We start from the raw sequence: 72,089 nt of genomic DNA on the forward strand, positions 1-72,089 counted from the left end.
GGGCATCCCACGAATGATAACACCCTCATTGACCTCGATCTTCCCATGGCCTCTGCCCATACCCTTACCCATCCTCCAAATCTATAAGCCCTCCATCTCCTTGAGCACCAGGGATGGAAGACGGTTTACTAGGCCTACAAATCCCTCCGCCCCATTGGGAGCTCCCATCCTATTCCCCCTATGGGCTTCTCGTCCTTTACCACCGCTACTACCTTCAGCTGCAGGTCATCCTCACCACTGGGATCATACAATTCGATGATTCCCACGTGGCATACCCCCTCGACATCTCCCCTGAGGAGGCAGAAGAAGCTCGCACCTTCTTCTACTCCAAATGCCCCCACCACGGCTACGACAACGACAACGATGGCGGGGCAGGCCCCAACAAGCCCCCTATTGATCCCCCCGCCCCAAAGTTCCCTCCCCACCACCCTCCACCCCCTCACCAATCCTACCCCGGTCCAAGCGCCCAAACCCCACCCACCCCAACCCACCCAGGTACCCATCCGTACCTCGAAACCCCCCACCTCTTCCATCGCAACTCTACCCCTTTTCCCCTCACCATCCTCTACACCCCCTCCCATTCCCTCTCCCCCTCCATCACCCACACCTCCCTCACCACCTCCCACCCTCAATTTTCACTTGGGCCTGCCCAAGCACTTCACAGATATACCCTCTACATCAGCAAGGCCCCCACATTTCCTCGATGCCACCCTCACCACCGCTACCTCTACCTCTACTTCAACTGCTCCTCCACCCCTGTCACAATTTCCTACTAACCTCCCTTCCCCCACACCCTTGGAGGAAGATGGGATTCCCCTACCACCCTGCAGGAACACGAAGAGGTGGACCCACCACTCAACCCCTTAACTAGCGCGACCCACTCGATCGCACGGAGTTTGAGCAGGCCATCGATATCCTGCTCGGTCGACAACTCCAATCAGCACCTATCAGCAAGCTCACTGACTATCTGGACATTCATGTCCTCCAGCCTTATCTCGACGCAAACACGACGCATGGAAGCACCAACATCCACATCAGCGATGTGGTGGTTACTAGTGGCCCCCCTCCAATGCTCGACCCATCACCTTCGAGCTCATAGGCGAGCAGCCCATTTGGTGGTCAGCCTTTTCTGCGCTGAAGCCCTATATTTGGGAAAAATATTGCAAGGCACCCTGCCACCTGTGAATCAATCTCACATACCTACCTATTCACAGGCGATGGGGCTTGGGACTTGTTCCGGCAAGAGCAGACAGCGAACCCCAAATTACAATACAACTTCCCCTGGTTCGCCCCACAGATGTCCTAGAGCCCATGCATCGAGGCCACCATGCTGACGAAGATGCATGCTTTCATCGACCACTGTGATAAGGTTCCCGATCCTGCCATTGTGGCAACAATCTGATTTTTCAACATCTTCACGTTCTTGAGGCCTTTCTAGAATCGGACCACTACGAGGAGGACAATCAAGGCCTTGCCTTCGACCTTAATAAAGGCCCTACCTTGAAGCAATTGTTCGGCTATTATGAGCGCATCCAATGGATGCCGCCATAGCAACTGCAGACCTTCGAGAACATGATGGAGATAGCATTTTGGACGAGCTACAAAGTCTTTCACCGATCCCCCCACATCCCCAATCGTGGTACAACTTCATCTGAACATATTCCATCTACTACCGCTGATTATCCTTGCCAGCTTTAAGGACGGATCTGAATTAGAGAGGGAAGTATGTTAACCACACTAGTTAACATTATTTCTAAGTGTGGTTACGCTTCATGTAACTCATTTTTATGTAACCGTGCTTCATGTAAAAGATGTATGGGATGACCGAGCTTACGACTTATGTAATGCAGGCCATAAGAATAAGCCTAGGTGTACATAGGGCTAGGAAATCGGTTTTGGGCCCCCAGTTGTTAAATGGGCGGCCAGCCATTGTAAAAAGAGAGCTCATGTATATAAATGACTTATGAATATGAAGAGGGACAATCCCATTATCACATTTGAGTTTTCCTTCTCTCTCTCTCTCTCTCTCTCTCTCTCTCTCTCGTGGCTATGGTGGTAGGCTTGTGTAGGTTTATGCTTGCTTACTTGATTGTTGGTGGGTACATGTAGGTGATGGCTTCTCGTCTTCTTCTTCCACTTCTTGTCTTCTCCCTCTTCTTCACTCATGCACACACACGAAGGCATGGAATAAGGATTGAGCTCTCCATAGCTCCCTTTCTCTTTGCTCTTTAACTAGCTTATGGAAGCTCCATTTGAGTGAAACAAGTGGTGGAGTGAGCCACTAGCAACCTCACACAGGTGGGTTAACCCTCATTAGGATTGGCTAATTGCTAGTTCCCGAACCGACCCTTGCATGGTCTTTGGTCTCTTCTCCTCACCCTCTCTTTGTGCAAGGTAGTATGTTCAATTTGGTGAGCACAAAACTTCTTCACTACATAGACCATGTACAATCCTTCCCTCTTTGTGGTCGTATAACTCTTCTCAGGCTCGTTCAATTGTCTACTAGCATAGCAGACAGCAAAGTCCATGTTCTTTTCTCTTGAGCTAATATGCATTATATGGCATAAGCCAATGCATCGATATGCACATGAAAAATGATATCCCATCTTGGAGGGCTCAGAATTAGAGCTGAGATTACTTCTTGTTTTAGCTTGTGGAATGCTTCCTTGCATTCTTATGTCCAAACAAGGCATATCAACAAAACATATAGGGGCCTTGCGATTACCGCGTACATGAAGATGAATCTTCTACAATACCCCGTGTCCCATAAATCTCTGGACAGCTTTTTGGCTTTCTGGTCTTTGTTCTACAATCACTCAAATATTCCCTTCTTCAGTGGTGATCCCATTTTTGGACACTACATGTCCAAGGATTCTTCCATGCCTAACCATGAATTTTTATTTGTCTGAGTTCAAGCAAAACCTGTAGTATCGACGTCTCGCCATACATGGAGAATATCCTCTTTTCTCAATGTTGAGTCCATGAAGATCTCTAAAAATTTCTACAAGATTTGTATGCAATGGACATCAATCGTTGGAACGCAGCTGGCACGTCTGTAAGACCAAACGAAATTACTCTATATGCAAATGTTCTCCACTCTATTGCGAATGCAGTCTTATGCTTATTTTTCGGATCAATGGATACTTGATTGTATCCTTAGAATCTATCTAAGAAGCTATAAGCCTCTTTTCTACTACTCTTTTGAGCACATGCTTTGTGTAAGGCAGTGGGTAGTGATCCCTCACTATGGCCGCATTTACCTTCTTCAAGTTCACGCATACGCCAATCTTGCCATTCTGGTACCAAATCTGTGTTCTATTTTGTATATGAAGCCTACATAAATAAGTCTGTCAACTTCTTCCTTTGTAGTCTTGGAATAGGTTTCACTGTAAGTGTGTGGCCTGTGTTTGACTCGCCTTGCACCATCTACAACTGCAATTGTGTGCTGACAAGCTTCCAGAGAGACTCCCTTTAGGTCTGAATAGCTCCATCTATGTACTATCTGAGCAACTCTGTTAGTTCTGTCTCCTCCTTGAGGATTAAGTCAATAGATATCCAAACCTTCTTGGGCTCTTCCCCTGGTAGTGCTAGGTTTATTTGCTTGGCATCTTCTAGTCCCCGACGTAAGATACCCCATCTCTTCCGAATTTTTTCTCTTTTCGGTGTTGGTGTGCACACTTGTCTATCTGTTCTCAATCATGTAATTCCTATAATGTGAAGAGACTTGTCCCCAATCCTCTTCTTGGTCATTGTCATCGGAACTAGCTTCTTGAGAATCTTCCTTGGTTCACCCCTCTCGTATGGCCTTATTTCGTCTCCTTCGTCCCGACTTGGAAGTCTTTTTGAAGTTGACCGAGGTTGAATCAGCGGAATCCTCTTTTTCTAGGTTTCTGGCAATCTCCGGATCTATTTACAAGACATCATGATGTGGTTTCCTCATTAAATCCTTACAATTTGAGCAGAACTCCTCTATAGCTCTCAAGGCTTCGACATAGTGTAACTTCATCCCTGAGGCTAGGTGGGTCTCTCGTTCTGTTATGCATTAGTTCTTTTAGCTTCTTTAGAGAAGCTTCTTTACTTTCAAGGAACTCTCGAAGCAGTGCTTGGTGTTCATTTGACACCTCCTCGTCCTTTTCATCATCATCTACCAACTCTAAGGTGCAGCTCAACTCAAAGCTTGCACTGAAACCTCGGTGGTACAATGATGCGTTTCTCCGGGGTTGTTTCTTCATTGTTCTCAATCCGTTCAACTCTTAGCCCGTTCAACTCTTAGTTCTTTGACAAATTCTACTGTGAGAATCATGGGCACCACCAGAATTGGCTAGTCTTTTGAGTAATGGAAAACATACTACCATTTTTGGTGAATAATTATTTGGATGCAATGTTACATAGACATCTCAGTCATAATTGACATGCAGCCCTCATGCTAGCAAGCTGACTCAGTTAGCTCACTGCCTTGATACTAGATATACCTACAAGTTTCAGTAGGCAGAACATGCCATGAGCAACCGTAGTCAGAAAATTTGGAAAAAAAGACAAGTAGATCCATCTCCAAAAGACCTCAAGCCAGCAGATTTCACCACTGTACGGCACAATGGGCAAGTTCTTTCCCTTTCAAACCTAAAAAACGATGACAAGAGATTAGAGCGCTCTCTCTCTCTCTCTCTCTCTCTCTCTCTCTCTCTCACACACACACACACACACACAATTTATCTTGTTTTTTTCCTCAGCTTTGAGTAATTTGTAAACAAAGCTTTCTTTCTTTCGTTTCTGTTGGGAGACTTTAATGCAAGAATAACAAGCTGATGTTTGCAATTTTCAAGCAGATGCATCTTTACTTCCAAAGATGATGATGCTATGTGATCTTAATATCAGCTGTACATCAAAAGATAGGTATGCCTTAGTCACCAAATATAGGACTTGCTTGAGGTGAAAACACTTGAGGCTTGTTGGTAAGTCAGCGAGCCCTACTTGCCAGCCATATGAAGGTGGACAAAATGTAGTATACTATTTTGTGATACATATATCAATGGAAATGTATATTAGGCCTTAGGACATTAGTTTGGTCACGTTCTCCTAGCAAAAGATGTCACTATTAGAGTATAGTAACAGGGATTTTTGCGACTGCTGTATCAGATGCCACATATCAGTCTATAGTATAATTATAGTTTTATTAATATAAGCCCTATTTTTGCTGAACATAGTACTAATAGCAACTCGTGGAGCTTCTCCTATTGTCCAGCACGTGTTTTTGTGTACAAGTGTACTTGCTCATCTAGCTTCTGCTGCAGGCTACTCCACGCCGACATTTGAAATCAAAGCAGGCTACAAACAGGGTCTAGTATGTACCTGCAGTAAGGGTTTGTGCTTCTGTATGGCCTGTTCCACACCTGTGTGCAACTGTACCAAACATAGCCACAACACAACGGGAACAGGAATGGGAACAGCCCATACCATCCTGACCGGGAACGGCATATAGGGATTAGGGAATGGCAACGGGGGTGCCACATCAACACAAAAATATATCTATATATTACAAGCTATTGATCTTTTATTTAAAACATGACAAACACGATACATCATGAGACTTGATGATTGAAGGAGAAGAAGATGAAAGTGATGAGGAGGAGGAACACACTGCTCATTGCTGTGTACGGCCTGTGAGAAGGAATCAAGGACGGCCTATGAACTTTGAAGGAGCTGGAGTCTCTGTTCAATCCCAGGGAGGCAAAGCCAGCACACATAAAGTAGCAGCCAGTTTTTTTCATTCAACCTTTAGCAACGAGGCAAGTACGCGTTTGAATGTACTGTAGTACCTCAGGTACTATATTAGGTACCTCTGGTACCTTAAATCGCAGCTTGACGGCCGTTGCATGCCAGGCCGTCACATGGAAAGGCATACCAGGCTGTCACATGGAGCGGCCGTTCCAGAAACGGGAACATCTTTCCCGAAACAGCACAAACCATTCCCAAATGCATGCCGTTCCCAGCCGTTCTGGTGTTCCACATGAAAGGAAAACGCTGTTCCACCGTTCCAAACCACAGGGAACCGTGTTTCCTATGACTATGGTACCAAACCCTAGAATGCAGATTTCAGCATTGTGCAGTTTGTGCACAGCCTGTATACCACGGTCCACCCCCATGTCCTGTTCCAAACCAACAACCCACCCTGCTTTTTATGTAGCAGCTGAACAAAGTACTAATAGCAACTTGTGGAGCTTCTCTTCTCCAACACGTGTTTTTGTGTACAAGTGTACTTGCTCATCTAGCTTCTGCAGGCTACTCAAAGCCAACATTTGGAATCAAAGCACGCTACACAGGGTCTAGTCCTCAAGTGGTTGGCCATTTTTCTTCTGCAAGCAAGGTCATGAGCTGTTTTTCCTTGTGTGTTGCTGTACGACCAGCTAGGGTTAGGGGTTCAGATCTGCACCTGTATGGATTGCTAGGATAAGGGTTTGTGCTTCTGTATGCCTGTTCCACACATGTGCGCAACTGTACCAAACCCTACAATGCAGTTTTCAGGATTGTGCAGTCCGTACACAGCCTGTACACCACCCCAATGGTGGACCTCTGTGCGACCAGTTCTGCTACTGATTTCTGATCCTACCCCTCCTAGCAGCCTCCCTCACTGATGGATCACTCCCAACCGCTCCCTTCACCTTCCTCTCCGCCTCCCCAACCCCCTCCACCTCCTCCCCACCCCCCCTCCCTCCTCCTCCCCCATCCTCACCTCCGACTCTTCCCGCATCTGCCCTGTCCTCTTCCCCTAAGCCCGCACTTCCCCCTTCCTCTGCCTCTCCAAAGCATTCCTGCCGCCCTCCAGCAGCACCCGACCCGGAGCGGAGGTAGCTCACGAGCTCCGTTCGCCACTTGATCCATAGATTCTTGGAGCCGGTAGAGATGACCATCGCCGCTTCCCCGCTAAGGGCTCTCCTACCAAAGTCCCCACATGGGCCTCCCACGATCTTGAGGCTCAGGCCATAGAGACCAGGATGGGGAGGTGGTCGCCTCTAGCTTGGAGGTACTGCTCTTTGTGTTCCTGCATATCTCAGTCACAGTACAGCGTGGCGACACATGGAGGACATGATCTGCGCCCACTTGGAGCGCCTTCGCCCCAAGACTGACTGTGATTATTCCCCATCTAAACCCACACCCAAGACTCTTTGATTGGAGGGCAGTTCCGATAGTTCCGCTTCCCACAGAGATTGATATGCGGATAGCCTCATGGAACATTCAGGGTTTAGGGGGGCCTCAATGATTTCAGAGGCGAGGCGTCCTCAGAGGCGAGCTTCACAGAGCTACAATTAGGGGACCCATCGACATTCTTTTCCTCCAGGAGCACCACCTTTCTGAGGGGCATACCCGCTGTTTAGGGGAGATTTTACCAGGCAGGAGCAACACTTTTCGGTCTCCCTCTTTCGGCCCCTCGGGGACGCAAGGAGGATTTTGTATTTTTGTCAATGAGGAGCTCTTGCTGGTAGTGAGACAGGCAGCCCCCGCGCGAGCATAGTGGGTAGCACAATCCGTCACGCCCTTCCTCAAGCTAATTTTTGGTGCATGGGTGGAGACTTTAACATGATTGAGGCAACAGAGGACAGACTCGGAGGAGGCATGGCCACAGTCTTAGGCACAAAGTACTCTGCATGGGAGGAGTTGATCCTGGCACTCAAGGGACAGGATCCTTGGCACTTCCAGAGTTTGGGCATAGCCCTGCGAGCCTGCGCTTCTTGCGGTTCTATAGGAGGAGCACCAGCCCCAACCTCTCTCAACTTGACAGATTCTATGTGGATGAGTGGGCTTACAGCCGTGGGGGCATGATCGGCTTCTTCGCGGACACTACTTTTTCGAATCACGCTCCCGTTATTCTAGCCTGAGAGGACCCCTGGAGGCACGAGTCAAGACATGCACACGAGCTCTAGGATTCCAACCTTATTCAAGACCCCGAGATCTACGCATGATAGAGCAAATTTGGACATGACTGGATTTTATTTCAGGCTCTGGTGCATGCACCTTGGATGCCGGCCTTGGAGAGATCAACAGCTTTTTGTAGGAGGTAGCTCAAAGCAGATTGGAGGGATTTCATGAGCAGGAGAGGAGTCTGAGAAGGAGTCTTGCTTCTCTTCAGCAGCTTCAAGAGATTTCCCCCGATAGCCCTTAGATTGAGAATCACCTCGTTGCTCGTACGGAGATCAGATCCATCGAGGAAAGGAGGGTGGAGTACAGATACCATGCCAGAGCTTCCTTTTGGACCCAGGCTAGCGATAGAGTCACGGGAGACTTCTTTGAGATAGCAGGCCTCCACGGGAGGAGAGCTGGTTTTCGCAGGTTGCGTGGCCAGGCCCCCCCACCCCCCCCCCCCCATGTGAAAGCCATCGCCACTGATTTTTTTCGATCTCTCCTCACGGGTGCCCCATTATCCCCACAAGTGATGGAGGCGCGCGAGAGAGTTTGGCGGCACACGAGAGAGGTGGTTCCCCTCGCTCTTCGGTCCTTCTTATTGACTCCCTTCACTGCAGAGGAGCTGGCGGAGGCATTGACTGCTCTTCTTAGGGGCAAATGCCCGGGAGCGGACAGGCTTCCAGTTTCTTTCTTTCTTCGCAATTGGGACCTCATGAAAGGCAGCCTTCGAGTTGCCTTCAATGAGATTATGTACCATGCCAAAGAGGCTTTCAGAGGGTTTGATACACTTGATTCCTAAGGAGGGTGGTGACAGATTGGAGATCCGGCAATGGAGACCCATCACCCTTCTTGGGACCACCTACAAGATCTTGGCCAAGGCCATTAGCCAGAGACTTCAGCCTTTCCTCCCTAACTTGATCCATGACACTCCGACAGGTTTTGCTCAGGATGGGAGCATTCTATACAACATCTTCACATTCTGGGAGACGATACCTTCGGCCAAGATGCAGCAGCAAGATCTCACAGTGCTACTCCTAGACTTTGAGAAAGCTTATGATAGGGTTGATTGGAGCTTTCTAGAGGGCACGATAAGCTGGATGGCGTTCCCCGTGGAGTGGATCCGTGGGGTTTCAGGACTTTACTCAGCCTGTCACAGTCGGTTCTCATTCAGGGAGCCCGTGGCGACAGATTCCCCCTTTCTCGCTTGGTCCGACAGGGCTGTCCTCTAGTACCTTACCTTTTCCTATTCGTTGCCGAGGCCATGAGCAATTTTCTCTCAGCCCAGGAGACAGGGCTCCAAGGATTGCGTCTCCACTCCGTACTCAGGAGGAGCTGCTGGACTCACAGTTTGCAGATGACACAACAGCTTACCTATAGAGATTCACTGAGGCGATCGAGATCTTTTGTCGTGCATGAGGAGCGCAGATCAATTGGCGCAAGTCGTGTCGTTTTTGGGTAGGCTCTGCACCCGCCCCGACTTGGCGCCCAATTGAGGCTTTCTAGAGGATCCCAAGGGGCACTCCAGTTCACTATCTCAGATGCCAGGTGGGCGTCAACATCTCTCCGGAGCAACAGCTCGCCCCTCTTCTTCTGAGCATTCAGAAGAAGCTTTTGTACTGGAATTTTGCAAGGCTCTCCCTAGCTGGTAGAGTGGTAGTGGCAAACCAGATCCTTCTTGCCACCATGTGGTACATTATTTCTTGATGGGCCTTCTCCCAAGCATGTATTGGCCAGGTACAGCCGTTCATCCGGAACTTCTTATATGGACCGGCAGTAAGACGGGAGGCTTGCTAGGGCCAAGGTGGCATGGAGCGTGATCATTCAGCCATGACGTAGAGGGGGGCTAGGCATCATTGACCCTGCTATTCAGAGCCGTGCCCTGCTGGGCAAGCTAATTGCTAGAGGACTCCTTCCCGGTGGTGAGCCTTGGAAAGACTTCCTCTTGGCCCAGATTTCAGCCCACACCCCGAGTCTAGGGGGGCCTTGGCCGCAGAGTACCAAATGGATCTTCATAGAGATGCGTGATAGAATGCACAGTGGAAGATGGGAGAGTGGAAACACAGTGAGAGAAAGAAAGAAAGAAAGAAAGAAAGAGAGAGAGATGGAGAGAAAACACAGGTGTATACCTGCTCTCTATATCACCAAACAAGAATACAAGTCCCAAGCAAGAGGGGAAGAAGACCTCGTATGTGAGGGACTACAGCAAGCCAATATGCAGAGGCACTGAGGCATGCAAGTGGCAAATACCTGCAGCAAGCTGCGCCTTACAGAGGGTGAGGGTGATTGGATTTCAAGCACGTGAGTGGCACATAGACCCCCGCCGGCCAAGGTGGCCACGGAGAGATTTTGGCAGCTATGGATATGGGAGAGCCGACCTCTCACACGTCTTCAATGGGACCCGGGAGAGTGGAGTTGGCGTGATCTTGCTGATCAGGAGATGCCCCCTTTTTTGCATACACAGAGCGGCTAGGCCTCAGGATTCAGATGCCAAAGATTGATGGCACCTCGGCAGCAGTTGTCAATTGGCAGCCACAGGGCCTCTCCCAGCATTTCCTCTCAGATTTTTGGAAGAGGCTCTGGGACAGTTTTCGGCCTCGAAAGATCACCCTCTTTCTTTGGTTGATGACACACAGGAGCTTGGCGGTTGGCACATGGTTGGCAGTTGGAGGTCGGCCAGCAGCTTGCCCGAGGTGCGGCCACCCTCAAGAGTCTCAGGCTCCAGCGACATTATTGTCTTTGGGATTTCTCGAAGGCTCAGCAGGTTTTGCTATGGATTCTCCGCATCTTCACGATGGACAAGGCCTCGACCCAGATCATTGCATGGGGCACTGTCACTTGGGCCACAGAGACTGAGGTGCTCAAGGCTTATGAGGAGGATGGTGGGGGGCTAGCCCTTCAGGTCTCTCACCTCCACATTTCGGCAGTAGCAATCACAGCCCCATCTACTGACCACTGGAGACCGGGCTCATGCCAGAGATGGGAGATTTGCAATAGCATTGCAACCTAGCACATATGGTGAGCTAGATGCGACAAAGCCATCAAGGGTACCCACACCCGCCAATGGAGTTCATTAGGAGCATTTGGCTCGACATCATCCATACCCTACACGGTCAGTGGGGGAAGTTGCAGGGTGGCTCTGACCGCATGAGGAAGCGGCAGGAAGCTTTCTTGAGGCTCTCGTGGCCTAGCCCTTTTCTCACCGATAGAGGTGGTGATCCCACTTGGCATTACAGACCACCTGTGTCGTTATCCCTCCCCCCCACCCCTCCCTCTCCCCCTATATGAGATTATAGATAGCCTTCTCCTCATAGAGCGGCCAGCTGGAGGGGAAGTGCATCTTTCTCCTTTTTGATTATTTGATCCCCGCCTTGTATACGAGGCGAGTTTGTATCTAGCCCTTCGTGGTTGTATTTAGCCCTTTGTGGCTGTTTTAATTTAACTAATAGAAGAATCTTTTACCCGGGGGGAAAAAAAAGAAGCAGCAAGAAATTCTTGTCCATAGCCACACCTTTTGGGTGCCCGCTTTTGGTCTTGAGGGGAACCAAGCATCTCAGCCAGTGAGCAGTGGATCCCATCAGTTTTGGGCTTGGGCATCATTGTTCAGGGGAGAACTCAATGTGTGATCATCAAGATTGGGGAGGACTGGGTGGACCTCAATATTTATTCCCCCAACAGGGCAGCCAGGAGGATAGATTTTTCGACACAGGTAAACAAAAGAAAGGGAAGCTATACAAGAGATCAAAACAGTTCCGAGATGGCCGATCAATACACTCCATCATAGGAAGTTGCAGGCTCCTCTAGAAGGGAGGAGGAGGACTGCAACTAAGGCCAGCCATAGGGCAGGTTCTGCCTTCATGAGTAGTATCATGGACATGGAGGAACCATGTACATATGAGCAGCCAAATGCATTATACAATCCAATGAAAGAGGAGTCTGCCACAATTCTGAAGAATAAATCAAGGGATCTTACAAATTTGGCACCTTGAAAGAATGTGCTTGGCACAAAGTGGGTATACAAAGTCAAGCATAAGTCTGATGGCTCGATAGACAAGTATGAAGCTACAATTGTAGCCAAGGGATATCCCCAGCAGAAAGGGATTGATTACGGGAAGACCTTTGCTCCCACACCTAGATGACTCGTAACTGCCTTGGCTGTCCATCATTAAGACTGCAATTTTGAATGGCAAACTTCACAAGGAAGCCTAATTATCTCTTAAGTTCGTGTAAAGGACTAATGTTATAAAGCCTATGACTTCTGTTTAGTCATTTTAAGTAATGACTGGTCAAGTCTGGACACTTGGCCATAACGGATTAACGCTTTATACTGCTTTTTGTGTGTTTATTCACTTCTTAGTTTCATCAGCTTTCCAAAAATCATGTAGGCATCTCGGTTTACAGGATCGGATACACAATGTGCTACTTTGGAAGGAAGTCTATGTATCTCTTAAGTCTGTAAAAAAGGCTAATGTTATAAAGCCTATGACTTTTGTTTAGCCTTTTTGAGTAATGACCAGTCAAGTGTGGACACCAAGGGTCAGGTATATATGTGAGTATCACTTTGAATGGGCACCTGGCCCTAACGGATTAATGCTTTATAGAGATTTTTGTGTACATGTTTCTTTGATGTGTTTATTTCACTTCTTAGTTTCATCAGCTTTCCAAAAAGTCATGTATGCATCTCGGTGTACAGTATTGGATACACAATGTACTACTTTGACTTTCTGCAGACACCAGCCATCCCTTGTCTGAGTGGCTATTGTACCATGCTGCCTAGCAGGGGCATGAGTCAAAAACCCAGACACCTATAAAAAATATATACCTCTCAAAAGTAAATTTTTTGTTTTGTCTCTCTCCAAAAAAAAGTTCACAAAAATCCAAGTGACATTACCATTCAGAAACACAGTCTTCACAAAAAATGTGTTTGCATGTAAGTGAGATCGGTGCATGCATTTTCTCTTGGCATATTGCACACAGGTCCCCAGCTGCAAGCACCTGCAAAACAACCATGAACTGGCAAGCTCAAACTTTGTGTCTTGCATAGCAGCTTTAAAAGCACACTAGGAACAGTTCACCTTTGCATCTCACGAGTGCAACATATACCAGACCATTACGAAAATGCAGGAGTAGCTAAAAACATTTCATAACCAAAAGTTCTAACAACCAAACGAATACAAGTTCTGAGATCTAATCTGGATGTACAAGAGTCTAAGTCTTCTCTTTTCATGCTTTACAGATATATGGAGGCTCAGACAAAACATGATGGCAGTAGTTCCATGCATGTAATTACTGGGGTCGTGGTGACTCAAGGCTGTTGGGGAATGCTGCTGCAACCAAAGACGTGCAAGAAAAGCTGTTGTGAAAATCAGTGGAAGTCACATGGTACAGACCATAAATTGGCAAGCTCAAACTTCAACTGCCTGCATGTCTTGCATAGCATCTTTAAAACCACAATAAGAACAGTTCTATCTTTGCATCTTGTGTGGGAGAAAGAAGAATTAGGGTTAGGTTAATTCATGTGTGGGAGACATACACAGAGAGAACAAGGGAGAGAGAGAGAGAGAGTTGTGGGGATAAGTCAACTCATGATGCATGAGTGTGTGACTCCCCTATCACACATGTATATTGCACTAGTACACATAGTGCACTTAGTACATTAAAAGTACTAAGTGTACTATGTACTATAACTTATGGGCTTGTACACACTATAAGGGTGGGCATTATGCCTTTACCCCAACAACCTCCCACATAAAGGCAAAGTGCCCTTAAATGAAGGAAAAGAAAAAATCAACATGTACATGATAATATACAAGGCCATATCAAGGCTGAAACTGGCCTCATCCAATGCCCATCAAGTGTCTGCAATGAGCAAAACGCTCCGGAGGCAAACTCTTTGTCAACAGATCAGCCGGGTTGTCATCCGTATGAATCTTAACAAGCTGAATTTGCTTGTTCTCTATCACCTCTCTGATGAAGTGATACTTCACATCCACATGCTTCGTCTTTGCATGAAAGACAGGGTTCTTTGCCAACTGGATGGCACTCTGACTGTCACAATGCAACAATGGAATATCCCCTGTATAACCCAAATCAACCACTAACCGAGATAGCCATAATGCCTCCTTGCAAGCCTCTGTGGCTGCAATATACTCGGCCTCTGTAGTAGATAAGGCAGTGCACTTCTGCATCCTGGATATCCATGACACAGCACCTCCTGTGAATGTAAACACATAACCGGTAGTAGACTTCCGGTTATCTGGATGACCGGCATAATCCGAATCCGTGTAACCATGCACTAATGCATCCTGTTTGCCAAAGCAAATGCACATGTCCTGTGTGCCCTTCAGGTATCTCATGACACCTTTCACTGCTTCCCAATGCTTCTTGCCAGGGTTGGCCATGTATCTAGAAACCACTCCCATTGCAAATGCAATGTCCGGCCTAGTAGCAACCATGGCATACATGAGACTGCCCCACAAGCTGAAGCATACGGAACCTTGGCCATATCAGCCCTGTCTCTATCCGACTGTGGGCTGTCCATAGCACTGAGTTTCACATATGGAGGCAAAGGAGTACTAGTCTTCTTCCCCCCACAAGCTGAAGCATATGGAACCTTGTCCATATGCCCCACAAGCTGAAGCATACGGAACCTTGGGCATATCAGCCCTGTCTCTATCCGACTGTGGGCTGTCCATAGCACTGAGTTTCACATATGGAGGCAAAGGAGTACTAGTCTTCTTCCCCCCGTCCATATTAAACCTCTGCAAAACTTTGCCAATGTATTCCTTCTGAGACAAATACAACACATGCTGATTTCTGTCCCGAAGTATCCGCATACCCAAGATGTGATTTGCATCACCCAAATCCTTCATATCAAAGGTTTGATGCAGCCTCTGCTTCAAGGTATCCATCTCCTTACGAGATTTCCCGGCAATCAACATATCATCAACATACAAGATGAGGATCAATAGACTGCCATCCAAAGCTTTCTTGGTGTACAAGCAGTGATCTATGTCACTTCTCCTGAATTTCTGGGATTTCATGAATGTATCAAATTTATGATACCATTCCCTTGGTGCCTGTTTGAGCCCATAAAGACTCTTTTTCAGCTTGCATACAAGCTTCTCCTTTCCACTCACTGCATAACCCTCTAGCTGCTGCATATATATCTCCTCATGGAGATCACCGTGAAGAAAAGCAGTCTTCACATCCATCTGAATCAAGTCCAGATCATCATGCGTAACCAAAGCCAACACAGCTCTAAGTGTGGCCATTTTGACCACTGGAGAGAAGATCTCATCAAAGTCCACACCATATTCCTGCTTGAAGCCCTTAGCCACTAGCTTGGCTTTGTATCTTGGCTTTGCATCTGGTGCAACTTTGAGCCTGTAAACCCACTTGCATGGCAAAACCTTTTTGCCTGCAGGCAAATGCACCAATTTCCATGTTCCATTTTTGTGCAGAGAATCCATCTCTGACTTCATGGCACGCTCCCAAAGAGCCTTGTCTGCCCTCTGTAAAGCCTCCTTATAACATGAGGGCTCCCCACAGTCAGTAAGCATCAAGTAGTCAACCCCTGGAACAAACCTGTCAGGGGCTCTGGAGGGTCTTGTGGACCTCCGTACCCAATGACCATCATTTGCAGATTGCTGTCCAGCCTGCATATCACCCATTGGTGGCTCCTGTTCCATGCCATAAGGCTGAAATATCATGCCCGGTATCTCCTCTAACTGTGGTATATCCATAGGGATATCTTCTGCCATCTCTGGCTGTCCATTTGGACCATTTTCAGCACCATTTAAGGGCTGGTTTTGCTGCTGTAATGGCTGATTTACAGCCCTTGGTTGTTGTCCATGATGTCCATCATCATCAAAGATGACTCTGCCAGGCTCCTGTTGCCTTGCAGGCTCCTTATACATGCATGTTTCATCAAAAATGACATCATTGCTGCGTATAATCTTTCTATTCACGGGATCCCAAAGTCTATACCCCATTTCACCTCTGTCACCATATCCTAGGAATATGCATTTGTGAGACTTAGGATCAAGTTTGGTGCGCATTTCCCTGCGTATGTGCACGTACGCAACGCAACCAAACACTCTCAAGTGCTTGTATGACGGAGGCTTCCCTGTCCATACTTCTTCTGGCACTTTCCCACCAAGCCTCGTGTTAGGTGACCTGTTTATAAGGTGAACGGCTGTCATAACACCTTCAGCCCAAAAACCATGAGGTAATGCAGCATGTGACAACATAGAACGGACCTTCTCCTGAATGGTCCTGTTCATCCTCTCTGCTGTCCCGTTTTGTGGAGGATCATAAGGAGTAGAGAGCTCCCTCTTGATGCCTTTAGCATCACAAAAGTCCTGAAACTGTTTGGACATATACTCTCCACCATTGTCGGAACGCAAAGCCTTCAGTGTTTTGCCAGTTTGATTCTCAACAAGAGCAACAAACTTCTGAAACACCGAGAATGTATCACTCTTCAAACGAAGAGGATAAACCCACACCTTGCGTGTGGCATCATCAATAAAAGACACAAAATATTTTGCCCCTCCCAAAGAAAGCTGAGGCATCTCACATACATCTGTATGCACAAGCTCTAACTAAGCATCTTTCTGTCCAAGAGCTTTCTTGTGGGGGCACTGTAGTTGCCTACCATATATACAATGCTCACAAAACTGAAAACTTGAAAACTTTAGAGAAGGCAAGTAACCCAAACGAGACAATTGCTCCATTCCCTTGACACTCATGTGTCCCAACTGGCTATGCCACATAGAGATTTCCGGCAGCTCGGTTGCATTTACATTAGCATGGTGACAAACACCTGCATGCATAAAGTAAAGAGTGTCCACCTTAGAGCCTCTGGCAACAACCAGTGAGCCCTTACTAATTTTCCACTTTCCACTACCAAATGTGGTAACATAATCAGCATCATCAAGATGTCCAGTAGAAAGCAGATTCTTCTTGATCTCAGGCACATGCCTGACATCATGGAGCATAAGCTGTGAGCCATCTGAAAACACAAGCCTCACATCACCTCTGCCAAGAATCTTGCATGCATGGTTATCACCCAAATAAACCACTCCTTCATTGCCAGCAGTATACCTGACAAACAAGTCTCTGCAACCTGTGACATGAAAGGAGGCCCCTGAATCAATGATCCATGAGTGCATACCATGACCACCTGTAAGAAGTGAATGGGCATCAAGTGAAGAAGTAAATAGGACCTCATCCTCACTGCCACCTGCATGTGACACATTGATTTCTTCAATCTTGACTCCACTTTTGCCCTTTGGCTTTACATCTTTGGCTTCATCTTTCTCTTTGTCTTTGCCTTTTCCCTTTTCCTTTTGATCATTTTTCCATTTGTAGCATTGCTTTTTAATGTGTCCCTTCTTGCCACAATAATGGCATTCCAAGTCCTTTTTAGAGCGGGACTTGCTCCTTCCCCGTTCTTGGCTTTTTCCCCTTTGCTGGGATCTCCCACGTGCATTCATTGCATTGGACTTTCCAACAGAGTTGTTTTTCCTGTTCATCTCTTCTTGAAGAAGAGCACCCTCAACATCTGCATATGACAGCATAGCATGCGAATTGCTAGTGGCTGTCCTGAATGTGTCCCAACTCTCTGGCAAAGTGCATAACAGAAAAGTGGCTTTGAACTCATCGTCCATTGCCAACTTTTGATTAATGACCTGGCTGACAATACCATTAAACTCATTTAGATGGGCTGTCATAGACGCCCCTTCCTTCATCTGAAGACCTATGAGTTTCTTCAACCAATACACTTTGCTTGAGGCACTTTGTTGGGCATACAAGTCCTGCAATCTCTGCCACATTCCCCAAGCTGTCTTCTCTTCACGAATGCTGAAAAGTAATGAGTCTGACACAGACAACATGATAGTAGATCTTGCCAGCTCATCCATATCTTCCCACTCTTCAGCAGTAAGAGAAGCGGGCATTACACCCCTTTCTTTGATAGGCTTGTGCTGCTTTTTCTGGAGCAACACGTAGCACTGGGTTTGCCAAATATCATAATTATGCGAGCCTTCAAGCTTCTTGATGTGAAGCAATGAAGAGCTCTCACCTGTGGTTGCCATAGCAATATGCAACCTGTCAATGCCTGACTCCCTGCAAAATGTGCAAACACTGCACCAAAAGCGCACAAAGTGCTCACAGTTTTTCTCCCAAGCTTTATCTCCCACTGCGGAAGCACATATGCAACTTTTCTCCCACTTTATGTGATGAAATCACCAAAATCTGGTTGCTGCAGATTTTGGACAGCACCTTAAATGTGCTCTGTTGCCCTTCCAAAGTACTGTACAACAGTACCAAGTGCTCACCAATAATGTACCAAACCTGTACCGGCAGGTACAGCAGCTGAAATTGAACCTTTTGGTCACTCAAAACAGTGTACAACCATGCCAAAACTTGCACAAAGCTGTGCCAAATCTGTACCAACAGGTACAATAGCAATAAATGCTCTCCTGGCTGTCCAAATGAGTGAAAATTAGACTTTTACAGTCCTGTATACTGCATACAACAGTCCCGAACAGAAATTGGGTAAAAGCCCCTTGACTGCAAGCTGATTTTTGAGGATTCAAGGCATAAATGTCTTGCCTGCTGCTTTGCCAAGCTCAACAAGCATACGAACTTGAAAAGCCCCTTGATTTAAGATCAATTTTTGATCATACATGGTACATTGACGCACATGAAGGCATCCAGAGTGTTCACGATGCTTCCCCCTGGCCACATATACATCAAATACATGAAAGCCCCTTGATTTACAGGCACATTGAGTGCTTGTAAGGCATCAACACATTATCCACAGCATCAAATGCGATTGCCTGCATGCAAATCAATCCAATCGGCACAAAAGCCCCTTGATTTGCACTGCAATTTGCTGCAATTTTGCCCAAATGTGCGATTTCTCACATCATACAGCATGTATGAGTGCTTAATTGCACAATTACATCAAAATCCCCAAATTTCGACATCCAATTTCCTGCAAATTGATCCTGATTGTGACCAATGTCACCCAATTTTGCCAATTTTGCTCAAAATTGAGCAATTTGACACCTGTATCTGCTCAATTGTTGATGTACTTGCTCAATTGCAAATCCCAAAAAAAATTTGAGGAAAATACCTTGTAATTTTCTGATTTTTCTCTGATTTGCAGGCGGGTTTTGTTGTTGCAGGAAAAGGGATGATGATGCTTCTGCTGTTCTGTGCAGGTGGGGGGGGGCACTTCTTGCTGATGTGCCTGCAGTGCTGAAGTTGTACGGGTGGCTGCATCTACCACCAGCTCATCCTCTGATTGGCTGTTGGCTACCTATAGCCCACGTAGGCGTGTCTCTGATTGCCTTCGCTTCGCCTGCTTCTTCGCTCGCCTAGCGCCAGCCTACATGACGGGCTCCGCCCAACGTGTTGTAAGTCGTAAGCTAGTCGACGACCAACGCCTTTACGCACTCACAGCCACGTGTCAGCGTTGAAAGCGCTGGCCTCCTCGCTCGACGCCCGCTATGCTGCCTTCGCCGTCTCCGCCAGCAGCGCTAGAACTCCACGATTACACGCACCAGGGTTCTCGTTCGCCTGGTTCTGGTTTGCAGCGTGGCTGCACCTGCTGGGCAGCGTGGCTGTGCCTGGGCAGCAGCTAAGCAGCCCACGCCTTCTTGACTGGCGCCCTGCCCTCTGTGCAGTACTGTGCGCTGCTCAGCACTCTCTTTCCTTACAAGAAGATCAAATCTCAAACGTTGTTGCGCTTCACTGCCAGCTCGACTGTGTGCTCCAGTTGAAGGCTTTGATACCAGTTGTGTGGGAGAAAGAAGAATTAGGGTTAGGTTAATTCATGTGTGGGAGACATACACAGAGAGAACAAGGGAGAGAGAGAGAGAGAGAGAGAGTTGTGGGGATAAGTCAACTCATGATGCATGAGTGTGTGACTCCCCTATCACACATGTATATTGCACTAGTACACATAGTGCACTTAGTACATTAAAAGTACTAAGTGTACTATGTACTATAACTTATGGGCTTGTACACACTATAAGGGTGGGCATTATGCCTTTACCCCAACACATCTTGCACGCTGTAAGTCATGGAGTCAAGCAACATATACCAGACCATTACAAAGAAGCAAGAATAGCTTTGAAAAAAATCAGCATCAAAAGTTCCAACAAACAAGGGGAAACAGGCCGACAGGATGATCTGAAAACCAACCAGCATGTAGGTGCTCATATATAAGGCACCTTCAGACCCTTGCATAAATCATCTCATTCTCTCATGATTCAGCAGTGCAACAAAGTAGTTATCATGTGTGCTTGACCTCTAGGGTTGTGCAAATTGGCAGCAGGCCAAGTCATCTCTTCAGTAGCCTGCATTCGCACATGCTTTCAGCAGTCCCAAAGCTTGTGTTTGGCTTCCCCGAGTTGGCTCATATCTTTTTAGAGGTATGCACGGCAGTTCCAGCCAGTGTGGGGTACATCTTGCCCTTGCATTTGGCTTTCTTAGCAGTCCCCTCAGTCAAGGTCAAAGTCATCATTGTAAAACAGTTCTCCAAAGTAATAAGTCTCTTTGGAGAGGGGGCCCTTAGTTGTGATACAATCTGGTGTCGACTCTCTAACTCTACAGCTCTATCTCCTGTATCAAATATTAAAGTGGATTCCTTCATGCTCACTAACATAAAGGTATAAAGAAGGCCTTGCTGCGAGTTGCATGATCATACCGGTACATTGGTATCAGAGAAGGTTGTGACCCAGCTTGGCTACCTACAGTGACAGCATCCCATGGATGGTAAAACTAAGGTCAAGAAAAACCACCCAACCATCCACCATGTCAGGAGAAGAAGAAAGAAGCTTCAAAGAAGACACCACGGCAGAAGAAAGTGTCCAAGAATTCACCACCACAGACGAAAGTGTCCAAAAAGACACCAGAAACGCTTCTACAAAGCACTAGAGATCTCCTTCAAGAGCTGATGGAGCAAAACAGACTGCTCAAGTTACAACTTCAACAAGCAAAAGAAGCAGAAAAGCCTGAAGAGCAAGATCCCACAGAATTTGAAAGCGTTCTTCTCCTAATGGAGCAACAGAGATGCTGGGAACTTGCTAAGGAACGGAGGGCTGAGGAAGCCAAACACAGGGTTGAAGAACACCGACGCCATGGAGAACTCACGGCTCTAGAGCATCAACACAGGCTCGATAAGGAAGCCATGCAACTCCAACATCAGCAGACATCAACAACATTACAGGCCAGTCTGATAGCAGCACTTCCCAAACTGGCAACTGGTCCCAGTTCCTCCACCACCATCATCCGTGCTCATTCAAATTTCATTAAGTATGATGGTAAGTGTGATCATTATGTAGTTAATCAATTTATCCATCAATTTGTTGCATATTTTCCGTTGGCTAAGATTGTAGATAGTCGAGACAAAGCCCATCTGGCGGCTCCACATCTCACTACGAAAGCCATTACTTGGTGGCAACATTGTGGGCTTCATACGGATCCAACCACCGGCATGATGCATTATGTATGGGATACCTTTGTGTCAGACCTCAAAGCGAGATTTCTTCCAACCCCAATACATGACCAATCTCAATGATTTTTAGAAGCTCTCTCAAAATGGGTCTCCAGTGCTGACCTATCCCAACAAGGTCATTACCATGGCACAATAGTTGGGGAAGTCCGAAGAGGAGAAGCTAAAAAACAATTTCTCAAGGGGTTGGATAACATCCAGTTTCCTGTACGGAATTTCAAGTCTCAATCATATGATCGCGCTTTGGCTCTAGCTCAGAATCAAGAGATGATGCTGAATGGAGGCAAGCCCAAGCAAGATCAGACAAGCTCCAAATCCCAACTGCAATAGCAGTCTTCATAGCAGTAGGGTAAGGGGACACCAAACAATAGAGTCAACAAGAAAGACAACCAAAGTGGTTCAAACTCAAGTGGGCACCAAGACAAAGACACAAAACCCAACAGGACACCCGAGGAAAAGGCCAAGAAGGGCATTACTGGAGGTTATCTTCAACCAAACGAACAAAAGCAGTATCACGCAGAGAACCAATATTTTTTTGCCATCATGAGGGGTATAGTAAGAAGGATTGTACCAAGTGACAGGCCAAGAAGGCCGCCAAGCAACCATCCTCTACAGTGGCCACTGCCAAACCTACAGCTTCGTCTCTAAACTCAGTTGCTAATGCCGTTCAGTTTTTGCCCGCTTTGAATCCAGTGCATCCAGTGGTGTTTGATGATAGCAAGAGAGTGACGTTGTGGGGCAAAAGAAAGGTCTGATCCATGCCTATGGCACAGCGAAGGGACATCAATTCATTGTTCTCTTCGACATGGGTAGTTTTGAGGACGCCATCTCTCCACAGTTGGCTGCTAAGACAGGTTGTACTCTAGTACCATACCATTTTCTTGTGGTGGACGGGTTAACACCCGATCTATGCATGCATATTATGCAGCAAGCCAAACAGTTGCAGTTCCAAGTTCAAAGGGCCACATTCGAGCGGGACTTCATTGTTTCACCTCTCTTGGGGTGTAACATGCTTCTCGGCATCCACTGGTTTCGAGAGTTTGCACCCATGCCTAATTTGAGGCAGGACACTTTCATCATTGTTGATGATTTTCTTGAGCTTGTCATGATTTGAGCATTCCGGGCATCCCACTCATCTTTCATATCCAGGCTCAACGAGCAGTAAGCAGCAAAGCTAATGGTGCATCGATCCATGTCCACAGCCAACAATCCACTATTTAGACAACAAAATCTTTAGAGCAACAAATGGTAGGCCTTATTTTGCAACTTCAGAACATCAAGTTGAGGAATGACCTCCCACCCAAGCTCTCACCCATTCATCCTAAGGATCATCAGATTAGGTTGGTCCCAAGGGCCTTACATGGCTCTAACAGCTGCACCTTGAGCAACGATACCTCCTTCTCTGATTGCGTCTCACATGAGCTCTTCCTATCTGAGAAGATTTCCCTTACTTGGACCAATGCTCTTGGTCTTGGACTGCTCCAGAGTCCTAGGTGATACCTCTAGGATCTTCTTATCCATGGGCGCATGTTTTTGTTACCATTTTGATGAACTCTGTTGTTCTTTGCTCCTTTAGAAGTCTTGCTTCATGTTCTTCTTGTTGTTGCGGTGCGTCTTCCTCTTGAATGCATTCTGCCTCTTGTCGTGCTTCCTTCTCTTGTGACCGAAGTTCATCGTTTTGGCCTCAAGTTCTTCTTGTTTCTATCTGGTCTTGGCTTCAATCTCTTCAACTCCTCTCTGAAGATGTCGTTTGTGCTCGGCTTCAGTCTCTTTAACTCTCTGCTGAAGTTGCCCTTCTGGCGAGCATCTGTCTCTTCGCACTCCCGTTTGCACTCCATCAAAGCTTAATTCCCCTTTGACAAGGTGAGGTTCTTGTCGAGGGAGTATCCCAAAGAAGCCTTTTCCTACCCAGGTTAGACCTAGGCTAAGATTTTTGATGGTTTTAGTCTACATTCAACCGATGCTACAAGCCTACATGCACAAAATGGGTTGAAAACACACAAAAGAAAACCCTTATTTACTTTTTTAACCTTGCACACTGAAGTTGGGGTTGTAAACATTGTTACAAGGGTTGATGTGATGCAAAACAAGGAAATCTTGATTTTGGTTGCAAACCCTAATTTCAAAAACCTTGATTGAACATGTCCAAATCTATCTAAGATTAACCTAAGCTTTGATACCAATGTAACATGAGTGATGCAATAGAAAGACTAAAACATACGATTAATGCTAAGCACATGAGAGATTAACACTAATCAAAACTGAGCAAGACACAATAGAGAAGGAGAGACACACCTAATCTAAGATTAACCTAAGCTTTGATACCAATGTAGCATGAGTGATGCAATAGAAAGACTAAAACATACAATTAATGCTAAGCACATGATAGATTAACACTAATCAAAACTTAGCAAGACACAATAGAGAAGGAGAGACACACCTAATCTACTGTATATTGCAAAACATGTTGTAATTACAATGATGAACTTGGGGAGGTTGACTTAGACCATGGTTATGCATATCTATCTATGATGCATACAAAGTTGACTTGCTGATTCATAGCTTTGTGGTGATCTCCAAATACTTGCATTTATGAGTTGAGGACTTCCTTCTAGCCAGTGGCGTCAACACTTGGGTGTGCAAAAATGAGATGTTTAAAATTGACCCTTTACCTACCTTTATATAGGGAATTGATAGCAAGTCGTATTTAGGTCAACTAGGGCTTCTATGGCCCCAAAAAAGTCATTAAAAAAAGGTCTCTTATTGAGTTCATATTTTGTCCAACTTGTGTCCCAACTATTGATCCACAGCCTAGGCACCTATTGGGCTGCCAAAGTAGCCCTAGAATCGGGTAATGCTAAGATAGGCGCTTCCTTGACTTTATCTTTCAAAAGTCTGAAGGCCATATCCAAATCGTTATTCCAAGTGATAGGCTGATTGGACTTACATCCACGACCTTTCAATAAGTCGGTCATCGGTAGTGTGAGCTGAGAGTACTCCCGTACAGATTTCCGAAGAAAAACAACAAAACCGAGAAAAGAACGGTATAGGCCAGTCCAGAACCTTCTGAACTCGGTCATAGTCAATGCTCAATCCATCTCTAGTGATCTTGTGTCCCAAGTAAATGATGTCGGTCATAAAGAGCTCACATTTACTTAACTTAGCATATAGTCGATTCTGTCTTAAAATAGATAAGACAATCGTGAGGTGTCTGACATGATCCTCAAGAGTACGACAATATATCAAAATATCATCCAGGAACACCACCACCAATTTCCCCAAATGTTCACGAAAAAGATCGTTCAAAAGTGGCTGGAGCATTGGTTAACCCAAAAGGTAATACGAGAAACTCGTAATGGCCATACCTAGTCCGAAAGGCAGTTCTTTCGACATGCCTTTCATGAATACGTATCTGGTGATAGCCAGTACGTAAATCTATCTTCGTGAAATATTTCGCTCCTGCTAACCGGTCAATCAGGTCATCTGATCTAGGGAGAGGATAACGGTTCTTAATGGTCAGCTTGTTCAATCTCTTGTAATCTATACACACTCTCCAAGTATTGTCCTTCTTTCTCCTAAGCAACACAGGTGCACCCCAAGGTGATTTACTTGGACGGATCTGGCCCATCCTCAAATAATCTTCGAGTTGTTTAGCCAACTCATCTTCCTCAGCTTGGCTCATCCTATAAGGTGGAATACTGACAGGATGAGCACCAGGGATCAAGTCAATACGATGATCTACTGCCCGTTCAGGTGGTAAACCCGATGGCAGTTCCTTAGGAAATACGTCTTGAAACGAATCAAGTATCTTCTGTAATTCTTTACTTTCAAACTTACTTAATTCATTTACATCCATGGAAGGGATGAGAAAAGAAGAAAGTGGAATCAATACACAATGGAAAGCGGTATACATAGAAGAATCCATTATATTTCCAAAATCAATTGTATTTACAAGAGGTCCCTGAGAGGGATGAATACAATCACCTAAAATACTATACTTGGTGTCCCTATGTTGAAAAGAAAAAATATGACTATACCAATCTATCTAGACTTCAAGAGTCTTAAACTACTCAATCCCTAATAACAAGTCTACATTTTCTAGATGCATAACATAGCATTCCAGAATATCTTTGTAGTCCTGAATCTGGATTGGAAGCATCTCCACCTTGCGATCCCAAACTTGCCTTCCCGCAGGTAGGCGTACCTCATAGGTATGGTCGCTGAGTGTCGTATCAAGACTCAATTTTTGCACAAGTTTGTAGTTAACAAAGTTATGCAAACTGCGAGGGTCTAAAAGAATGTGAATCTTATGGCCATTCACTTCTCCATAAACTCGGAGAAGATCATGCAAACCAAATACTTTAGAATTGAACAGACAATCAGAACAAGTACTAGGGCAAGAAAGTACAGAAATTGACGTACCTGTCAAAGACAACTGGTTAGCTGCCTTTGGCTTGGGTCCTGCGTTTGTCTTGGTATCCTTTTGCTTTGGGCACTCGTTACGCATGTCCTTTTTCTTCGCAGATAAAACAACGTCCTTCCTTCTTGAGCTTTAAAGCCCTAAGGAGTCGTTTCTTCTTCGCTGGTGTCGAACTGGAACTCTTCGAAGGTTGGTCCGAAGACTTTCCTTCTGTCGTGTTAGCCATAGGTGCGGAGAACTTTCGTTTATGCTTGTTCCCCTGCTCGGTAACGGGTTTCGACTTGGAAGAGACCATCTTATCGTCATAGATACGAGCTGAATGAATGGCCTCATCCAAAGTTTTACATTTGTTATTTTTAACCTGTAAACGGTACGATCTGGTAAACCAGCTACGAAAAACCCCAACAGAGTAGTGGGATCCATCTTTGTAGCTTTCATCTGCAAGTCACGAAACTTTTGGAGGTAGACCTCATAAGTGAGGTGCTACGAGGTCATGGTCAAAGCTGAAAACCGGGCAACAACATCATAGTCATCCTCTTTCTTGAGGAATTCTTTCTTGAAGACGTCTTCGAATTGTGCCCAAGTCGTTGGCTTAGGGTTGAGTTCCTTCCACCAAAGCAAAGCTTTGCCGGACAGGAAACCTGCTGCTAACTGGATCTTCTTTCCATCATCATATGGATGAAACTGAAAGTGAACTTGCCACTTATGTAGCCACGTGTCCACGATCTCCTTGGTTCGCTGCTTTTGCTCGCCCCCGAACGGTTCCGGAGTAGTGTTGGGGCCTAAAGCTAAAGCCAAGGTATCCATACCCGAGAAAGTAGAGAGGGTAGTGGTCAAGAGAGCGATGGAGTTCTGCAAAGCTTGCATCTGGGCTGCGATTTGTGCCTGACGTTCCGTCGAAGAAGCTTCGAGAGCTACTTTAAACTCTTGGAAATCTGATTTTGACACAAAATCGTCAAAAAGATTGGCATCGGTACCTTCCGTAGCCGGCAAGCCTTTGCGTTCCACAAGGGGCTCCAACTCCGATTCTTGGGTCGACATCGTGAAGAGGGTACGTGGAGAGAAAATTCGATCTTTGCACAAGGAAAGTGCAAGGGAACTTGAGAGCTTGAGAGCTTGAAAACTTGAGAGATGTGTGGCAAGAAGCCCACTTAAGGGGTTTATAAAGATAGCCCCAAAAGCTAAAAATCTCCAAAAGCTAGGCTTAGCTTTTGCTTTTGCTTTTGTGTTATATATATATATATATATATATATATATATTCTAAGTTCTTAAAAAAATAAACACTTTTAAACCTTGGAGGGGGCGCGCGGGGGGGGGGGGGGGGGGGGGGGGGCTAACCTTTAAAAAATTAAAAAAAAACGAAAGCCCAAAAACGAGTGCTTTCCTTGTTTTTTCTTTCATCCCTCCTGGATTTGCCGCCGGCGCTGCTGTCGTCACCGTCGGCTGCCTGCGCGAGTCGTCCTGCCGGCGCCACCCTACCTGCCGTCGGCTGCTGCCAGCAGCTGCGTTTCAGCCGCCGGCGCTTCACGCCAGCCTCTGCGCCTGCGACCGCCCGAGTATGCCTGGCCACAAGGCCACGTGGCCTAGGCGCCTGCCTTGCCTGGCTTGGGCGCCTACCTTGCCTGGCTTGGGCGCCTGCGCTAGGCTGCGTAGGCCTGGCTGCCTGGCTACGCAGGCCTGGCCAAGCCTTAGGCGCCTACCCGACTATAGCTGTCGGAAGCCCGACTCCAACACCTGCCATCGTGCAACCCGCCAGCAGGCCCACCTTCTCACAAACGCATGCGCTCTCTCTCAATCGCCAAAAGCAACGAAAAGCAAACATGCTTTTTTTTTCTGTTTCTCTCCCTGCAGTTCATGCGACTGCACAAACAACTTCCCTACTTCTTGCAAAGCAATCAACCCTTCCTAACTACCATCTCCCATCAACATGGGTCTCTTTGATGATAGCCCGTCCCCCTTCTTCTGAGCATTCAAAAGAAGCTTTTGTACTGGAGTTCCACGAGACTCTCCCTGGCTGGTAGAGTGGTGGTAGCGACCAAGTCGTCCTTGCCACCATGTGGTACATTACTTCTTGTTGGGCCTTTTCCCGAGCATGTATTGATCAGGTACAATAGTTGATCCGGAATTTCTTATGGGCCGGTAGTGACAAAGGCCCGCCAAGGCCAAGGTGGCATGAAGAGTGATCATTCAACCACGACGCAGAGGGGGCCTAGGCATCATTGACCCCACTATCCAGAGTCGCGCCCTACTGGGCAAGCTGATTGTTAGAGGACTCCTTTTTGGTGGTGAGCCTTGGAAGGACTTCCTCTTGGCCTGGATTTCAGCCCGCACCCCGAGTCTAGGGGGCCCTTGGCTGCAGAGTACCAGATGGATCTTCACAAAGATGCAGGCCCGCAGTTTTAGTCTAGCTTTTGAGGACAGACTTGCATCCAATCTACTGCAAGCTTGGGACCACCTCAAGCCGGCCCTTAGGCAAATAGCTCCGATAGCCACAGAGGAGCAACTTCGGCAGCCATTGGTCTGGAACCCCCTGATCCGTTTACCCAGTGGCCACATGTTGGGGGCCCGACCTCGTGTATATGGGGCACGTTGAGCATAGGACCTGCCATGTCCCTTGGAGATTGGATTGCACAAAGGCAGTTACCCCAGGAGGTACAGGAGAGAGAGAGAGAGAGAGAGAGAGAGAGAGAGAGAGAGAGAGAAGTGCTGGAAATTCAGTATATTCTATGGTACAAAAAGGTACCTAAATCTGCAGCCATGGGCTGCCTTACATAAAAAGGTGGTAACTCACCAAAACAGTCCCCTATGGGACCCCTAATGACTCACACCCCTAGAGGGAGTGAATGGCTAACACAATGAGCACTTGGGCCTATTTATAGGTCCCTTGGACAAATGGTAGACTGGCCGACTGCTGGTCGGCCAGTCATAAATTCATTAATGCCTTTTTAACGCAGCCGACTGGTCCTGATGCATGTCATGATGCGCTTTTCAGTTGCCTGGTCTTCTGGTACAGCCGACCACTCCAGTATGCAGCCGACAGCCTTGCGTGCAGCCAGCAACACCTTTTTCTGCAGCCGACAGTCATCCTGGTTCTACTCTTTATCTGGTTGCCTCTTCTAGATCTAGCCCTAAGAATGTCCATGGCATCTATGATGCACATGACAGGTAGTGACCCCACTTGGCACTGCAGACCACCTATGTGGTTGTTCCCCCTCCCCCCCCCTCCTCCCCCTGTATGAGATAGCCTTCTCCTCATAGAGCGGCCAGCCGGAGGAGAAGCGTCTCTTTCCCCTCTTTCGATTTCTTGGTTCCCACCCTATACACGAGGCGAGTTTGTATCTAGCCCTTCGTGGTTGTTTTTAGCCCTTCGTGGCTGGTTTTTCAGTAACTAATAGAAGGATCTTTTACCCGGAAAAAAAAAGGGAGAAAAGAGGGGCCGTAGATTGGCACAGGGGCACACGCGCGGGGCGGGAGGGGGGGGGGGGGGGGGGGAAAGGGGGGTCTCGGGGGGTTGCTTCTCAGCTCAATCACAGATTCAAGTAGGTTGGTTCCTCCTACTGCCAGAAACTTGACACGTAGCAGGCTATAATTTTTATGTAACGTGGTTTGAAAAAAAAAACTGCATTATTGGAGCATCAAAGTACACCAAGGTGTGAGAATGTGGAGTCAGATTGTCAAAAACAAAGATTAAAAAATTGGTAAACCATGTGTACAATAGCCAGAAACCGAAAAAACATGTAACAATGCCCAAAAATGTTGACCTGAAGCCCAACAAAAGACAGCATTCATAACTTCACATCAAGGCAAAATTTAGATCATTCAACCTCACAATGATGGGGGGGTACAACACCTCTTCACAGGTTGCAGAAGACCCATATTGAACTTCCCTTCGGAAAAGCAACTTGATTGCTACAAAAAACCTTTGTACCTGCATTGAGCCACCATCCACACTTCAAAAAATTCTAACAAAACTATAAAATGCTTTTTGTTACAATATCAAATAATATATGTCACGAAGCATGTGAAGGCCAACGAAACCATCAATATTCATAAGTCACAAGGCAAGCACTGACAAAGGTGCAAAGTCCAAACACTTGCAGGTAGAAGTTAAGTATGAACCTTTTCTAGGGTTGCTGTGATCTTGAACGTGAGGTAAAGTCCTGTTGTCAGTGAGGAGAACAAGCTCCCATATTCTTTGTTTAAGAAAAAACGGTACCATACAGGTGCAGGAAGGAGTGCTCGGTAAAGCAACAGTATGTATTCAATTGCCGTCAGTAACCGGGCCTTAAAAGACAGACAAGAAATCAAGATTAGCAAAAGCAAATGACTACATAAAAGTTTAAAACCCTCTTTGTCTTGGACCCGCTTCACAAAGGCCACCCGTCTACAGGGTGGCAAAAGGAGATTGTGTGCGAGATTGTGTGCCCAACCTCTCCACACTTCACATGAGGGCCTCGGACAGGCGCCTTGCTTTCTAAGCGGGCATGCCCAAGTCATAGCCCAAGCTGTCCGGCATTCCCATGTCAGGCGCAATCGATTTCATGCCCAACCCCATCCAATCAGAATGATTCGTGCTGAAATACTCATTGGAACCTAGCTCGGGCATGACCTGCCAAGTGGTTTTCCTTTCCTGTTGGTGCACAGCACGCCAGCTGAGCAGCCAGTATCCGACACATACCACGCACCCAAGGGTGTGGCTGCCAATGACAGCTGGTGCCCTGCAGACAGACGGCATGCGGCCTTTGTGAAGCGGGTCTAATACAATGAAAAATCATACACTTTGACTCACATAGAGACTGAACAACTTTCTAATCAAAGTGTTATATAACATAGCAAAGATTATACCACCATGTTCACAAACCTTTGAAGATGAGATAGATTATTTAATGCAGATTATCGTGATGTTCACAAACCTTCAACGACGTAATGGATTACGTAACACAGATTATCTTACCTGTTGACGATAAGGTCGGCCTCGACTATGCTTGTAATGGATGAGAATTAAGCATTTGGTAACCATGGCAACTTGACGAACCATGGTGTCTGTCAAAATACACACAGGTGGTTCAGAGCAGACTCACAGTACAAGGCCTTAGCTCCCTCAATCTTTTCAAGCTACTGAGGGAGATTGCTTAAACTTACCATTCACAATAATAATGAAGATTGCTTGCCAGAACTTGGGGATCTCCTTGGGTGGAACCATGAGAAGTGGTCTCAGAAGGTCTTCTCCTCGATAGAGAAAATACACAATGAGGATGTGTGACAATAAGACAACACTCAGGAGCAGCAGCATGGTTATTTTCCTTTCCCCCTGTTGATCAAGCAAAATGTAGGCTTGTTGGAATTTTAAGGCAAGGTGATGTTCACAGGTGTGTAGCCTGGTGGTGAAGGGCTTAACCTCCCAGGGCAAGGACCTGGGTTCAATACCCACCAGCCCACACCTGTTAAGGACGCAAGGTAACTATGTAATATATATCCCCAAAAAAAAACTTTTAAGACAAATTAGACCAGTAAATATCCCCATAGTTCCATGTGAATCATGTAAACAGGAACTACAATGCAAAACACAATAGCATGAAAATAATGAATACCTTCAACGCTGTCTGTTTTCTAAGCAAGTCGTTTGCTTTGACCATCACAGCAGAGACCCAGAACGTAATGAAAAAACCTGCAACATGATGAAAGAAGCGAATTTGTAAACACTGACAAATGTTTCCTGGTTAGCTAAATGCAGCAAAACAGAGGAACAGTCATCTACTTTTAGATTCACACATGCTCCAATGAGTAGCTTTTGAAGCCAGGATTCTAGACATATGACCACACCAACTTTACATAGGCAGAAGCAGCTGAATATTTCTCCAATGCTGGGGAGGGAGAAACAAGATTTGAGGAAGAACTAGGAGAAGTGTGGAAAAACTATTTGAAGTGTCATCTATCAACAATTAGGGCTCTTAAAACATCTTTAAGTATAATTTAGGTCACTTTATATGTAATATCCCTCTCAGCTAAGCCAGGTCTAATTCCGCAAATGCACTTGTTGGAGCGATATAACTATGCAAGCTGGAGCTCCCCGGGCATTTTACTGTCCCCCACCCCCTTGCACACCTTCTCCTTGCCCCTCCCTCCTGCTGCAGCACACTGTGCGCCCATGCCTCCCCCCTGCCCTAACCCGCCTTCCAGCCTTTGCCCGCCATCAGCCCTCGTCCACCGCCATCTCTCGAGGCCTGCCATTCAGCCCTCCTTAGCACTCCAGCTGCCAGCCCTTCTCCCCGCCATTCTGCCTGCTCCTTAGCCCTCGCCCGCCCTCCACCCGCATTCCTGCGCCCCCCTGAGCTCTTTTGCACATGGCCTCCTGCCGCCTCTACCCGCCAGCCCTCCTCCCTTCCACCACCACCCCTTTTTTGCCTTAGTCCTCCTGCGTCTCCACCCTTCCCTGGCCTTCATCCCACGCCCTTTCCTCCCCCACCCCCTCCTTGACAGGTTCCAGCGACTAGTAGCAGTTGTTTCAGTGAGAGTCGTCCTTTTCTGATCTTCACCCATTCATGAGGACTCCATGGCAGTAACTCCATCATCCCCAACCAAGGAAGGCCCCATGCCCCTTGCTTATTTTCAGAAGTGGACCTCAAGCTCTTGGCATCAACAGTCTCCTCACTCATGGCCTCTTCATTGGTCTGCAAGGTTGTTGGAAACCGCCCAGTGCGCAGTCAAATTCAGGACTTGCTCCAGGCAACCCTCACCCCCCCCCCACCCTCCTCTTCTAGCTCCCAAGTCTCCCTCTCCCTTCCGTTGCCACACAGACCCCAGCGGCTGTCCCTAGTTATTCGGATCCCAATTCTTCGGTTGGTGCAATCGTTAGCCGGGACCTCGAAGATAAGCAGAAGGGCACCCAAGACTAGGAGTAGTGTAAGCCCAGCAAGGCGTGCCGTGACAAACTCAACCACGTATCCAAGAGATAGAGATACACAGAGAGGGGGAGAGAGAGAGAAGGGGTTAGGGAACTTTGCACAGTACACCACTTTGAGCGGGGAACAAGTCCCGCCCCCCTTTCAGAAATTTATTCAGGAACAATCCACGAGCATGCTGGCCAAGATCAATACAACAATGAATACAAAAGCAAAAAAATATGCCAATGTAGAATCCCAAATCAAAGTCGGTGTCGAGGCACAAGATCTCTGATGCCGAGCACACCACGGGATGACCCACAAGAATCTCTCACCAAGCTAGTACCAGATTCAATATATCCAAGTCTCAGTCAAAGTCTAGTCCAAGTTCCAAGTCCTAATCCAAATCCAAGTTCCCAATTCCAAGTCCAAATTCAAATCCAAGTTCCAAGTCCAAAACTCAGTACCCAATCTTCAAGAAAATCCTCAAGAAGCCTCTCGAGAAAGCAAACACCCAAATGGCAAATATGAGTGCCCGACAGCCAATCTCTTTGCTGAGGATCTAGGAAAAAATGCTGGCAACTTGATGCAATGAGCGGCGCTGCACAAGCGGTGGCGGGTGGCGACGTCGGCTCTGGGAGGCAGCGGTGAGTAGACGAACATGATGAAGTTGATGTTGATAATGATCACCTTGCTCTCCACACACTTGATGCCCAAGAAGAGAGGCTCAATGTTCTTTTATACTTAGGGAGGGCCTTGCTTTTTTTTGCCAAAAGCAATACTTTATGCTTTGCTTTTCTCTTTTTGCTTTAATATTTTAATAATAATAAAATATTGCTCATCTTTTGCGAAAGTTCTTGATTTATTGCCTTTCTAGCTTTAGGGCCTTGCTTTTTGGCCCTCGAGCTGCTTTCTAAAAAAGCGGCTTTTAGCTTTTGGATCAGGCTCAGTCTCCTCTTTCCAATGGTGCCCTTAGCTCGCAGTCAACTTAGTTTGACTTTTTACTTTTTCCTGCTTATTGTCCAAAACTGGTGCTTTTTCCTGAGCCAACTTCATTTCATGATCCATGTTCCCATGCTTTCATCAACCTGTCCATGTGTCCGGACATGAGTTCCATCATGTGAAAAAGAGCTAGGAGGGCCAAATAGTTGCAAGTATGAGCGCAATGAATTGCTCAACGACATAGGTGGCTAGAGAGTCGTTGTCTTGTTTGACAGCGGCAGCACAGAGGATCTGGTCACGGAACAGGCCGCTCAACGAGGCCGTTTTGTCCGGACTTCAGTAGACAAGAAAGTTGAGGGATTTAGCACAAGAATGACAATGAGCATCCAGTTTGAAGATCAAGGTGCTAAATTAGTGATTCGGGGCATAGAGTTTGTGTGAGATTTTATGGTTTCCCCACTTGTAGGAGAAGACATAATTTTGGGAATTAAGTGGCTTCACAAGTTCCAACCAGATATCGATTGGGACAAGCACACTTTTCAGATTATCCGGAATGTGTCCAAAGCCCCAATGAGCATTAAGTGTGAGCCAAGAATCCTGAACTTTCCTCTCATAAGCCACTTACAGGCTAATCGAGAAATCAAGAAAGGCACACAATGCGCGATGATATACGTCCAGACTGCCCAGATGGTGGCCAGTGCTTTAGAGAAGTAACAAGCTCTCCATGAAAAGTTCCAAAAGATTTTTCTTCGAGACAATCTCCCTCCCTAGCTCCCCCCGCCTAGACCAAAGGACCACAAGATAGACCTCCTCCCAGGCTCGGATCCCCCGAGCAAATTTCAATACCGCCTGTCCAAGGCAATGGAATCAGAGTTGGACCGCCAACTCGAAAAACGGTTGCAATCTAGCTTCATATGCCCCAGTGTGTCGCCATTTGCAACATTGATCCTGTTTGTCACGAAGAAAGATGGTTCTTCTCGATTGTGTGTCGATTATCATGCACTCAATAAACTAACTATCAAGAGTAAGTTCCCGATGCCTCGAATAGATTATATTCTCGAGAGGCTGAATGGGGCCAAGGTATTCTCAAAACTAGACTTGAAGAGTGGGTACCACCAGGTGAGGATTGTTGAGGGGAACATCCCCAAGACAGCCTTTCGTACGGAACAGGCTCACTATGAATTTGTGGTCATGCCTTTCAGCTTGATGAACCACATTCAACCACATGATGATGCGTGTTTTCAAGGACTTGATCAGATAGTGTGTGTTCATATTTTTTGATGACATACTCGTATTTTCAACTACGGTTGAGCAACATGACATTGATGTGGAGAAAGTTTTGAAGTTGCTGGAAAGCAACGAGCTTTACGTCAATGAGAAGAAGTAGGAATTTTATTTGTTCGAGGTTCACTACCTAGGATACATAATCAGTGCTGAGAGCATCCGACTTGATCCGGCCAAGGTGGCCAAGATTGTCAATTGGGAAATACCACAGACCGCATATGACATTAGATTCTTTGTGGGTATATGCCAAGAATACTCCATCCACATAGACAGATTCTCTAACCTCTCGACGGATCTCACTGATCTACTAAAGGGTGTCAAGACTAGAAGGCAACGGATCCGATTCCCGAATGACTCCAAGAGCGTTGGAGGCATTCAAGAACCTCAAGGTGGCTTTGTCATAAGTGCATAGCATTCTGATTTTTGTGTTTGGGACGGAAGTGTGAATGAAAACCCTAAAAATGGGCATTCATGCATGTAAAAACCTCTTGCATTGTGGCATTGATCCAGTACCGCCCAAACTCAGAAAACCTCTACACAAGTCGATGAGCACATGTTCTACTTTTTCGACAACCCACGTTACCCAAAGCTTTTTACCCTCATCTTCTCTCCTGGTCCCCTTTTGGCCTGAGAGGGAGGTGTGAAAATATACCCAAAGTGATATTTTATCCAGCCCAAAAGGGTGTGCTCTTGGCATTGTCTGAATCGAGCGTAATGCTTGATGGTTAGTGTGAACCTCAAATTCACGGCCATAAAGGAAATACTTCCAATGTTTCAAGGCCTGAATAACTACTAGGAATTATCGATCATAGACCGAGTAATTCTTTTTTGCGGGCAATATCTTACGAGACATGTAAGCTACTAGATGACCATTCTGTTGTGTCACTCCTCCAATCACAATATTACTCGCATCAGTGATTACTTGGAACGAGGAGTGAATCCTGTGAAGAAGTGGATGAATCTGACTGCCATGTAATATGCGGAAGCTTCGGAGAAGGATCGGTACTTCAAAACTCAAAAATCAGCACTCTTTTCGCGACGGAATTAACGCACAAACTGAAAGGAGATGTGCAGAAAATAGAGAGAAAAGGGGGAGATGGAGAGGACACAGTATTGGGTCCCAATTACCCTCTGTAGGGCCCCCACCACGGATGGTGTATTTGCTTTATTAGAATGATGTAAATCTGAAACAAATACAGAAAACTTGACCTTTTCTTGGCTGGAAAATCCTGCCCTTGACCTTCAGTCCTCCACCCCTTTGCGTTAGCAACTTCTTGGCTGTCCTGGCCCTTGTTTGCTTGAGCACTTGGTGAATTATGAGATGCCTTCATTGATTCTTGGCTGGAGTATTTATACTCTCCTTATCATCCAGTCGGCCAGCTTAGCAGTGTCTCTCTGTGGTGCTATGCCTCTAACAAGAACTGGCCAAATCTGCGCTAGTCTGCGGACTCCATGATCTGGCGGAGTGAGGGATGTCCACTGAAGATGGTGGTGTATCTCTCTCTAATGACACTATATGCTCTGCATCTGCATACATAATGTTCCTCACTCTCAACCTCCTCCTAGCGTAGTCTGCATATCCTCTCTGCTCTGGGGATCTGTGCTACTCTACCTGCCTCAATCTCAAGCTGATGTGATGACACTCTAAGCTGGCCAATCGCCACTCGGGCACTGTGAGGCATGTACACATCCATGTATCCAGGTCTCTGTATGAATCCATCCACTGTGAGGCATGTACACATCCATGTATCCAGGTCTCTGTATGAATCCATCCACTGAGATACGCATAAATTGATATCTGTAGTATAGCATCTTCGGCCGTAGAGGCTGACTGGGTGTAATCCAAGTCTCTTGAGTGTATCGCTGCCATAAATCCTGCCGAAGGACTCTGTTCCTCTCACTGTGAGAGAGCTGGATGTGTATCATACTGGAAAGGTGGCACGTGATCTATGTCGAGACCATGCTGAGTGAGCCACTGTATCATCTGTGAATACCATGATCTCCTATCTCCACTCTCTGCGAGCTGCCTGGACGCCTCAAAAGCTCTATGTGAGAGTCGATTTGATGGCATATCTCTGATCCTCTATATGAAGCAGACCCTCACCCCCCCCCACCCCCCTCTTCTAGCTCCCAAGTCTCCCTCTCCCTTCCGTTGCCACACAGACCCCAGCGGCCGTCCCTAGTTATTCGGATCCCAATTCTTCGGTTGGTGCAATCGTTAGCCGGGACCTCGAAGATAAGCAGAAGGGCACCCAAGACTAGGAGTAGTGTAAGCCCAGCAAGGCGTGCCGTGACAAACTCAACCACGTATCCAAGAGATAGAGATACACAGAGAGGGGGAGAGAGAGAACGGGTTAGGGAACTTTGCACAGTACACCACTTTGAGCGGGGAACAAGTCCCGCCCCCCTTTTAGAAATTTATTCAGGAACAATCCACAAGCATGCTGGCCAAGATCAATACAACAATGAATACAAAAGCAAAAAAATATGCCAATGTAGAATCCCAAATCAAAGTCGGTGTCGAGGCACAAGATCTCTGATGCCGAGCACACCACGGGATGACCCACAAGAATCTCTCACCGAGCTAGCACCAGATTCAATATATCCAAGTCTCAGTCAAAGTCTAGTCCAAGTTCCAAGTCCTAATCCAAATCCAAGTTCCCAATTCCAAGTCCAAATTCAAATCCAAGTTCCAAGTCCAAAACCAATGAGCGGCGCTGCACAGGCGGTGGCGGTGGCGGGTGGCGACGTCGGCTCTGGGAGGCGGCGGTGAGTAGACGAAGATGATGAAGTTGATGTTGATAATGATCACCTTGCTCTCCACACACTTGATGCCCAAGAAGAGAGGCTCAATGTTCTTTTATACTTAGGGAGGGCCTTGCTTTTTTTTTGCCAAAAGCAATACTTTATGCTTTGCTTTTCTCTTTTTGCTTTAATATTTTAATAATAATAAAATATTGCTCATCTTTTGCGAAAGTTCTTGATTTATTGCCTTTCTAGCTTCAGGGCCTTGCTTTTTGGCCCTCGAGCTGCTTTCTAAAAAAGCGGCTTTTAGCTTTTGGATCAGGCTCAGTCTCCTCTTTCCAATGGTGCCCTTAGCTCGCAGTCAACTTAGTTTGACTTTTTACTTTTTCCTGCTTATTGTCCAAAACTGGTGCTTTTTCCTGAGCCAACTTCATTTCATGATCCATGTTCCCATGCTTTCATCAACCTGTCCATGTGTCCGGACATGAGTTCCATCATGTGAAAAAGAGCTAGGAGGGCCAAATCGTTGCAAGTATGAGCGCAATGAATTGCTCAACGACATAGGTGGCTAGAGAGTCGTTGTCTTGTTTGACAGCGGCAGCACAGAGGATCTGGTCACGGAACAGGCCGCTCAACGAGGCCGTTTTGTCCAGACTTCAGTAGACAAGAAAGTTGAGGGATTTAGCACAAGAATGACAATGAGCATCCAGTTTGAAGATCAAGGTGCTAAATTAGTGATTCAAGGCATAGAGTTTGTGTGAGATTTTATGGTTTCCCCACTTGTAGGAGAAGACATAATTTTGGGAATTAAGTGGCTTCACAAGTTCCAACCAGATATCGATTGGGACAAGCACACTTTTCAGATTATCCGGAATGTGTCCAAAGCCCCAATGAGCATTAAGTGTGAGCCAAGAATCCTGAACTTTCCTCTCATAAGCCACTTACAGGCTAATCGAGAAATCAAGAAAGGCACACAATGCGCGATGATATACGTCCAGACTGCCCAGATGGTGGCCAGTGCTTTAGAGAAGTAACAAGCTCTCCATGAAAAGTTCCAAAAGATTTTTCTTCGAGACAATCTCCCTCCCTAGCTCCCCCCGCCTAGACCAAAGGACCACAAGATAGACCTCCTCCCAGGCTCGGATCCCCCGAGCAAATTTCAATACCGCCTGTCCAAGGCAATGGAATCAGAGTTGGACCGCCAACTCGAAAAACGGTTGCAATCTAGCTTCATATGCCCCAGTGTGTCGCCATTTGCAACATTGATCCTGTTTGTCACGAAGAAAGATGGTTCTTCTCGATTGTGTGTCGATTATCATGCACTCAATAAACTAACTATCAAGAGTAAGTTCCCGATGCCTCGAATAGATTATATTCTCGAGAGGCTGAATGGGGCCAAGGTATTCTCAAAACTAGACTTGAAGAGTGGGTACCACCAGGTGAGGATTGTTGAGGGGAACATCCCCAAGACAGCCTTCCGTACGGAACAGGCTCACTATGAATTTGTGGTCATGCCTTTCAGCTTGATGAACCACATTCAACCACATGATGATGCGTGTTTTCAAGGACTTGATCAGATAGTGTGTGTTCATATTTTTTGATGACATACTGGTATTTTCAACTACGGTTGAGCAATATGACATTGATGTGGAGAAAGTTTTGAAGTTGCTGGAAAGCAACGAGCTTTATGTCAATGAGAAGAAGTAGGAATTTTATTTGTTCGAGGTTCACTACCTAGGATACATAATCAGTGCTGAGAGCATCCGACTTGATCCGGCCAAGGTGGCCAAGATTGTCAATTGGGAAATACCACAGACCGCATATGACATTAGATTCTTTGTGGGTATATGCTAAGAATACTCCATCCAAATAGACAGATTCTCTAACCTCTCGACGGATCTCACTGATCTACTAAAGGGTGTCAAGACTAGAAGGCAACGGATCCGATTCCCGAATGACTCCAAGAGCGTTGGAGGCATTCAAGAACCTCAAGGTGGCTTTGTCATAAGTGCATAGCATTCTGATTTTTGTGTTTGGGACGGAAGTGTGAATGAAAACCCTAAAAATGGGCATTCATGCATGTAAAAACCTCTTGCATTGTGGCATTGATCCAGTACCGCCCAAACTCAGAAAACCTCTACACAAGTCGATGAGCACATGTTCTACTTTTTCGACAACCCACGTTACCCAAAGCTTTTTCCCCTCATCTTCTCTCCTGGTCCCCTTTTGGCCTGAGAGGGAGGTGTGAAAATATACCCAAAGTGATATTTTATCCAGCCCAAAAGGGTGTGCTCTTGGCATTGTCTGAATCGAGCGTAATGCTTGATGGTTAGTGTGAACCTCAAATTCACGGCCATAAAGGAAATACTTCCAATGTTTCAAGGCCTGAATAACTACTAGGAGTTATCGATCATAGACCGAGTAATTCTTTTTTGCGGGCAATATCTTACGAGACATGTAAGCTACTAGATGACCATTCTGTTGTGTCACTCCTCCAATCACAATATTACTCGCATCAGTGATTACTTGGAACGAGGAGTGAATCCTGTGAAGAAGTGGATGAATCTGACTGCCATGTAATATGCGGAAGCTTCGGAGAAGGATCGGTACTTCAAAACTCAGAAATCAGCACTCTTTTCGCGACGGAATTAACGCACAAACTGAAAGGAGATGTGCAAAAAATAGAGAGAGAAGGGGGAGATGGAGAGGACACAGTATTGGGTCCCAATTACCCTCTGTAGGGCCCCCACCACGGATGGTGTATTTGCTTTATTAGAATGATGTAAATCTGAAACAAATACAAAAAACTTGACCTTTTCTTGGCTGGAAAATCCTGCCCTTGACCTTCAGTCCTCCACCCCTTTGCGTTAGCAACTTCTTGGCTGTCCTGGCCCTTGTTTGCTTGAGCACTTGGTGAATTATGAGATGCCTTCATTGATTCTTGGCTGGAGTATTTATACTCTCCTTATCATCCAGTCGGCCAGCTTTATAAAGCCTCACGACTAGGTCTTTAGAAATAAAATGCTTTCACATTTATGCAAGCTGCTGGCCACTCTGCGCATGCCTGCTGGGACAGTACCAGGCTGCTGGGCACTCTGCGCATGGGTGTGGGACTGCCCCCTACACCTGGCCGACCTGCTGGGTAGCCCTGTCGGCTGCCTGTCCAGAAGCACTAGGGCTGGCCGACAGCCCTTCCAGCCCATGCCATGGCTGGTGGGCACAGCCTGGGCCCTCCTGGGCCCTTGGGGGTGGTTCTAGATCTTCCCCCATGCCCACACTAAGAGTGCAAATCTCCGCACTGGGGTAGCCCTATGGGCTGGCCCCATCTCTACATGCAAACCTACATGCCCACAGAGGTCTGGCATCCGGTTGCAAACTAGATACACAGAACATCTGACATCATTCCAGAGGGAGACTCACAGCGCGGACTGGCACTGTTCCATGTGCAGGACAGTGCACACCCGACCTTGGACTCATGTGCAAGACAATGCACACTTGACCTTGGACGACTGAGATGGATCCCTGGCTGACTCGTCCCGGACTGGGCTCACATGGGACCAGTTCACCATCCCAGGTCCTGCACCTTCTGTACAGAAATGTCTACGTGGCATCCAAGTGCGGGATGCACGTGACATCCCCTTCTGCTTAACTTGACGGAAGCTGCATAGCCTCCAAATAATCCGTCAATAATGCCGGATAGTCTTCGAAAAATTCTTTGTCGAGCCATACCGCTTCATGAGTTCGTCGGTCCTGAAACTTCGTGAGAAACTGTCGTAGTCTTCGGCCTGAGCCATGCTTGAAACGGTGCAGAAGGATCTGTTCTGGAACCATTACTTCTGCTTCATCAATAATGTCTGGTTCCGCTTCGTCTTTGACCTCTGAAGGGGGTGGACCTGCATATGGCTTTAACCAACTGACATGAAATACATCGTGCAGTCCAACTCGGAGGTAGCTTTAACTGCATAGACACCTCATTAATCTTTTTCCGGATGGGAAATGGTCCGAAGCTCCTGAAAGACAACTTTGGGCATCGCTTGCCCACCTACTTCAATCTTTGCTTCATAATCCGAAGATACACCCAATCCCCTTCCGAAAACTTCATGTCCCTTCGGTCTTTATTGGCCTGTCGAGTGTAGGCCTCTTGCGCTTTCGCCAATCTGTCTTTAACGGACTCTAGGATCTCCTGGTAAGACTCCGTCACTCTGTTCGCCTCCGGTACTAAAGACGAAGTCCTGGTTAACGACGACTGGAAAGGCCTTCCAAACGCTGCCTCATATGGAGTACTGCCAATAGCTGAAAAAAAGAGTCATTCAAAACAGCTTGAACTAAAGGCAAAAACGATTCCCACTTACCTTGCTGATCGTGGACATAACACTTCAGCACATCAACGGCCAACTGGTTGTATATCTCTGTCTGGCCATCTGTCTGTGGGTGGAATGCACTGGAAAAATTCAACTTAGTACCAAAATTATCAAACAATGCCCTCCAAAAATGACTGGTAAACTTGGCATCTCGGTCTGACACTATGGTCCTAGGAATCCCGCCAATCGGGTACCAATGCCGAATGAATAGCTGGGCAACATCCTCGGCGGTCACATTGGCCCTGCAAGGAATAAGCATAACAAATTTGCTGAACCTATCAACAATAGTTAAACACTGCGTATTACGCTTACTCGGACTGGGAGGCAGATTTGTGACAAAGTCCATCGAAATGTCCTGGAAAGGACCCTCAGGAATTGGCAAAGGCTGTAACAACCCTATCTTCTTTCCACGAGGAGCTTTCACCTTTTGACAAATGTCACAGCGTTGTACATATGTAAACACATCACGCCTCATCTTTGGCCAATAGTATTGCCGTTCTAATTTCTCCAGAGTCGAATTCATGCCCCTATGACCACCTGTAATGGCGTCATGGGCATCATGGAGAAGAGCTGCCCGGAATGACTTCATGACACATAGTCGGCCTTTGGAGAAAAGCCAACCATCGCATATCAAAAAATGGCATGGTCCTGTGGCATCCAATGCCTGTTCCCACTGTGTACCGAATTCCTCGGAATCCGCGTACGTGTGCTTCATGTCTTCTAGTCCTGTACCAACAAGGTCAAGTCTAGTGGTCTGAATCGCAGATACTTGTCCCTTCCTGCTCAAAGCATCGGCCACTGGATTGGCCTTTCCTGGAAGGTACTCAATCATGCCACCGAACTGCTGGAATATCCGACTCCAGCGGTGTTGTCGATCACTCTGTGCACTTGGTATCGTCTGAATCCAGCGCAATGCCTGATGGTCAGTGCGAACCTCGAAGTCACGGCCATACAGGAAATGTTTCCAATGTTTCAAGGCATGTATAACTGCTAGGAGTTCACGATCATAGACTGAGTAGTCCTTTTCGGCGGGCAGTAACTTACGAGACATGTAAGCTACCGGATGACCATTCTGTTGCAATACACCTCCAATTGCGATGTTACTCGCATCGGTGATCACTTGAAATGGTTCGTCCCACGAGGCAAGGGCTAAACAAGGCGCTTCTGACAAAGCCACCTTGAGGTTCTGGAATGCCTCCAACGCTCGTGGAGTCATTCGAATCTTTTGCCTTCTTGTTTTCACTCCCTTTAGCAGATCGGTGAGTTCTACCGAGAGATCAGAAAACTTGTCAATGTGGGTGGAATATGCCTGGCATATACCCACAAATGATCTAATGTCATAAGCGGTCTGAGGTACTTCCCAGTTAACAATCTCGGCCACTTTAGCCGGATCAAGTCGAATGCCTTCGGCACTAATTATATATCCCAAGTAGTGTACCTGGAACAGATAAAATTCTGACTTCTTTTCATTGACATAGAGTTCGTTGCTTTCCAGCAACTTAAGGACTTTCTCCACATTAATGTCATGCTGCTCAACTCTAGCTGAAAATATGAGTATGTCGTCCAGAAATATGAACACACACTCTCCAATCAACTCCCGGAAAATACGCATCATCATGCGGTTAAATGTAGCTGGGGCGTTCGTCAATCCAAATGGCATAACCACAAATTCATAGTGGGCCCGTTCTGTACGGAAGGCTATCTTGGGGATGTCTCCCTCAACAATCCGTACCTGGTGGTACCCACTCTTTAAATCCAGTTTTGAGAACACCTTTGCTCCATTCAGCCTCTCGAGAATATAGTCAATTCGAGGCATCGGGAATCTGCTCTTGATAGTCAGCTTGTTGAGTGCACGATAATCGACACACAACCGGGAAGACCCATCTTTCTTCTTGACAAACAAGATCGGTGCTGCAAACGGCGACACGCTGGGGCGGATGAAGCCAGCTTGCAACAATTCTTGGAGTTGGCGGTCCAACTCCGATTCCATTGCCTTAGAAAGGCGATACGGAAACTTGCTCGGGGGTTCCGAGCCTGGGAGGAGGTCAATCTTGTGATCCTCCGGTCTGGGCGGGGGGAGCTGGGGAGGGAGACTGTCCCAAAGAAAAATCTTCTGGAACTTTTCATGGAGAACCGAGTACTTCTCGGAAGCACTGGCCACCGTCTGGGCTGTCTGGATGTAAATCATCGCACACTGTGCGCCTTTCCTGACTGCTCACTTAGCCTACAAGTGGCTTATGAGCGGAAAGTTTGGAATACCTGGCTCACACTTAATGGTCACGGGGGTGTTTGACACATTTCGATCGATCTGGAACGTGTGCTTGTCCCACTTGACATCAGGAAGAAACTTGTGAAACCACTGGATACCCAAAATTATGTCTGCTCCTACAAGAGGGGCAACCATAAAGTCACGCACAAACTCTATGCCCTGAATCACTAACTTAGCACCTAGAGCTTCATACTTGACGCTCGTTGTCATACCTGTGCTAAAACCCTCAACTTGTTTGTCCACCGGAGTCAGCTCGAAACGGGCACGCCTAGCGGCCTGTTCCGTGATCACATCCTCCGTGCTGCCGCTGTCAAACAAGACAAGGACTCTCTGGCCACCTATGTAGCCAAAGGACTTGAGCAATTCGTTGCACTCATACTCCTGGTCATGGGCGCCCTTCTGCTTATCTTCGAGCTCCCGGCTAATAATTGCTCCAACTGAAGCACCGGGGGTTGAAGAACTAGGGTTAGCCGCTGGGGTCTGTGTGGGAGCTGTGCTCACCACGGAAGCTGTGGAGGCGGCGGCGGCCTTTGGAGGCTTCTTCGGACAATCCCGAGAAGTATGTCCTTTTGTGTGACAAAAGAAACATCTACCCTCCTTCTTGTACTGAGAAAGCTCCTCAGCACTCAACTTGCCACCTGTGTTGCCTGCCTCCGCTTTCTGGTCTGAAGTAAGCTTAAACGCATTGTTCGAGTTCTTGGAGCCAGAGGCTCCCGGGCTCTGTCCTGGGGAAGACCCCGTCTGGTTCTGGCTTTTGCCCCCCGAGGCGTTAGCCTTGGGAGAAGCCGGCTAGGAAGTCTTGGGCTTGCCACCATTGTGTTTCATTTCTGCACTCTGCGCAAGCGAGAGTGCGTCCTCAAAGGTGGCTGGCCTAAACATACGCACCTCCCATTGGATTTGCGTGTCCAGGCCATACAAAAACTGCCCTTTCTTGTCCGAATCAGATAAGCCTAATTGCAGACACAAGGTCGAAATTTTATTGGCAAACTTGAGGACTGGTTGCGCGTCAGAACGTGCTCCCCTAAACTCGTCTTCGAGTCGCTCAAGGTAGTGGGGCGGTAGAAACCGCTGCTTAAGGTCGCGGACGAACTCGTCCCACACATAAGCTGCCATACCTGCTCTGGTGTGGGCATGAGCCCACTGAGTCCACCAAGGAATGGCCTCACCTTCCAAGTACCAACTAGCTAAGATCACTTTGTCAGTATCTGTTTTCCTAACTGCGGCAAAGTAAGCTTCAAATCGATGTAACCATGAATAAAGAGTAGTGGGATCGAGTTTACCATTATACTTACTGAAATTCATTTTCTCGGGAAAATGATTCGAGGGCGCTGCCGGTGTCAATCCGGAGTCCAAAGCTCTGAGGTAACGCTCGTGTTCCACTCGTCGCATGGCGTCGTCTTCTCGTTGTCGAATCTCCAATGCACGCATCTGCATCTCAAGCAAGGAGCTTGGCTGCGGCTGTGACCCCGCGAGAGGGTCCCTGTGACGAGGATCTGGTATCTGGGATACGGAAGGAGAGGGGGGAGGAGATGGAAAACGCGACACTGGAGAGCGAGAACGCTCCTCCAGAGCCAAAATCCGCGCCTTCTGCTCATCCAACTTGGTTGTCTGGTCTGCGATTGCTCGCATCATCTGCTGGAACATGTCTGTGACACTCAAGCCGGGTGCCCTAGCTGGGCTGCCTGGTGCACTCTGGTCCCATGGTTCTGGTTCTCTCTTGTCGTCGAAACTCGCCATAGTGGGAAAATGCAATTCCTTTCCGGAACGCAATCTGACCATCCACTATCTGTGTGGGAGACTTCCGGAGGCTTCCGGAGGCTAAAAACCAACCGTCCTTCGAGGGACAGGAGTCACTCCGAAAGGGGTAGTCCACCGGTGTCTAAAAACCAACCACACGAGCGAAAAAATTTTCTGGTTTTCTTTGCTGAATCTTTGTCCTTGAAGTAGGCTCTGATACCACTGTAATATACGGAAGCTTCGGAGAAGGATCGGTACTTCAAAACTCAGAAATCAGCACTCTTTTCGCGACGGAATTAACGCACAAACTGAAAGGAGATGTGCAGAAAATAGAGAGAGAAGGGGGAGATGGAGAGGACACAGTATTGGGTCCCAATTACCCTCTGTAGGGCCCCCACCACGGATGGTGTATTTGCTTTATTAGAATGATGTAAATCTGAAACAAATACAGAAAACTTGACCTTTTCTTGGCTGGAAAATCCTGCCCTTGACCTTCAGTCCTCCACCCCTTTGCGTTAGCAACTTCTTGGCTGTCCTGGCCCTTGTTTGCTTGAGCACTTGTTGAATTATGAGATGCCTTCATTGATTCTTGGCTGGAGTATTTATACTCTCCTTATCATCCAGTCAGCCAGCTTTATAAAGCCTCACGACTAGGTCTTTAGAAATAAAATGCTTTCACATTTATGCAAGCTGCTGGCCACTCTGCGCATGCCTGCTGGGATAGTACCAGGCTGCTGGGCACTCTGCGCATGGGTGTGGGACTGCCCCCTACACCTGGCCGACCTGCTAGGTAGGGTTTTTAGCCCTGTCGGCTGCCTGTCCAGAAGCACTAGGGCTGGCCGACAGCCCTTCCAGCCCATGCCATGGCTGGTGGGCACAGCCTGGGCCCTCCTGGCCCCTTGGGGGTGGTTCTAGATCTTCCCCCATGCCCACACTAAGAGTGCAAATCTCCGCACTGGGGTAGCCCTATGGGCTGGCCCCATCTCTACATGCAAACCTACATGCCCACAGAGGTCTGGCATCCGGTTGCAAACTAGATACACAGAACATCTGACATCATTCCAGAGGGACTCACAGCGCGGACTGGCACTGTTCCATGTGCAAGACAGTGCACACCCGACCTTGGACTCATGTGCAGGACAATGCACACTTGACCTTGGACGACTGAGATGGATCCCTGGCTGACTCGTCCCGGACTGGGCTCACATGGGACCAGTTCACCATCCCAGGTCCTGCACCTTCTGTACAGAAATGTCTACGTGGCATCCAAGTGCGGGATGCACGTGACATGCCATATATGCAACTTTGGGAGATCCCTCCTCTGAAACTTTGACCTTGCCTGTATCTTTGGTGTTGACCATGTCAGATGCTTTAGAAGCATCTTGGGCTTTATACTTGGCTTTGGCTGCTCGAGAATCATCCCGACGAGCAAAACAGCGAGCCTTAGTATGACCTGACCTGCCACAGTAATCACATTCATTGCTTTTGTCCTTGGATTCCTTAGAATCCTGTTTACCCTTGCCTTTCCCTTGGTTTTTTTTTGTTTTTGTTGTTGTTGGAGTTCCCTTTTCTGCCTTTGCCTTTGCCCTTGTCAGAGGCAACAAAAGCAAAATCCGACTTGCCTTTTCCATGAAGCATGCACTTGTCGTGGAGATAACTCATGACTTCCTCAAAAGGGGGGAGAGGATCACGGAAATAAATATTACCTCTGAAAGAATCAAAGCAAGCAAGCAATTTACCAAGAAGTTTATGGATGGGATTGTTGATTAATTTGGCAATCTTAACTATCGAAACTCTCCCATACCTCCTCTGGATCTCCGTCCACATCTGACGAAACCGAACGGGAACCCGGAACAATATACAAACACTTCAGATGCCAAACTAAGATATGAAAACACAGCGGAAATAACCATTACCAATGCTTAAAGGGAACACAACACTGAGCCGGAACGACAGGCCCCCCGTAGGAACTGCTTTATTCCAACAAACGGGTTACAATCAAACCAAGGTGTAGGTGCAATACTGCACCGGATTTTCCAGAAGCTTCCTCAGTAAACACTTGCACAGGAATCAAAGCACAAACCGCTCCAAGAACCAATACGAATCAACAGCCCGGTGCGGTGTCAAACCCAACACCGAACTCTGTGCCAAAAGAGCCCTAAAAAGGCTCTCAAACAGTACCAAGTCTGTCCAAAAACAGTCCCTGATTCCTCCAAACACAGCCCCTGAACCAATGCCTAGAAGGGAGTGGTGAAGAGAAAAGAAATGGCCCAGCGGTTGTACCACTGTACAATCTGAGAAAATAAAAGGAGAGAAGAATCTCCACGACCACTGTACCACTGTGCGGTCTGCACTTCAGGAATGAGAGAGAGAAAGAAAGCTGTATTAACGTCTACTAGAGGCCGAACTCAACCTATGAGACAAATCAATGTACAACTATCAATGTCTTCTGGATGTCCAGAAAAAAAAAGGACAAAATGAACATGAAATAAAGTATGAAAGTACTGAGCTAGTGGGGGGTGTGATGGATGGAGCACTACTGCTAGAGGCTCAGTATGCAACCTATATGCGTAGGGTATACGAGAATGCAATGCAGATCTGTCTAGCTCCAACCCCAACCAGTACCATAATGCGGGTGTAATATGTGATACATAGGCGATGGCAAGGCAAAAATACCTCGGAGCATGATCTTCGGGTGTGAGTGTAAGTGAGCTAGCCACTCCTGGATATGGTGCTGATGTCGAGCCCATATCTCTGTGATCTCCCTCTGATGTAGTCTGGGAGTCTGGTAGCCTGGTGCTCTCGGTCTCCGTCTGGCTCGGAGGTCCGCAGCGTGCTGGAGTGTAACCCCCTCCTATGTCAGGGTAGGCATTGGGATAGATCTCTGGAAGAAATCAGTGAGCTGGAGCTATCGCCCACCTCTCCCTGTGGTATGAGTCCGTAGCAGTGTCTCTCTGTGGTGCTATGCCTCTAACAAGAACTGGCCAAATCTGCGCTAGTCTGCGGACTCCATGATCTGGCGGAGTGAGGGATGTCCACTGAAGATGGTGGTGTATCTCTCTCTAATGACACTATATGCTCTGCATCTGCATACATAATGTTCCTCACTCTCAACCTCCTCCTAGCGTAGTCTGCATATCCTCTCTGCTCTGGGGATCCGTGCTACTCTACCTGCCTCAATCTCAAGCTGATGTGATGACACTCTAAGCTGGCCAATCGCCACTCGGGCACTGTGAGGCATGTACACATCCATGTATCCAGGTCTCTGTATGAATCCATCCACTGTGAGGCATGTACACATCCATGTATCCAGGTCTCTGTATGAATCCATCCACTGAGATACGCATAAATTGATATCTGTAGTATAGCATCTTCGCCGGTAGAGGCTGACTGGGTGTAATCCAAGTCTCTTGAGTGTATCGTTGCCATAAATCCTGCCGAAGGACTCTGTTCCTCTCACTGTGAGAGAGCTGGATGTGTGGTGCATGTGTATCATACTGGAAAGGTGGCACGTGATCTATGTCGAGACCATGCTGAGTGAGCCACTGTATCATCTCTGAATACCATGATCTCCTATCTCCACTCTCTGCGAGCTACCTGGACGCCTCAAAAGCTCTATGTGAGAGTCGATCTGATGGCATATCTCTGATCCTCTATATGAAGCAGATCATCTAGAAGAGAGACTCTACTAGCATAGGAGGTGCAGCAAACTCCATCCAGACAATGTCATGTGGGACGGAGGGTTTGCTACGGATCATCCGTGAGAGCATGAGAATCTGAGGCCTCTCTATCTGAGACCATGTGGAGGTGGCGAGCCCAGGTGCCCATACTGCTACAACATACATGCAGGGGTGACTAGTGTGTCAAACAACCACCCCTTCGTGCGGGGCTCCTGGAAGTGTGCCTGGTGACACTGTCTCTCTAGTACCCTCATGTGAGTCTATCCCTGGCTGCCTATGCCATAGTAAATCTTCCTGGCGGAGTCATAAATGTAATCCCCAGGTACACATGAGTCTACCACTTCTACCTGTCCTCCTGCTAGTGTGAAGATGGCCGGTCTCGCCGAACCGGCCCTGATGTCATGTGCACAGTGTGTATCTACCGTGTGCTACACGCACACAAGACTAGCTTCGAGGTTTGGGGAAGCTTGGAGCTAGGCAGGCTGATTGACGAGCTGAGTTAGGGACAAACTAACGGGCGGGCACCCAAGTATGGACGGGCGGGCACCCAAGTGTGGACGCCCGATGACCGGCCAAGAGCCTATAAAAGGGTGGCCAAGGTTAGTCATTAGTCATATAGAGTCTCGCGTGTTTTGTGAGAGCTCTATGGTCTAGAGCCTAGATCTAGTGCAGACGTGCACCTGCTTTACGCAGCCAAGGCCGGCAGCAATCTCGAGGCCTGCGAGGGTAGCTTCGTGGCGGTATGGGACGTCGCGAGGAGGAGATTGGTCGGTACGTCAACCTAGTTAGCTCAGCTCGTGGCTCGGTGGGGACAGCCACCACGGCTGTCATGGTTGGGAGGTGAGTCAGGCCTACACCCCTTTGTTGTTTGTTTATTTGCAGGTTTCGAGTCTCGTACCAGGAGCGTTCCACGAGGAGATCCGGTGGGGATTTGACAGTGGTATCAGAGCATGCCTCGTGAACGAGCAAGTCGGTAGGTAGAGAAGATGAGGTCGAAGAAAGGTATGTGTTCAAAAAGCTTGCTATTTTTGCTGTGCATATGCTGTTTTTCAGATTCAGTTTGTTGTTTTTTCATCATAGGAAACCCGTGATGAGGGTGTAGGTAGATGGTAGGGTTGTTTGCTTTGCAAGAAGGCGGCTGAAGATGCTTGTGCAGTCGCATGAACAAGTCTTGAGAGAAAACATTAAAAAAAAGCATGTTCGTTTTTTTTGTTGAACGTGAGAGAGAGAGCGTGCGAGAGGTGTGAAAGTTGGCGGACGCTGGCGTGCTCGACGTGGGCTACCGGCAGTTGCAGGTGGTCAGAAAGACGGGCGCCTAGGCCTACGTAGCCAGGCGGCCAGGCGCCTAGGCCTACACAGCCAGGCGGCCAGGCTGGCGGGCGCCTGGGCCTATGCAGCCAGGCGGCCAGGCCTGTGCGTAGGCCGGCGCAGGCCACCCTCGACGCCTGAGCGTAGGCGGCGCCGGCAGGAAAGCTGGCGAAGGCAGCCAGGTGGATGACGGCAGCAGCGCAGGAGGCCGACAACGCTAAATCCAAGAGGGAAGAAAAAAAAATCCAGAAAAGCATTCGGCGCTTTTATTTTTTTTTTACATTAAACTTTTTTTTTAAAAGGTTTAAAGGTGTTTGTTTTTTTTTTAAGAAAGCAAAATATATATATCCATATATATATATATATAATTATTTTTTTTAACACAAAAGCAAAAGCTCAAGTAGCTTTTGGGGACAGTTATATAAACCCCTTAAGTGGGCTTCTTGCCACACATCTCTCAAGTTTTCAAGCTCTCAAGTTCCCTCACACTTTTATTGTGCAAAGATCGAATTTTCTCTCCACTTGCCCTCTTCACGATGTCGACCCAAGAATCGGAGTTGGAGCCCCTTGTCGAACGCGAAGGCTTGCCGGCTGCGCCGGAAGATACCGATGCCGATCTTTTTGACGATTATGTGTCAAAATCAGATTTCCAAGAGTTCAAAGTTGCTCTCGAAGCTTCTTCTTCGGAACATCAAGCACAAATTGCCGCCCAGATGCAAGCCTTGCAGAACTCCATCTCTCTTTTGACCACTACCCTCTCTACTCTTTCAGGTATGGATACCTTAGCCTCTGCTTTAGGCCCCAACACTACTCCGGAACCATTCGGGGGCGAGCAAAAGCCGCGTACCAAGGAGATCGTGGACACTTGGCTACATAAGTGGCAAGACCATTTTCAGTTTCATCCATATGATGATGGAAAAAAGATCCAGTTAGCAGCAGATTTCCTCTCAGGCAAAGCTTTGCTTTGGTGGAAGGAACTCAACCCTAAGCCAACAACTTGGACACAATTCGAAGACGTCTTCAAGAAGGAATTCCTCAAGAAAGAGGATGATTATGATGTTGTTGCCCGGTTTACAGCTTTGACCATGACCTCGCAGCACCTCACTTATGAGGTCTACCTCCAGAAGTTTAGGGACTTGCGGATGAAAGCTACAAAGATGGATCCCACTACTCTTTTGGGGTTCTTCGTAGCTGGTTTACCAAACTCATACCGTTTACAAGTTAAAAATAACAAATGCAAAACATTGGATGAGGCCATTCATTCAGCTCGTATCTATGATGATACAATGGTCTCTTCCAAGTCGAAACCTGTTACCGGGCATGGGGAACAAGCATAAAAGAAAGTTCTCTGCACCTATGGCTAACACGACTGACGGAAAGTCTTCGGACCAACCTTCGAAGAATTCAAGTTCGACACCAGCGAAGAAGATACGACTCCTTAAGGCTTTAAAGCTCAAGAAGGAAGGACGTTGTTTTATCTGCAAAGAAAAAGAACACATGCGTAACGAGTGCCCAAAGCAAAAGGGTGCAAAGACCAACGCAGGACCCAAGCCAAATGCAGCTAACCAGTTGTCTTTGACAGGTACGTTAGTTACTGTACTTTCTCGCCCTAGTACATGTTCTGATTGTCTATTAAACTCTAAAGTATTTGGCTTGCATGATCTTCTCCGAGTTTATGGAGAAGTGAATGGCCATAAAATTCACATTCTTCTAGACCCTGGCAGCTCACACAACTTTGTTAACTACAAACTTGTGCAGAAATTGAGTCTTGATACGAGACCCAGCGATCATACCTGTGAGGTACGCCTACCTGCGGGGGAAGGCAAGTATGGGATCGAAAGGTGGAGATGCTTCCAATCCAGATTCAGGACTACAAAGATACTCTGGAATGCTATGTTATGCACCTAGAAAATGTAGACTTGTTATTAGGGATTGAGTGGTTTAAGCCAGATAGATTGGTCTAGTCATATTTTTTCTTTTGAGCATAGGATCATCGAGTATAGTATTTTAGGTGATTGTATTCATCCCTCTCAAGGACCTCTTGTAAATACAGTTGATTGTATTCATCCCTCTCAGGAACCTCTTGTAAATACAGTTGATTTTGGAAATATAATGGATTCTTCTTTGTATACCGCTTTCCATTGTGTATTGATTCCACTTTCTTCCTTTCTCATCCCTTCCATGGATGTAAATGAATTAAGTGTGTTTGAAAGCAAAAAATTACAGAAAAATACTTGATTCGTTTCAAGATGTATTTCCTAAGGAACTGCCATCGCGTTTACCACCTGAAAGGGCAGTAGATCATCGTATTGACTTGATCCCTAGTGCCCATCCTGTCAGTATTCCACCTTACAGGATGAGCCAAGCTGAGGAAGACGAGTTGGCTAAACAACTCGAAGATTATTTGAGGATGGGCCAGATCCGTCCAAGTAAATCACCTTGGGGTGCACCTATGTTGCTTAGGAGAAAGAAGGACAACACCTGGAGAATGTGTATAGATTACAAGAGATTGAACAAGCTGACAATTAAGAACCGTTATCCTCTCCCTAGATCAGATGACCTGATTGACCGGTTAGCAGGAGCGAAATATTTCACGAAGATAGATTTACGTATTGGCTATCACCAGATACGTATTCATGAAAGGCTTGTCGAAAGAACCGCCTTTCGGACTAGGTATGGCCATTACGAGTTTCTCATATTACCTTTTGGGTTAACCAATGCTCCAGCCACTTTCCAACAAATGAAGAACGATCTTTTTCGTGAACATTTGGGGAAATTTGTGGTGGTGTTCCTGGATGATATTTTGATATATAGCCGTACTCTTGAGGATCATGTTAGACACCTCACGATTGTCTTATCTATTTTAAGACAGAATCCACTATATGTTAAGTTAAGTAAATGTGAGTTTTTTATGACAGACATCATTTACTTGGGACACAAGATCACTAGAGATGGATTGAGCATTGACTATGACCGAGTTCAGAAGGTTTTGGACTGGCCTATACCGCGAACAGTGAAACAACTTCGTTCTTTTCTCGGTTTTGTTGTTTTTCTTCGGAAATCTGTGCGGGAGTACTCTCAGGTCACACTACCGATGACCGACTTGTTGAAAGGTCGTGGACGTAAGTCAAATCAGCCTATCACTTGGAATAACGATTTCGATATGGCCTTCAGACTTTTGAAAGATAAAGTCAAGGAAGCACCTATCTTAGCATTACCGGATCCTAGTCGGCCTTCTGTTCTTGAAACTGATGCCAGTGACTATGCCATCGGGACTGCTTTATTTCAGACCGGTTGCTTTTGAAAGTAAAAAGCTAGACGACACTCAATCTCGTTGGCCAACCCTTGAGAAGGAGCTTTATGCTGTGATTCATGCTCTCAAGGTTTGGAGACATTATTTATATGGCTCCAAGTTTGTGGTATTAACTGATCATCAGTCAATCAAGTATATGTGTGATGCGGATGATTTGAGAGGAAGGAAAGCTCATTGGGCTGAGTTAATGCAAGATTTTGATTTTGAGATCCGTTATCGGAAAGGGTCCATGAATAGTGTTGCAGATGCGCTTAGTCGAATTAGAGAGGTGAATACTTTGTCGTTCACTGAGATTTCTACTGACTTATTTCAGTCATTGAGAGGGCTTTGCAGGACTGATAGTTATTTTGGTCCATTTTGGCAGAAGATCCAAGATGGGAGCTCATTGATTGACCAAGACTCGATGACTGAACAGCCTACCATTCAGGCTGCAGGAGGCCAATGGATGATTCGGAATGGTTTACTATTCCGTAATGACAGAATTAGTGTACCACAGATCCCGGACATTAGGTCCAAGATTCTTAAGGAGACGAGCCCGAGCATCCAATATGCTTCTCAAAGCAGGGTCCACCAAGTGAGGTGTGGAGATAGCCATCCACACACCGGCTCCTTCAAGCAATAACTGAGTGTAGAAAGACCATGTATGATAGTTGGTTGTTGTAAGCTTCATGGAGTCACTGACTTGGGGAGGATTGTAGGATGGTATATGGGTAAGGGTGGGAGCAAGACCTAGATGAGAGAAACTCAGAGAGAAAAGATTGGGAATAGGAACCACCTATGGAGCAGGAGCAAGGGATCCACGTTGTGATGGTGCTAGAGTATCAACAGGAGAAGGAGCAATAGTAGAGAAATCTCGTGAAGACATGTCCTCTGACAAGAAACCTTCTCTTAAGAAAGGGGCTGAAAAAAAAATCAGCAAATCCTCCTCTCAAGCTGTGCACAGCAAGAAGAAAGGGAGGGAGAGTGGGTAAACTGAAAGGAGAGGAAGAAGGAAGATCTCTCCAAGAAGAGGGCTTCCTCAAAATCTGCAGAAGACGTAGCAAACTGTCGAACCTCTTCTCCAAACAGAAAACGCAGCTCTCTTCTGTTCACAGGTCAGCGTTTTGCTCTGATACCATGAAAGAAAGTGAAAGCAATAGAAAACACAGGTGTAGGCCCAGGTACAAGACCTGTAAATGCTGGAAACTGATGTTTATTGCTGAAAACTGAGCACGAGGGAGGCCCGTAGGTGCTGTACAATGATAAGAAGCAGAAGCAGCTTCTAATGACCTCAAGTGGATGCAGAATAATGAGATGGAATGAGGGGAAAGGGGGACAACCCTTACATACCCCTCATAAGAGCTAGTCGGCCAGCTGTGGCAGGCCTACAGCACCATAATAGTTTAAAAATGCTATAAAAGGCATAAAACGCTACGAAAAATGCCTAAATAAATATGCATATGCAAGGCCTCATAAATGGCCAGTACAAGCATGAAAAAATGATGCAGTAGATCCTCTGGAGATGATATATAATCCAACAACTTTGCTTTGTGGATGCCCAGTGTACTATATGCGATCCGCTGGAGATTTCGATGCGCCTTGCTTCTTTAGAGATGGATTTGGCTCTTGAAAGTGACGCTATTAAAGACCTCTTACACCTGTATTTTTATCAAACCTACTTACCTCCTTTGAACTTGCACGATTGTATGGCCAGCATGGCAATAATGCCCTTAAAATTCTGTCAGAAGAGCTCACATGCAAGTTGGCTAGAAAAGTGGAGGTCTGCAGCTATGAGAAGAAGTGGGAGGGCTAGGTAAAGTTCCTGCAATATAATGGGAATAAAACAATAGTATTGATTGCAGATTTCAATATGTTCTAGAATACACCAAAAAGTAAGATCTATGGCACAGGAGCAAAAGGGAAACCAACTGCATAGCAGGAGAGCTGGCACAGCAGCAGGAGCACACAGATCTCAAAACAACAGTTGCAGGCTAACAGCATAAGCACACAGATCTCACAACAAGAGTTGCCTCAGAGACATAAATGCAACACTGCTTATTTATGATGGCAGCAATATCAAGAAGCTAACCAGTATCGGGCAGTAGCTCAGTTGTTAAGGTGTTTCGATGTCAAACCCCAGGTTATGGGTTCGAACCCTGCTGGCTACCCGATTGATGTGCCTTGCCCCTGATTTGTGGGATAAGGGGGGTCCCATGGGTACTAAGCCCGTCTCTTCTCTAACGCCAAACTTTTTAAAAAAAAAGAAAAAAAGAAAAAAAGAAGCTAACCAGTAAAGTGGGCAGGTATTAATAGAACAGCCCTTGCAGCAATTGACCATATATACAATCTGCCTTGATGTTAAGGCTGAGGATAAGGCACACTAAGCTGAGCAACATAGCCTGTAGCATTCCTTTCCTCAGCACAAGACACCCCTTCTCAAATCTATCACAAGAATAGCTCTTGTGCTGAAGTCAAGAATTAGGAAATGGCCCCAGAAAGGCCAAGGCCATTTTCCCTTGGAAAATAAAAATCTGGCTGACCCAAGGACATTCCATGGCGTCATTCATGGGAGGCAGGGAGGCAGCAATAAGTGAACAAAAAGCCGTAATACAGCATGATGCAGAGCAACAGAGGTGACAGCGATGGCTGGCCGTCCTTTGTCTGCTAGATCAGCGGCGCATGAGGAATTCTAGGGGAGACTGACATGTCAGAATAAAGTGCTGATTCCAATCAATACTGATTGCTGCTTGGACACCCTCAATCGTCGTGCTGCTGACTGCGACCATTACAAGTGTTCCGATAAGCTTGGAACAGTTCATTTCATCTCAGTAGAAACCCCCCCAAAAAAAAAACATAACGAAAAAACATGTGAACACCAATTGCTATGAAAGCAGCACCAACCATAGAAGGCACACATGAGTCCATAAGTGTTAAAAGCTTGGCATACCCTGAACATGCTGTCTTATGAAGACCATTAGAAGCAAGATTGTGAAAGGCAGCACTTGCTCGATCCATCTTGCCAGCTGTTGAAAATCGTATCGCTGTGATACCGTAGCTCCATTTCCACTGCTAGTGCCAACCAGTGTAGAATCTTCATGGTTACCTACATTTATAGCATGTGAACCATGCGATGCTGCATGACCACTCTCCACACCTGTTGACCTGATAAGATTTTGTACGTTGGAAGAAGAGGCTTGAGCACCTCCATCTGTTGTATCCCTTAGAATAGAAACCACACTTCTGGAAGTTAACCTATACTGGTCACCACTATCACCGCCTTCAACGATCCTGATAGAGACTTCAGCTCTATCATCTCTTTCGGCTAAACTGAGAGTCTGACTGATTTCACGATTTGCAGCTGCACTTGCACTTAATCCATGCTGGTCGATGTCTGCATATTGATGCTGACTACGGATCAATCTTGAAAACTCCATAACTGCTGACAGAGAACCTGACAACAAACTAGGTGTAACCTGCATTCCATACCTCCTACTACTTTGATGAGACTCATGGTCTGCCCCTAGATTCTCCATTGTGTTGTGTGAATACAGCAGACTTAATCAACCATAGTAGGTGATCTGGTTGGCAGAAACCAGCAAATGAACGCCAGTAAGAAGGAGATAAAACTGTCTTCTGTACAATAAAAACGTCTGTAGGTCCCCTGTCCAACAAAATCATCTGCACTCTTACGAGACCAGAGTAATTTCTCCTGCAAACCAACTTGAAAAAAACAGTATGTGCATTTGTACGTGAGAGAGAGAGAGAGAGTGTGTGTGAACCAGCACAGCTAGAGTTTGTATCCAAGCTTCATCCAAACCATGGTAGATGCAAGCCAACTAATGAAGCCGCAGCAAGCACAACTGCAGGCTATTCTTTGTTTTGTTCAGTGATTTCAAAAGACTGTTTCCATGTGCATAGTCTAATTTCCACACATTCAGAACTGTGAAGCAGCTTTGTTGTTGACAATACCATTAACAGGCTGCCGTTTCTTCTTGACTTGTTCAGGACAGTGAGCACAACTGCAGGCTGGCTGTTCAGAGGGCTCTTTCCCCTTTGCGCTGTTCAATTTCCAGTCATTCAGAGCAAATGCACTCTCCTTCTGGTTAGAAACTACGAACTATGGCTATCTCTGTGAGAGCCGTGTTCATAAAAACCTAAACAGGCCGACCTGTCAAATCTTGACTTGTACAACGGGGCAGGGCTATTGTATTGGCTAGGTAGGGTTTGATACGGATGAAGTAAATCTAGCAGAAGAAATGGCAGAAAATGTTCTCAGGAGGCATTGGAACTTACTGGTGGAGAGAAGAAAGATCAAAGGAGGCATGGCGTAGTTTCCTGTATTTTCTTGTAAAACTGGCTACTGACGAAGGGGAAAGGAAAGACACGCAGTGTTTGTTTTGGCTATGGCGATGGAGACGATGAGCTGCCACTACGATGAAGATTGCATGTGAGTAGTTTTTGTTGTCGCTCTCGCGTACCCCTGCCCCAACACGCGCTTTTGACCTTTCTCTGTGAGAGTGAGAGAGAGAGAGAGAGAGATTGTTGTGTGAAAAATAATGTGCTATTTTACTGCTATACATTGAAAAAATATAAAAGCTGCAAATTCCATAGAATATTCTTGATCTCAACAGAACCGTTGAATATTGAAAAGTCGTTAATCCTATAAACACCCATGCCCTCAGATATGGAGTGGGAAATTCCCCCAAGAGAAAAATTTTATGAAGGTTGTGGGGAAACCTTTCCCCCAAGAGAAAATGGGTCTCCCCTAACCAAGCAGTCCTCAGCAGTGGAGCAAAAAATGACACTAAAATTTCTACAACTGACTTGATAAGCCTATGGTTTCTGCATCTTACACATCACCAACTATGGAAAGGATTTTGGTCATGCTGATTCCTAGAAAATAGTGCCTCTTGAGATGAGGCCTCCCCCATGATGAAGTGATCAAAGTGCCCTCATACACATGTGATAAAAAGCTCTTGTTTATTATTCTCGTCTAAGAAATAATTAACAAGACATTACCACGGCATGGATGTCAACACACCAAAGACAGCTTCTCCGTAGGACCCATTTTCTATGCCATCATCTTCTTCAGGGTGGTAGAGAACGAACAAACATTATGAATGTGCCATTTAAAAAAAAGCCAGCCACCTTAACTACCAATTATTGACCCACCTTTAAAGTTACGGCTTTTACCTTGTGTTTACAAAAACGAGGACACAAACCCCATAGTTTCCAATTTAGGGTTTGTGGGCAAAGCTTTTTAAAAATCTCTCTCTGGCATGCTCATCATCAAGGATCCCTACAATGTCGAGTTGAAAGCAAGGACACCAACTCGGTGTTATAAGACACCAAGAAAGGCAGCCAAGTGTGTTAAGTGACTCCATAAAGTAACTCAAGATATATGATGTCCATATTAGTGGAGTGAAAGCTTAACTCATAATGAGGAGGGGCCACCTAAGATTTTATGGTAGTGCAAGCAAGGAAGGTAGGGGTTTGTCAATGTGTCTATTTGGTGTGTGCTGGTGTCTGGGTGTGTGTGTGTGTGTGTGTGTGTGTGTGTGTGTGTGTGTGTCATCATCAAGGATCCCTACAATGTTGAGTTGAAAGCAAGGACACCAAGGAAGACAACCACGTGTGTTAAAGCGACTCCATAAAGTAGAGAGAGAGAAAGAGAGAGAGAGAGAGAGAGAGAGACAGGGAGGGCTTTTAGGGAGATTAATGTGCATGTGTTAGAGAGAGAGAGAAATTAATGTGTGTGTTAAAAGATATATATATATATATATATATATATATATTAATGTAAAGTAATTTTGGTAATATATCTTCTATTACGAGAGAGAGAGAGAGAGAGAGAGAGAGAGAGAGAGAGAGAGAGAGAGAGAGAGAGAGATTAATGTGTGTGCTATTTGGACTTATCATTTAGTCACAAACACTTGAAATTAGAATATGGCAATTACACCAGCCTTGTAGACAAATCAAGTACATCTAATTTCATATTCAAGGGAAAATCCAATTTCACGTGTCCTAATGCTTGGTTATTTCATCAACACATCTCATATTAACTAAAACAATTATGCAAGAAAGGTGAACGATTCCTCCATGTGGTTTCCCTTCATAATTCTCACAAAGCAGGTCACATCAAGCAGCTTCTTGAGGCTCAACAAGATGTCTTGACTGCAATTTGTCTATCCATGTTATGATTTGTCAACTAAACTACGCGACCCAGGTTTTTTCTCATTTAAGAACATAAATTTGTTTCATTTTGGAAAGTACTCGTAACTCGGGTCCACCCGACCGCCCACTTTTATTCTTTTTCTACTTTGACTAGATCCATAGACTTAACCTAGGCCATCCAATCCCATAGGTCTAGCCTTTCGACCTATGGAGCTGACGTGAACTCATGCACCCATAATTGAAATTTCCACTTTGCTCCCACACGCCACTTAAGATAAGTTCACACATGCACTCCTTTAAAAACAATCCTTTCATAAATGAAAAACATACAGTTCTTTTCATAGCATACATATATCATATGTCCACATCACATATCACCAGCAATATATCAGTATGTCATATCATATGTCCATATCATATATCACCAGTAATATATCAGCATTTTATAGCATGCATATATCATATGTCCATATCACATATCACCAGTAACACATCAGTGTTACATCATCATCATAAATCTCCTCATACCACGACCATGATCCTTGGACCAGGATGGTATGCACCAATGAGCCCAAACACTCCTGAGCCATCGTGATGAATGGAGGAGCCTAACATATCTCACATCCACCTTAACACAAGTGCCAAATAATCCTAGAAGTCACTTCTATTGGTCATCACCTATCCCATAAGCATGAACACTCTAGGTACCAGTGTCAGGAGCCACATATCTCTAGTAACAGTACGTATACTTAGCCACCAGGCACTACCCTACCTGTTTCACTACGGAGTTGCTTCCTGTCCATCACACCAATTATACCATAAGTGCACCCATATTCGACCGAGAGGGGTCAAGAATGAGAATAACCGCCTTTTATGATGCACCCGAATAACACCCACATAATAAAATCTATAAACATGTGTGGTAGATTCCTAGGCTTCCATAAAAAAACACATATCCATCACATGAATACAGTATTCTAATTAATAAAGCAAGATCTAACAATATACAATATATTCACTTTCGAAGCAGTGTAAACCATCGCAAGCTCAACAAGACATCACAACTGTCGAGTCCAAACTCCGATCCCTCTAGCCACAACATATCCTGTGGGGGCAAGGTCTTCTCAAGATTTTCCCTGCTTGGGATCATTTCTAAGTGGGTTTTTTTTTTTTGCGAGCATTTTTGAGCGAGCACTTTTTGGGAATCAGGTGAGCGGATTCTAAAAAGATACCCCCCTCCATGTGAGGGGCGAAGCAAGTTGGAGAGAGCAACATGACATAATTATTTGAGAGGGAGAGGGCGATAGTGAGCCAGAGGGAGTGAACACAGAAAAACATGTCAACATCACATCCTCTACATTGAGGTTATTGGTTCAAACTAAAATAAAACCAAGATTATTTCATGACAACTTCCAAATACATAAATGTGAAAACTATCATCTTTACTACTATGGGCCTCGCTTGTTCTCCGGGGTGTAGGTACAAAGTAAGCAAGCAGTGTTCGTACCCTTCCGCACTTCCTCTAGCAAGACACGCTTAGACGATTTATCAATAAAACCATGGGCTCGCCATATCGCAATTAAGCCCACCACTTTGTCCTTAACTTGAGAAATAGCATCATCATTTCTAGGAAGTGGAAAGGATGTGAGACCTTTCCATGCTTGTGCACCATCTATGGTCTTATGCTTGACCTCCACATTGGTGGCCTCCCTCTGGATACGCACAACAACAACTTCAATGCTAACATTTGATGAAGCCATCGCAAACAAAACGAAGGAGGGTTTAGGGTGGTGTACTCTACTAACAAGGCTTGGTGGCAATGGTGTATAGCAAAGTGCTTTGGAGCTTGCCTCTATATTTATAGTACTGGGAGAGATGCACTCTTCTTTTTCAACAAACAAAATAAAAAATAATATTTATATTTTTAATGTTAATAATAAAGGCATCTTTCCTCGATTTTCTACACCACAATAATAAAAGCATCTTTTGAACTTGTTTGGGAAAGAGTGAGTATGTATTGGAGCACCTTCACCTTCACCCTCTCTCTTCTCTTCTCTTTGCAGAATTTCAAACCCATGAATGCTCGTAACGTGAATACCATTCATCAATACATGACAACATTCTACAATACCAGACATGCTTGAAAATGCATAACCCATTGCGAGAGGGGGAGGAGGGAGGGAGGGAGGGAGATAGACATTGCACAATTGAACCCTCTACAATGAGGTTACTTCTACAAAGGTTACATAGGTCCCAAAATACTAGAAGTCAACTGATTATCCATGCATTCAATTGTCTAAATTAGGGTATGTTCTCCTACGAGACAAGGCATTGTAAAGCTCAAGGTTGGATAGGATAGGTTGGTGGATGAACATATTCTCGCTCTCGCAAGCCTAGCACACGTAAATAAATGAAGTACAAGTGCTTGCATGCAAGATACAGCTTCTTCTTGGATTTTGTACCTACAAAATCTGGACATGTACAACACGGTTCATCTTTCACATGCACATCATATTTTCCCACGTGTGCATCATCCCCGTGCGATTCCATCTTGAAAACTTGATACTTGTGCTCCACTCTGTGCACTTCTTCTACCACCATAGCTTTCATTTTCAAAGCGGCCTTTATTTTTTTGGTCGCTTCCTCTGATATTGACGTGCGGTACTTGACTCTTATGCCATTTTGCATGCCTGAGCCACTAGCCTCTATGTTAGTAATAGACCCATATGGCGGATCTTTTGAAGTTGCAGTTGTAATAAGAACCTTAATGCCCCACTGCTACGCGATGGGATGGGCATAATGGGCAATCCCATTCTTCGAGCAACCTTCTCCGAGAGAGCGAGGTGAAAATTAGATCCAAACTTGGCAATAAACCCCCCAAAAAAAGGAATTTTCTAGACTAAATTTTAAAACATAAATGTAATTAGAAAATAGTGCATCACTTTTGCCAATTCAACGAGCATAAGACATACGCACTTGCGTAATTTCCCATTCACACCTCACCATAAACCTGTCAAAAGACACCAAAATTGCATGAACCACCAATACACAAAACTCGTCTATATTAGAGTGCATATATAAGTGACCATTCTTACATAACCACAAATCAGTTTGGAAGATTCCAAAATTATCTAAACCACCAACACACAAAACCAATCCAAAATAAAGGTAGACAAAACATTGTAACTACCCAAAACTCAACCACACAAAACATTCTAACAATCCCATGTCCTGCATACTCCAAAAAGGCATAAACATCCAATGAAAAAAACCACATTCAGCCACGCTCTTTCAAGGTGCAACATTTCGCCTGCCTCAAAGTACTTGAAACAACTCAATTTTTGCTAGAGCTGCTTGGTGAATAAATGCATAAGAAGTCGCATCCAAACCAAGGACCTGCACAAGTAAACAAAGTACATGTGTTTGCATGGAATGTGTGTAGAGCGCTTACTCTCTCTTTTCTGAAAATCTTCACATGTGCATCTTGGAAAGTTGTTGATCATAATAATGAAGTAGTTTACTCCAACACTCTAGATTCATCAGTGCTTACGTAGAAGATATATCGTCCAAGTTCCAACCCTTATCAACATTCTCATTAAATTCCTTTTGTTAACATTTTCCTCCATCTTACAATTTTTCCATCACGAAACCGTGGACGAAAAGCACTAGCCACTGTACCATTTGCAACCGTATTATTCCATGTGCTTTGCGGAACAGCAATCCTTTTTTGCGAAACGAATCCATTTCTTTCAAACATTTGCACCTCATGGCAATCCAAATTGGTACCTTCTTCCATAGGCCAAACCCCAAGCGTCGGTCTTGGTGCCCCTATCACATGGTCCTCGTCAACATCCCAAGAGTGTGTCGGAGAGGAATTGTAGAACCACACATAACCTCCAACAACTCCACCGGAAAACTTTCTATGACCCTAAAAACATGGAGCCGAAACTCCACTATTTTTGTCCAACCCCACATCAATAATTTGAGCCATTCTATCTTGGCAATTGCCCAAAATAAGTTACTTTGCTACCAGGAGTAGTTCACTCTGTAGCAAAATGGAGTTGCTAAACAGAAAAACATGCACATTGCAGAGATGGCACAAGCATTAATGGCAGAGCAGAATATGTTGCATAGCTATTGGGATGAAGTTGTGTCTAAGATAGTTTATATCATGAACAAGACTCCTACTGCTCTGCAGCCATACATGATGTAATGCCAGAGGAGAAGTTTACTAGCAAGAAACTTGATTTGTCTCACTTGAAAGTTTTTGGATGTATTGCATATGTGCATGTGCCAGATAAGTTGCGTCTAAGCTAGATCCAAAGGTAAAAAAATATGTGTTTATTGGATATTCCCTTGAGCAAAAGGGATACTGATGTTATAATCCTACTACACGTGAATTGAGGGTAAGCAGAGATGTTCTATTTGATGAGATGAGTAGCTGGTATGCTGCTGAAAAAGATGTTGGGACTGATGTAAGTGGAAATGTGGTTCCACAAAATGCAAGTCAGCAATCACTGTCATTGAGTGGACCAAGAGAGTCCTCGTGCAGCGGTTCTGTTGTTGATAGACCATGGAGAGGCAGGCTGCATCATAATACCAATCCTGGAAATGTAGTTGGTACATCACATAAAGGCAAAGAGAAAGTGGTCAAGCCCCTTGGTATGCCTGATATTTTTGCAGGGCATTCTCTTATTGATGGAGAGTCTAGTGGCTCGGAGATGAGCCTCGATTTGAGGAGCTTGGGATTCTAGCAATGAGGACACCTGGTGTAAAGATGGCTTTGGAAGCCATGAATGCAAACTTACGAAGATCTAGAAGAGTCAAAAACCCTATGTAGAGGTTGACTTACGATGTTTATGTGGCACATCACTATGCTTACATAGAAAACGTTGTGCAAGTTGTAGAGTCCACATGTTTTGATGAGGCTATTGGAAATATGTATTGGGAAGCTATGGATGAGGAGATAGATGCATTGTATGGAAATGAGACTTGGGATTTGGTGTGATTGCCTGAAGGTAAGAAAGCTATTGGATGTAAGTGGGTCTATAAGGTGAAACATGACAATGATGGTAGCATAGGTAGGTACAAGGCTAGATGGGTAGCCAAAGGATATGCGCAAACACATGGGATTGAGTATGAGAGGACACGTTTACCCCGGTTGAAAAGATGGCAACTGTGAGAGCTATGATTGCAATGGCTGCTAAAGGCAGGTTTTTACATTAGATGGATGTAAAAAATGTGTTCTTGCATGGTGACTTGCAAGAAGAAGTGTATATGGATCAACCACCTGGTTTTGAGGATACAGGTTACCATAGTATGTATGTAAGCTTCGTAAGGCCTTGTATGGGCTGAAGCAAGCTCCACAAGCATGGCATGACAAGATTGCTGAGTATTTTGACAATATTGGTTTTCATATAGATCACTCTTTGTAAGTGCGCAAGAGTGATAAAGGTATTGTGATCATCACCATCTATGTAGATGATCTTATTATTGGGGATGACAACGTGGAAGAGATTGAGCATGGGAAAAGTCTTCTCAAAAGGAAGTTTGACAGTGAAGGATTTGGGAGTCCTGTGCTACTTTTTGGCCATTGAGGTCATTCGCATACCTGATGGTATTTGGCTGTCACATAGACAGTATGTATTGGACATGTTGTCCAAGTGTGGGATGGATGGTTTGTTGAGATATCGAGCTCATCTAGTGAGGCGGTGGACACTGATGACCCGCCTGGGGGATAGGCCCCACACTTACACCACTGGCATGGTTGGTGAGATCATTGGTGATATGCGGCCAGTGGGATGACAGGCTGTGTGACAGCCATTCTAGAGACTGCTGGCATAGTTATAGCGCCAGCTCATTTAGTTGGGTTCACACTATAGAGAACCCTAGTATGTATTTGGTTAAGTACCTTTTCATATGGTGTGTACTCTTATCTTTGTATATGGTGTGTTGAGTGTTGTGTAAAGAAGAAGATTTTCAGCCTCTCACCTTGTGTGTTCTCTTTTAGGGTTTTGTGAGTGTGTGTGTGCTTGCAAGAGCTCAAGCTCTCTTCTCCCCTGCATCTTTTCATGGTATCAGAGCCTAGTTCATGCTAAGGGCTGAACTGCAAGCAAGAGAAGCACAGGAAGCGGTACGAGGGTAAGAGCTTCATCTACTCTTCCCTATATGTTAGCACACAGGATCAGGTCGCTGACATCTTTACGAAGACCTTGGGAGTTGAGAAGCTTCGTAAATTTTGAGATACGCTTGGAGTTTACGAGCTGGAGTTGAGCTTGAGAGGGAGTGTTGAGATGTCAAGCTCAACATGAGCTGACACTCATGAGGCACCTGCGTGACCGTTCAACATTTACATCACTGGCGGGTTTAGTAGCTGGCACCAACATATCTTTGCTAGAGATTCTACAACTGGACTACACTGACTAGTCCACACCTACCCACTCCACTTTAGCGTATTCACATTATGGACTTCTTGTATATACTCTAGTATGTGTGTTAGTCACTTAATCTCCTTTGTAGACCTCTTTTGTTGAAGAAGAAGAAGAACAATAATTTTCAGCCTCTCACCTTGTGTGTTCTCTTCTAGGGTTTGTGAGAGTGTGTGTGTGCTTGTAAGAGCTCAAGCTCCCTTCTCCCCTACATCTTTTCAGTTACTCGAGATGTACCGATCGGGGGATACAATCCTAGATTGCTTTGCCAGTGTACTAGGACCATGGCTAAAGCATGTAAGACACTGCAACGTCATTGCATTAGTGTGGAGAGTGATGAGGTATGCCTTAGTTTGTGTCTACGGCCACTTGCCTCTGTGCACAATGATTTGGGTAACCAATTTTTAGGGGTGAGGTCAGTGAAGTATTCTCGATGGGAGCAACAGATGGACGTGGGGGCACCATATCCTCCACTCCTCCCAGTACCCCCATGAGCCCAACACAGTGCCTCATCATGGCCACATGGTGTTCCAATGGAGCCCCAATATCAACATGTCATGCCACATACATGCCCCGTGGTGAGTTCTTTTGTAGTTCCCTCATCATGGGTACCACGGCGTGATCTTGCGAGGCCACTATTCCCACCCGCACCTACCACCGTTTGGTAGAGCTCCCTACCCCATACCACCTCAGTTTGGGTATTTTCCTTTCCTTTTAAAAATTAAACTAAGGTATTGTCACTCACTTTTCAACCTTAAACCTTAATCTTTTACCCACTTAACCTTGAACTTAATTAAACATGTACTCTATTCACATCCTTTGCCAAGGGTAATGCACACGTATTCCACTACAACCTTGAAATTAATTAAATGTTCACTCTATTCACATCCTTTGCCAAGGATAATGCACACATATTCCATTGCATAAATAATTATTTTATTTCTTTAAAAAAACTAATATTATCTTTATTTATTTTAACCCCAACATGCAAGGGTGCACATTGGACACATATGCACATGGGAAATCCCCAACTTAATTTTTGCACATGGTAACTTGACTATTAATATTAAAATTTATTTTTTAAATTTTCTCAATTTCTCATTTAAAATTATTATCTTATTTACATTCTCTCCCACTCGAAGATCTAAAATGTCCTCTCATCTCGCAAACTAGGGATAATCTTTACTTAACTCTTCCTCTTTCTCCTAAGTAACATCCATCCTTAGTTGGGAAAAACTTTCATATAATTAAATTATTTTTTAAGATCCTGTTACTACTAAGGGGCTTTTCTTCCAAATTCAATATTGCTTCAGATTCCAATTCCACTTGTCTTTGAGCGAGAAAACCAACCTTCTCACATCATCCAATATATGAATCAGATTTGGAACACACTTCTTCTCAATAAACTCACATGAGACATTATGGATCTTTAAGGAAGTAAAAGTTCATAAGCTTGATCTCTAACTTTCCTCATAATCACATACGGTCCATGATACCTAGGTGATAGCTTCTTGTACTTTCTACCAAATGTATAAAACTCATCCATCTTTGGGTTCTCTTCCATAGAACGCTTGAAGATTATCTTTGATCATCTAGTTCACTCTCTATTTGGCCATCAACTTTTTGATGATAAGCATTACTTAGATCTAGAGAGGTATCTGTTGAGATGTCAAGCTCAACATGAGCTGACACTCACGAGGCACCTGCATGACTGTTTGACATTTACATCATTGGCCGGTTTGGTAGCTGGCACCGACATATCCTCACCAGAGATTCTACAGCTAGACTACACCGACTAGTCCACATCTACCCACTCCTCTTAGCGTGTTCACATTATGGACCGCTTGTATATACTCTATTATGTGTGTTAGTCACTTTATCTTCTTTGTAGACCTCTTTTGTTGTGTGAAGAAGAAGAATTTTCAGCCTCTCACCTTGTGTGTTCTCTTCTAGGGTTTGTGTGAGTGTGTGTGTGCTTGCAAGAGCTCAAGCTCTCTTTCCCCCTGCATCTTTTCATGGTATCAAAACTTGGTTCATGCTAAGGGCTGAGCGGCAAGAAAGAGAAGCACAAGAAGTGGTACAAGGGTAAGAGTTTCATCTACTCTTCCCTCCTTGTGTTGGCTACTACACCCTTGTCGAGAGCGCTTCTTCGGGAGGCACCGGCAAACGAACTCTGATTAAGGAGCTTTCTTCGTGGGAGGAGAGCTACAAGGCAACTATGATGTCCTTTGGACAAATTTTTTTTGGGGCAAAAATGTATTTCGGGCGCATCTAAACCTCCATTTTTCAGTTCGCAGGCATTCACGGGCACTGCGACGGCGGCGGGTAAGTTTTGATTCTCTCCAAAACTCTATTTTTTGAACTGCAAGAAGGGTGATTGGTTATGCAGACATTGTGTGTACTGCAAAGAGGTCTCAAAGTTGCCATTGGGTGTATGTATGGTCATTGAGGTCATTGGTTGTGATAGTTTGGGTGCAGTATAGTACCGCCTGCAAAAAATACATCAGTTGTGTAGGTCAAACAAGAGTGCTGTTTTTGGTAAATTTGTGTTGTAGACAAGATGTCAAATGATGGAATAAACCAGATTGTTGCAGAGAAGCTTGACAAGAACAACTTCCATGCTTGGAGGTTTAGATTGACAAATTTCCTGATGGGAAAAGGGTATTGGGACTACATTGAAGGTGAACATGAGGAGGCATTAGATATATCGGAGATTAATCCAACTGCTACTACAGATGTCAAAGAATTCAAGGATTGGAATCAAGGAGCAAGGAAAGTCATGTATTGGCTTTCTATTAGTATACAGGACACCATGATTGGGCATATAGAGGATGCCAAGTAACCAAGGAGGCATCGGATACCTTATTGAAGCTGTATGAAACTAAAACCAAGGCACGAAAGATTCAGTTGAAGAATGAGCTTCATACTGTGGAGAAGAAAAATATGTATGCTTTGAAGATCAAGGGAATTGTGGAATCCCTTGCATCAATTGGTGTTTTTGTTGATGATGATGATAAGGTAGAAGTGTGTCTACGTGGTCTCGAGCCACAATAGAAGGCATTCAAGACGTCTATTCAGACTCGGGAGAACATTTCCAACAGATTTGGTGTTAATGCTAATCATTGAAGAGAAGAACTTGGGTGAAGATCATCAGTCTTCACAAAACAAAAACAGTTCAGAACAGCATGCCTTCTACACAAGTGCAGGTAGAGGTTGAGGTAGAGGTTGTGGACATGGCCAAGGTGGTGGCCGAACAGGTAATCATAATTACGGTTTGTAGCAGCAATAGTCCCAAGATTCACAACAACACACAGGTGGAAGAGGCCAGCTTAGAGGAAGGGGGAGTCAAAGAGGTCGTGGTAATTGATTGGCAAAGGCAGCATAATGATACACAAGGGTGTTTTATTGTGGTAAGCCTGGACATGTGTAAGAAGATTGCTATAAGAAGCAGAGTGACATGCGAAATGGAAAAGTGCAACAAAACAACTATGCATCCTCTAGTAGAAATAATGAGGATAGTGAGAGGTTGTTTATTATGCAACATATGGTCAATGCTGTGTGTGGAAATGATGTATCAGCATGTAAAGATGATGTATGGTATGTTGATTCAGGCGCTTCGAACCACATGACAAGTCATGGTGAGTGGTTCAAGGAAATGAAGAGTCTTGAAAGACCAGGTTTTGTTGAAATAGGAGATGAAACTGCTCATCCGATTGCCCATGTTGGAGATGTGCCATTATCTATGCAGGATGGTAAGGTGAAGTACCTTGCAGATGTACTTCATGTTCTGAACATTACAAAGAATCTTGTTTCTGTTGGCCAGATGATTAAGCAAGGTTTGTAGGTCCGATTTAATCCTGATGGCTATTATGTAGAAGACTTTAAAGATAAGTGCATGTTGGTTGCAAAAGGGAACAGAGTAGGCATAATGTTTACACTGAATGTAAATATGCCTGAAGCGAGTGCTGTAATGTTTGCAAATGGTTCAGGAATTGTTGAAGATACAAAAATTTGGCATGTAAATGTGCAAAGAATGAAGTTTGTGTAGACTAAAGAAATTGTGACAGGGCTGCCTAAGTTTAAAGTTGAAGGTATGCAGAAAGTATGTGAAGCATGTCAATTTGGAAAGCAAACAAAGCATGCATTTCCACATGACAAAAATGTGAGCAGGAATGTACTAGATGTTGTGTATTTAGATGTATGGGGTCATGCGAAGACTATGTCTATGGGTGGTTGCAGGTACTACGTAACATTCATTGATGACTACATGAGGAAAGTGTGGGTGTACTTCATGAAGGAGAAGAGTGAAGTGTTCACTTATTTTCAGAATTTTTGAGTGATGGTGGCTGAAAAACAGGCAGGAGAGCATGTGAAGTGCCTAAGGTCAAATAGAGGGGGATAATAATTCTCCAATGAGCTCTCTGAATTCTTGTAAAGGAATGGTATTCAGAGACAATTTACATGTAGATACACTACACAGCAAAATGGAGTTGCTGTGAGCGAAAAAACAAGAACATTGCAGAGATAGCACGAGCATTGATGGTAGAGAAGAATATGCCGCATAGCTATTGGGTTGAGGTTGTGTCTACAAGAGTTTATATCATGAATAGGACTCCTACTGCAGCGATACATGATGTAATGCCAGAGGAGAAGTTTACTGGCAGGAAACCTGATTTGTCTCACTTGAAAGTTTTTGGATGTATTGCATATGTACATGTGCCAGATAAATTACGTACTAAGTTGGATCCAAAAGCAAAAAAATGTGTGTTTATTGAGTATTCCCTTGAGAAAAAGAGATATAGATGTTATAATCCTGCTATACGTGAATTGAGGGTAAGCAGGGATGTTGTATTTGATGAGATGAGTAGCTGGTGTGCTGTTGAAAAAGATGTTGTTGGGGCTGATGTAAGTGGAAATGTGGTTGCACAGAATGCAAGTCAGCAATCACAGTCATTGAGTGGACCAGGAGAGTCCTCATCTAGAGGTTCTATTGATAGACCATGGAGTGGTAGGCTATGTCATAATACCAGTTCTAAAAATGTAGTTGCTACATCACATAAAGGCAAAGAGAAAGTGGTTGAGCCCCTTGGTATGCCTGATATTTATGCAAGGCATTCTCTTGTTGATGGAGATTCTAGTGGCT

The 72,089-nt window shown here is 45.6% G+C and overlaps 1 protein-coding gene across 1 annotated transcript; it reads right to left on the minus strand.

The window, feature by feature from the left end:
* Positions 1-4,337: 4,337 nt before the first annotated feature.
* LOC147618492 (uncharacterized) lies at positions 4,338-58,886 on the minus strand. The gene is made up of 8 exons (XM_086774924.1): positions 57,292-58,886; positions 31,437-31,513; positions 30,988-31,156; positions 30,800-30,888; positions 29,965-30,129; positions 29,696-29,773; positions 12,788-12,891; positions 4,338-4,620 (listed from the first exon to the last, which is right to left on the minus strand). The coding sequence occupies exons 1-8, from the start codon at positions 57,875-57,877 to the stop codon at positions 4,515-4,517; spliced, it is 1,374 nt and encodes a 457-aa protein (XP_086631050.1). The 5' UTR covers positions 57,878-58,886; the 3' UTR covers positions 4,338-4,514.
* Between the last annotated feature and the right edge of the window lie 13,203 nt (positions 58,887-72,089).

Source organism: Cibotium barometz, chromosome 35 (genome assembly GCF_041138505.1).
Source record: "Cibotium barometz isolate CiBa-2024 chromosome 35, ASM4113850v1, whole genome shotgun sequence".
NCBI lineage: Eukaryota > Viridiplantae > Streptophyta > Polypodiopsida > Cyatheales > Cibotiaceae > Cibotium > Cibotium barometz.

Excerpts from the sequence above, each read along its gene's own strand:
- LOC147618492 (XM_086774924.1), bottom strand. The coding sequence starts at position 57,877 with ATGGAGAATCTAGGGGCAGACCATGAGTCTCATCAAAGTAGTAGGAGG. Across the intron at positions 12,892-29,695 it reads CTTCTGCAACCTGTGAAGAG|GTGCTTGCAGCTGGGGACCT; the intron begins GTGTTGTACCCC and ends GTTGTTTTGCAG. Across the intron at positions 4,621-12,787 it reads GAAGACTGTGTTTCTGAATG|GTTTGAAAGGGAAAGAACTT; the intron begins GTAATGTCACTT and ends ATCGTTTTTTAG.